At 37.7% G+C, this 72,089-nt stretch overlaps 2 protein-coding genes across 2 annotated transcripts; both read left to right on the top strand.

The window, feature by feature from the left end:
• Window positions 1–48,772: 48,772 nt before the first annotated feature.
• On the top strand, window positions 48,773–53,046 carry LOC145008849 (putative pectate lyase 8). Its single transcript, XM_078967474.1, has 6 exons — window positions 48,773–48,991; window positions 49,386–49,442; window positions 49,915–49,992; window positions 51,381–52,127; window positions 52,238–52,376; window positions 52,459–53,046. The coding sequence occupies exons 1-6, from the start codon at window positions 48,912–48,914 to the stop codon at window positions 52,675–52,677; spliced, it is 1,320 nt and encodes a 439-aa protein (XP_078823600.1). The 5' UTR covers window positions 48,773–48,911; the 3' UTR covers window positions 52,678–53,046.
• A 14,256-nt stretch (window positions 53,047–67,302) lies between these two features.
• Window positions 67,303–67,985, top strand: LOC145008027 (uncharacterized). Its single transcript, XM_078966639.1, has one exon. It carries the CDS (start codon window positions 67,369–67,371, stop codon window positions 67,792–67,794), a length of 426 nt encoding a protein of 141 aa, XP_078822765.1. The 5' UTR covers window positions 67,303–67,368; the 3' UTR covers window positions 67,795–67,985.
• Window positions 67,986–72,089: the final 4,104 nt, after the last annotated feature.

Raw genomic sequence — 72,089 nt, 5'->3', positions numbered from 1 at the left:
CACCTCACGAGATGTGGACAGGGAAAGCTCCCTCGTTAGCACATATCAAGGTTTGGGGTTGCGAGGCTTTCGTAAGATGAGATACTCACGACAAGCTCGAACCTCGTAGTGAGCGATGTATTTTCATCGGCTACCCGCAGAAATCCTTTGGATATCTCTTCTATAGACCGAAGGACAATGTTGTCTTTTTTGCGAGGAGATGAGTTTTCCGAGAGCAAGAACTCATAGGCCAAGGAGACAGTGGGAGGCAAATCGAGCTTGAAGAGATTCAAGAGTCGATAGATGAAGGAACCTCTACCGCTGGCACTCAACCCGAGGAGGAAACTCCGGTTGAACCGATTGACGTATCATTACCTATTAGACGTTCCGAAAGAGTTAGAGTTCAACCCCAGTTGTATGGTTTTCAGATTACTACCGAAGGGGACACGTATATTAGTGATAGTACACTAATAAACCTTGATGAACCTAATAGCTATAAGGAAGCCATGGCAGGCCCGGAGTCTGCAAAATGGAAAGAGGCAATGGATAGCGAGATCCAATCCATGTATGATAACCAAGTTTGGAATTTGGTTGATATTGTGCCCGGACGTAAGACCGTTGGGTGCAAATGGATCTTCAAGAAGAAGACTGACGTGGATGGAAAAGTACACACGTATAAGGCGCGATTGGTTGCGATGGGCTTTACTCAAACTCCCAGAGTTGACTATGATGAGACCTTCTCACCAGTTGCGAAGATAAAGTGTATTAGAGTGATGCTAGCTATTGCCGCATTTCATGATTATGAGATTTGGCAAATGGATGTCAAGACCGCTTTCCTTAACGGGAAGTTGGTTGAGGATGTTTACATGGCTCAGCCGAAGGGGTTTGTGGATCTGAAGCATCCGAATAGAGTGTGTAAGCTTGAGAAGTCCATTTATGGAATTAAGTAAGCATCTCGCAGATGGAATCTTTGCTTCGATTTGAAAGTCAAAGAGTTTGGATTTGTACAAAGCGAAGATGAATCGTGTGTATATGTCAAATCCAGTGGGAGTATAGTAAGCTTCCTCGTTCTATATGTCGATGACATATTACTCATAGGAAACAACGTCCCGACTCTGCAGGAAGTTAAGTCCTAGCTTGGGAAGTGCTTCGCTATGAAGGACCTCAGAGAGGCTTCCTATATTTTGGGAATAAGGATAGTAAGAGAAAGAAGTAAGAGACTAATAGGACTTAGTCTAACACTTACTTAGAGAAGGTACTAAAATGTTTTAGTATGGAAAACTCAAAGAAGGGAGAATTACCGATACAAAGTAATGCCAAGTTGGGTAAGAATCAAAGTCCAAGTACCGAAGCTGAGATAGCTGAAATGAGCCGAGTTCCATTCGTTTGCACAGTTGGCTCAATCATGTACGCTATGACTTGTACTCGCCCTGATGTAGCCTTTGCTTTGAGCATGGTTAGTAGATATCAAGGGAACCCTGGCAGAGCCCATTGGATTGCGGTGAAGAATATCCTTAAGTACCTTCGGAGGATGAAGGAATGGTTTTTAGTCCTTGGAGGGAGTGATGACTTAAAGGTGTGAGGGTATAGTGACGCCAGCTTTCAAACCGACAGGGACAACTACCGTTCACAGTCGGGCTGGGTCTTTACCTTGAATGGAGGAGCAGTAACTTGGAAGAGTTCCAAGCAGGAAACCGTAGCTGATTCAACGTGCGAATCAGAGTACATTGCAGCGAGCGAAGCGTCGAAGGAGGCAATATGGTTGAAAAACTTCATCGGTGACCTTGGAGTTGTACCTGCCATAAAGAAGCCCATGGAGATTTTCTATGATAATGAAGGAGCGGTTGCCTTGACCAAGGAACCGAGGGATCATGCTAGATCTTGACATATCGATAGAAAATATCACTTCATCAGACATCGTGTAGAAGAAGGACAACTCGTAGTGAAGAGGATATCATCAGAAGATAACCCAGCAGATCCGCTTACGAAGGGACTAAGTAGGGTTAAGCACTTGCAGCATGCTAGGAGTATTGGGCTGAAGGATGATATTAGCATAGATTAGATAGTAGTAGAAACGTGTAATAGATAAATGTAATTAACATTTGATGATTAAATAAAGGAGTTTTATTTATGAGTAATGTTACTGTCTTATGTTAATTGTTTAACTATTGTTTCACTTTGTATGTTTTGACTTCCAGAATAATTGAGTTTATTAAGAATAATCGAATTATTCAAATTGTTCACAATCGTTCATATGTCAGAAGTAGATATGAATGAAGATTGTCATGAATTGGTGTGTAGATTGTCTAAATGGTATTAGACATAGCAAAAGATTGCTGCAACGTTCATGAGTGCTTATGAACTGGTTTTGAGCATTAGAACAAACCCGCGCTTGCTGGAATCACCTTATGGAATATGATATAAAAGGTGATCGCAAGATGATAATATCATATAGTCTTAAAACCTAGATATATGGTTGGTTATTTGTTAATTTATTGTACATTGATAATGCGAAAACGCATCAGTAACTCGGTGTTATAAAACGCATTGTTGTGTATAGTTGATTAATGAATAAGTAAATGCATATAAGTCAAAGTTTATATGTTACTTTTATCCTAAGAACGAAAAAACAATATCTCGGCCGCTCGATGATTTGATTTGACATATGTGTCGGGACCAGTCAGAACTGAATTGATGTGTTCGATTAAGTTCTATGTCAAATAAATCGGAGATCGAGAAACCAAATGCTAGACTAACTATTCCATAAAATTGTCAGTATGATTTCTAACAGAGGACTGTACGATCCCTTATCTAAAGGACAAGATTGATTAGATCAGAGTTTAACAGCGTCTTTGAAAGCTACGATTGCAAACCGGATTGTACTTGTGCATATAGTTACTAGACTTATCCAAGTGGGAGACAGTTGGAATAGTGACTAAGGCTGCAACTATATTAGGCAAGTACTTGACCCGGTTGTGCATGGTCCTTTTAGGTTGCCTTCACCAAAGCATCTTGACTGGAGAAATAAATAGAGAAAGAGGTTATTATGATTTATTAATATGTTATAAGAATAATATATTAAAGGAGAAATCATATTTGTTTAATTAATATTGGTCAGTATTTAATTAGGAATTAATTTTGTGATCAAGTGTAATTAATTAAACTAGAGGGACTGAATTGTAATTATGTGATAGTTGTAAAATAGGGAAATGGTTATCCTTGTTAAAGGATGGAAGAATTCAAGGATAAGGATATCCTTAAAATCGTCCAAGGTCCAACAGATAAGGGTTTTCAAGGCTTATCTTGTGGTTGCTTGGTGGGCAAGTAACTGGATAAGGATAAGGACTGAAATCCTAATCCCAACCCTATATAAAGACCCCTAAGGCTTTAGGATTTCGTCCACTTGATCCCTAGAGCATCTAAGGATGATTTATACCTCCTCCCTTCTCTCTCTATAGCCTCTCCAATTGCTTGTGGTGTTTGTGAGCCATTAGAGGCACTACACTTGTGGTGCTTGCTTTCAAGACTAAGGGATTGAAGAGTTAAGTTGTTATTGCAATATAACAACAAGAGGTATGTGATCTAACCTTATATATGAATTTTGAAAATAGCATGCTACATTAGGGTTTTATCCATGTGATCATAATGTTGTGTATCTAATAGCGAAAACATAGATCCAAATTTGCGTTGCATGCATACATAGGACTGTTTGTAGAAAACCCATCACTTCTTATGCAGCTAATGGCGGAGAGATGGATGGTGATTACCCTAGGGCAAGCCTAGGATGAAAGTAGCAAAGAGCAGTAGCAGTTGAAAGGACTTGGTGGAGTCAAGGCAGTTCTTGAGGAAAGTACGGATATATGTGGAAGGTAGTATGGGCTCGTACTACTAAAAGCAGAGGATCCATACTCAAATCAAGGAAGGCTGAGATAAGACCAGGGAACCTATAGTGTGTGAGATCCCTTGAGTTTTGACGGGTATTATGGTAATTGTGATAGTATATTTCCGAGTATATTGACGCTACGTGGTAGACCAGATGGTGGTTCTGGTGTCAATGAGGGATCAGGCTCGGACTCTATAGTTGGGCGGCTCGATGATCAGATGAGGGAGTTCATTCCATCTTATATTACACACTGTATCAATTATCAGACTCCTGTGATATTCGGTATAATCGGGAGGACAATTTAGAGATTTGTGATGAGGGGCAGAGTGCATTCCGCACTAAGACAACAGTCATGATAGGGGCACATATGTTGATGCTTCGGGAGTTCATATCTTGTGAAGCTCTAGATTATCATGGGGCTAGGGACCCCATTGTTAGCAGCATATGGTTCGCAGATGTCGCCAACACTTTCGTACCAGTCATTGTTTCGAAAGGAGACAAGATTCAACTTACTTGTTGTCTCCTGAATGATAGAGCATGTGATTGATGGGAAGAGGTTGTTAGTGATTTGGATGATGATGCGGTCGATGTTATGTCATGGGATGACTTTTCAACCAGATTCCGGGCAAAGTTTTCTCAGGTGATTGAGGCACAGCAGTTGGCGCAAGAGTTATTATATCTCCGCCAGTCGATTGAGACTGTAGCAAAAATCACTGCCAAGTCTCGGGAGAGAGCTTATTTGGTACCGTAGTATGCAGCAGAAGAGGAAATGAAGAAAGTAAGGTATCAGGACATACTCAGACTGATAGCAGGGAGATCGTGAGTATATCGGGGTTCGAGATCCTCAATGATATGACTTCTAGAGAATGAGAACGAGATATTGATTTGGAGCACATTGGACAGAGGAAACCAGATCAGTTTTTTATATTGAAGGGTATCGGGAGGATACCCAAGATTTCATATCAGATTTTGAGAGGCCTGCAGGACTAGATTTGGAGTAGCACCTACGGGATTGGGAGAGTATAGCGTCATCCTGGTTTATGCCAAGACTGAGGAGCAGCACGAGGAGCACCTGAGGGAGGTGCTAGAGAATCTGAGGAGGAAGAGACTTTTTGCAAAGTTCTCCAAATGTGAGTTCTAGTTGCGCAAGGAGCAATTTCTTGGGCACCTTGTCAACCAAAAGGGTATTCTGGTCAATCCGGCCAAAATAGAGGTCCTCATGTAGTGGGAGATTTTGAGGTCTCCAACTGAGATTCAGAGTTTCCGGGGTCTAGCGAGTTATTACCAGAGATTTATACGGGGCTTCTCCAAAATTGCAGTTCCTTTTACCCAACTGACCAAGAAGTCAATAACCTTTCACTTGGGGCCTAAGCAGCAGGTAGCCTTCGAGACTCTCAAATAGCGATTGTGCGAGACTCCAGTTCTCACCCTGCCGGAGGGTGTAGATGATTTCACGGGTTATTGTGACGCTTCGATCACGAGCATGGGTGGTGTACTGATGCAGTGGGGACACGTGATAGCAAGCCTTAGGGAATCAGGTTGAGGATTCTAGTCAGGACATGAGTTCAGTAGAGTCTTAGGTCAAGCGTGTGTTCGACCCATTATGGAGAGTGTTGTAAGTCTATAGGTGTAAGCGTATCATTCACTAGCAGCCAGATAGTGTTAGAGTATTCTAATTCTGTGGGTGTAGCCATAGCCTTCACTAGCAACAAGATAGTGTTAGAGTGTTGCAAGTCTGTGGGTGTAGTCGTAGCCTTCACTAGCAGCCAGGTAGTGTGAGAAAGTGTTGTAAGTCTGCGGGTGTAGCCATAGCATTCACTAGCATCCAGATAGAGCTAGAGTGTTGTAAGTATGTTGGTGTATTCATAGCATTCACAAGGTTGGAAGATAGTCCTAGAGTGTTGTAAGTCTACGGGTGTAGCCATAGCATTCACTAGGTTAGTAGATAGCATGAGCATGTTGTTAGAACACGAAAGGAATAGTGGTACCCACCAGTTCGGGTGTAGCAGTAAGGGCGTGGCAAATCCACAAATTGGTTTATGGATTTCCTCAGAGGGATTAAACCTGGTTGAGCTAGCGATAAGACTGTAGGGACACCACTATAGTTATGAGATCAGGGAAGCAATAGAATGCTTAGGGTCGTTTATGATATAAGGCTACCTTTGGTCATGTAGCAATCACTTTTAGCCTTGGATTTGATGACGACAGGATTCGACGCATGGACCTGATCGGTTAGATCAGAAGGTTGTTAGAGCTACAGTGGCATGATAACTAGTGTCAACTATTGATAGACAAGGATTTGGTTCGGAAGCCGTGTGGGGATACCGTGAGATTGCTCTTAGCTCAGCAACTGGTCAGGACTTCAGCATCTCAGATAAGCTGGGACTAGGGAGGTTTCGATGGATTTTGGGAAGCAGCTATGTAGCTGCATACTGTTTCAGGCATATTAGTGTTTCAGACAGTTTTGGGTCTCAAGCAGTAATGGTATTTGAGGATTTCGTGTATGGTAAGCATAACAGATTGATGAGTAATGCTGAGCCACCCACGGTGGGTTTCAGCTATAATGATTCAATATGAGTGGTCTACCAGGGATTCCGACCATCTCGAGACAGCAAATTTCAGATGGAGTAGATGTTATCTTGTTGCGAGGAATTCGTCCATCTACAGATTTTAGGGCCTAACGAAGATTGGTCACGACTACCCTAAGAAGGCTAGGGTGTGCCCAGGATGGTGACCGTGTTACTAGAGTTGTTTGGCATAACAAGAATGGTAAGGAATGATTTCGAGGATGAAATCTAATTTAAGTGGGGGAGAGTTGTAACATCCCGTTTATTTAATAAATGAATAATAGCCTTAAAATCATAATAGTGTGGTAAGGAGTTATTATTAGGGGTTAGAAGTTATAATTGAGAGTTTGGGGGGTTAAAATGTAATTTTCGGATTAGTTTGTAAAGTATTTTGAAGGTTAAGGGCTTGCCCTACAGGCCCACATCTTATGTCTGGTTTGCTTCTAGGTTGTTGGCTAACGTACAAAGCAGTACCACTTCAACCCAACCATACCATGTTGATATATTGTCGAATTATGTGGCTAATCCCATAAGTATAATTGGTATGTACTTGATCTGATAGTAGCATGGTCCTTTTGGGTTGCCTTCACCATAGTAACTTGACAGGATGACTTTAGAGAGAGAGGTTATCTAATGATTTATTAATATATTATAAAAATTATATATTAATTAGAAATCATATTATTTAATTAGTATTTAATCAGAAATTAATTTGTTATTAATTTTGGGATTAGAGTAACTGATTAAAAGTATGGGGACTGATATTGCAAATCAATGATAGTTGCAGTATTAGGTTGATGGACTCCCTTTGAAAGGGTTGGACGAAATCTATAGGAGGCCCTATAGAAATCATCCAAGGCCTTATAGAAGGAATTATGGTTATACCAGGAAACCCTAGTAGCCATAAGTATATAAAGACCCCTACACCTCTTGAAATCGGCCACTGCTTCTAAGAAGAGAACCCTAGCCGATTTATGCCCCTCTCTCATCCTTTTCTCTTGGTGTTTGTGATTCCATTAGAGGTGCAACACATGAGGTATTCAACCTTTTGAGAGTCAAGATCATCATTGGATTACTTGTTATTACGAGATAACAAGAGAGGTAACAATCAAACCCTAGTTTTCATATTAATTTCAAAAAATATATGCTAGTTTAGGGTTATTGCTAAGGAACTTCTTTTTTGCATGTATAACTAGAGAAAAACTTAGATCCATAGCAATTAGGGTTGCATGAACACATATGGATGTCGTTATGATCAAAACCCATCAGTGGTATCAGAGTCTAGGATGTTTTTCTGTTATATTTAATGCAATAGTGATTTGTCCAAACCAGAAAATCAAGCAGACTCGCAATCTACCAGATGAACTCGACAATCTCCATGAGGAACTCGATGATTTAATGCCTTGACTCGACGAGTTAACTCATCAGTTAGCTAATTTTCTGAATTTTTGATCTATTTTGGATTAGGATAATTACCATAACTCGTTTTTATCTCCATAAATTTATTTTGCTGAATGGTAATCTGATTTCCTTATCAAAATAGATAGATTTTGTCAAATTTTAAGATAATGTATAATTATATAATTAATTGATTATTTAAAATTTGAACTAGTAATTATGAAAAGTTTCAAATTGCACCCTTAAAGTTTTGAAATTTAAAAATTAATTAAAAGGTTAATTTTGAAATATTAAATTCTAAAACCCTAGGATTTTAAAATTTTAAAATTTTAAAATACAACCCTAATATTATTATAATATTAAAATATTAATACTTATATATATATATATAAAAGATGAGTCAGTCTTACCATTAGTAGGCCTCATTCACGAAGCCGGTCTATAAGGGGATATAAGGAAATTGCCTATAAAATGGAGGTTGAATGGATGTCCACTCTCAGCCACCGCTTCCTTGATTTGTGGAGGGTCATTAGCCGAACAGGTAGGATATGACATCAATTCTCTCATTAATAAGTATAATGATAAATATAAAGTAACTAAATGTTTTTATAAATTCCCAATCTTAGTTACTTTAGGAAAATGTGAATTTAATGCTAATCCATGAAATAGCACATTGCACTTTGCCAAGTCGTTAGTGGAGCATGTGTGGTTAATCGGCACACTAATTTGGACTAGAAAAGAGTGGCAATGGGTAGCTCGTAAATTATCATTAATCAATGGAGTGTATGTGGCTAACCAGCATATTGATTAGGTGGTAAATGAAAACGAGAGTATCAAGCTAATTTGCTTGGACATTCACACATTGTTTGTGATCCTCGGTATCCTAGTCACAAGCTTGAAGGGCATAATCAAGATTAAACATGCCATTGAAAAGTTCAATGAATCTCAAAAGATCTAGGAATTTCATTTAATAAAACCTAATTTATTTAAGTTTCATTTTTCGTGGTGGGATTGGTAAATCGTCATTTACCTACCTTCAAATAATTTACAATTGGATTACGACATCCCTCTTCCGAATTGTGAATTATTGTGTTGGGTCCTAGCCTTAAAATTTCATTTTGGATGTTATATTAAGGATTCCTATCTAATCAAAACGTGTCCTTCTTTTGCAGATGTCAACTTCAAACAACGTTTCCACCTCCTCAAACAACAACTCCTCCAACACTTTCTCACTCTTAATCATTTTGCGCAAAGGTAATATTCAATGGGTCCAATTTCAATGATTGGATCCACAACATCCAAATGGCCTTGCGATTCAAGGACAATGTGTATGTCCTCGATAAGGAACTAAACGAGATTAATGGGTCAAAGTCGACTCCCAAAGAAACCGTTGAACACAAGGCCTATGTCAAGGATATGAACAAAGTGTCGTGTATCATGGTTGCCACTATGACTCCCGAACTGCAGCGGTTCTACCAAGACTATTGGCCCTACAATATATGCCAAGACTTGATGCAAAAGTACCATTAAAGAGCGCATCAAGAGAGGTACAAGATAGTTACTCAATTCATCACGACCAAGATGAAGGATGAAAGTCTAACACGACCCACCTGCAACGCATGTAGAGATATGTGGATTGTCGGCTCAAGCTGAATGTGAAGTTTGACGAAGAGTTGGCTATTGACATAGTCCTACACTCTTTGTCTCCCTGCTATGATCAGTTCAAGATGACTTATCATTTGAGAAAGGACTAAGTCACCTTGAGTAAACTTCAAGGTCTGCAGAGAGCCGCTGAAAGTGGTCTAAAAGGGAAAAATGTTGTTCCCACTCCTACTGTTGTCACACCTATCCTAGCCATTGGACAAGGAAATGGGAAGAAGAGGAAACCTCCCAATAAGTCGGGTTGGAAGGGAAAGTCCCATGAAGGGTCCACTAGTGGATCCATAGAAAAGTCCGGTTTCGCTCCTCCTTCTTCCGATCTGAAGGAAGCAACGTGCTTCTATTGCCAAGACAAGGGGCATTGGAAGAGAATTTTCCTGAAGTACTTGCAAGACATCAAGGATGGGAAGATAAAGACCACCTTCACAAGTATTTATACTATTCAATCTAAAAACTCATCACATGCTAGTTTTTGGGTCCTTGATACAGGGTGCGGTTTTCACATTTGTTCTAATTTGCAGGGACTAATAAGAAGTAGGGATGTGGAGAATGGGAAGATGAAACCGATTATGGGAAATAGGAAATCATCATTGGTTACCAAGATCGGAGTTTATTCTTTAGTTCTTAGTAGTTAGTTAGGATTAGATTTGAATAATTGTTGCTACTCGTCAAAAATAACGAGGAATATTATTTCTTTTCATGGTTTGTACAGAAAAGGTCCTAGATTTTCATTTAATAATGAAATTGGTTCTATTAATGCTTATTATAATGGTTTATTTTATTTTGAATCATTGCCTTTAATGGTGTATATGAAACTGTGATGGTTGTAGATAACTTATGAAATAATGTGTTTCATATTGATTCGTCTAATGGTTTAGATAAGGCATGCTTGTGGCATTGTCGTCTTGTACATGTGAACAAGAAGCGTATAGCCCAACTCCAAAAGGATGGAGTGTTGGAGTCTTTTGACCTTAGATCAGACGACACATACAAATCTTGTTTGCTTGGAAATATGACTAAATCACCCTTCACTAGTACTTGTGAAAAAGGTGAGGGACTGTTAGATCTCATACACACAGATGTGTGTGGGCCTTTCAGATCCAACACAAGGGATGCTAACCACTTCTATGTGACTTTTACCGATGATTATAGCAAATATGGATATATATATATATATATATATATATATATATATATATATATATATATATATATATATATATATATATATATATATATATATATATATATATATATATCTACTTAATCAAAGCATAATTCAGAAACTTTTGAAAAGTTCAAAGAGTTTAAGCAAGAAGTAGATAATCAATTGGCCAAGAAGATAAAAGCGCTCAGATCCGATAGGGGTGGTGAGTATCTTAGTATCGAGTTCCCTGACTATCTTAAGGAATGTGGAATTGTTTCACAATTGACACCTCCTAGGACGCCACAGCTGAATGGTGTAGCTGAGATGCATAATCGAACCTTGTTGGACATGGTTCGTTCCATGATGAGTCGTGCTTTGCTTCCAATATCGTTCTAGGGGTATCCATTAGAGACTGTCTCCCATATCCTTAATCTAGTTCTGATAAAGAAGGTTGCCAAAACATCTCACGAGATGTGGACGGGGAAGGCTCCCTCGTTTGCACATATCAAGGTTTGGGGTTGTGAAGCTTTCGTAAGATGAGAGACTCACGACAAGCTTGAACCTCGAAGTGAGCGATGTATTTTCATTGTCTATCCACAGAAATCCTTTGGATATCTTTTCTACAGACCTAGTGATAATGTGGTCTTTGTAGCAAGGAGAGGGGTTTTCCGCAAGAGAGAAATCATATGCAAATAGGACAATGGGAGGAAAATTGATCTTGAAGAGCTTCAAGATTCAAGCGATGAAGGAACCTCTAACACTAGCGCTCAACCAGAGGAAGAGATTCATGTTGAACCCATTAACGAGTCATTACCTCTTCTACATTCCACTCGAGTTAGAATGGCACCAGAGTTTTATGGTTTCCATATTACTACGGAAAGTGATACATTTATCATTGATAGTACACTGGTAAGTTTGGATAATCCTACTAACTACAAGGAAGCCATGGCGGGTCATGAGTCTGCAAAATGGAAAGAGGCAATGGATAGCGAGATCCAGTCCATGTATGATAATCAAGTTTGGAACTTGGTTGACAATGTACCAGGTCGAAAGACAGTTGGGTGCAAATGGATCTTCAAGAAGAAGACCGATATAGATGGAAAGGAGCATATGTTCAAGGCACGACTGGTTGCGAAGGGCTTTACTCAAACCCCAGGGGTTGACTATTATGAGAACTTCTCACCAGTGGCTAATATCAAGTCTATTAGGGTTATGTTAGCAATCGATGCGTTTCATGATTATGAAATTTGGTAGATGGATGTCAAAACTGCTTTCCCTAATGGGAAGCTGGCTAAAGATGTTTACATATGTTAGCTAGAAAGCTTTGTAGATGCTAAACACCCCAATAGAGTGTGCAAGCTTGAGAAATCCATTTATGGATTGAAGCAAGCATCTTGCAGATGGAATCTTTTCTTTGATGAGAAAGTCAAAGAGTTTGGTTTCTCTAAAAGTGAGGATGAGTCATGTGTATATGTCAAAGATAGTGGGAGTATAGTTAGCTTTCTAGTTCTGTATGTCGACGACATACTGCTCATAGGAAACAACATTCCGACCTTGCAGGAAGTGAATTCTAGGACTTAGTCAAAGTACTTACTTGGACATGGTGTTAAAATGTTTTAGCATGGAAAATTCCAAGAAGGGGAGTTACCAATCCAGAGCAATACCAAGCTGAGTAAGACTCAAAGTCCGAGTATCGATGTCGAGATAGCATAAATGAGTTGATTTCCATATGCTTCCGTAGTTGGCTCGATCATGTACGTTATGACATGTACTTGCCCTGATGTGGCTTATGCGTTGAGCATGGTAAGTCGATATTAAGGGAAACCGGGTAGGGCTCACTAGACAAAAGTTAAGAACATTCTTAAGTATCTATGAAAGACCAAGGACTGGGTCCTTGTACTTGGTGGAAGTGAAGACTTGAGAGTGACAAGTTATAGTCACGCAAGCTTTCAAACCGACATAGATAACTTCCGATCTCAGTCGGGCTATGTGTTTACCTTGAATGGAGGAGCTGTGACTTGGAAAAGTTCTAAGCAGGAGACCGTGACTAATTCAACGTGTCAATAAGAGTACATAGCCGCGAGGGAAGCGTCAAAGGAGGCAATATGGTTGTAGAATTTCATTGGAGAACTTGGAGTTGCAGCCATAAAGGATCCTATGGAAAGTTACTGTGATAATGAAGGACCGGTTCCTTTAACCAAGGAACCAAGGGATCATGGGAGATCTAGGAATATCAACAGAAAATATCATTTTATCAAACATCGTGTAGAAGAAGGACTCCTCGTGGTCAATAGGGTATCGTCAGAAGAGAATTTAGCAGATCCCCTCACAAAGGGTCTGAGTAGGATTAAGCACGTTCGGCATGCAAGGAGCATTGGTCTGAATGGAAATACTAGTTTTTGTGATTAGATAGATAGTTAGAAACTTATAACAAATTAAATGTAATTGACATTTGATGATTAACTAATGGAAGATTTATTTATGAGTAAAGTTTACTATCTTTTGCCAATTGTTTATTTTGTGTTTCGCTTTTGCATGTTTTACTTCCTGAATAATTGGATTGTTCAATTTATCCACAGTCGATCATACTTTGGAAGTAACTAGTGAATGAAGACTGTCATGAATTGGCTTGTAGATTGTCTAAGTGCTTAGACATAGAAAAGTTTTGTTGCAACATTTATGAGTACTCTAAAATAGGATTAAGGTATTGGATTAAACTCATGTTCATTTGAATCACTTCATGGAATTATCACGATTGATTGTGAGACGATAATATCATATAATCTTTAAACCAAGATATATGAGTTGTTGTTTATGAATTTGTTGTGCATTGATAATGCATAAACATATCAGTAGCTTGGTGTTATAAAACGCATTGTTGTGTACGATTTGATGAGTAAATAGTAAAAGCATATAAGTTAAAGTTTATATGTTCCTTTTATCCTAAGGGGTAAAATCGATATCTTGGGGCCCTCGATGATTTTGTGTTGACTTATATGTCGGGCCAGGTCAAACTGAATTGATGTCTTCAATTAAGTTCTATGTCAGACAAATCGGAAATCAGGAAACAAACTGTTGGACATTGAGAATGATTTTGTTCTATGTCTTTGTCCACACGATATCTTGCAGAATGGAGGATTACATGATCCCTTATCTAAAGGACGCATCATTGATTAGGTCAGAGTTCGACAACGGCTTTTGAAAGCTGCAATTGCTAGTCAGATTCTGAAGTCATACTTGCAATTTAAGTTATTAAACTTATCCAAGGGGGGGGGGGGGGGGGCTGTTGGATTAGGTGTCTAAGCCCATAACTATAATTGTTATGTACTTGATCTGATAGTAGCATGGTCCTTTTAGGTTACCTTCACCTTAACAACTTGACAGGATGACTTTGGAGATAGAGGCTATTTAATAATTTATTAATATATTATAAGAAGAATATATTAATTAGAGATCATATTATTTAATTAGTATTTAATCAAAAATTAATTTGGTATTAAGTTTGGGATTAAAGGAACTTATTAAAAGTATGAGGACCGATATTGCAAATTAATGATAGTTGCAGTATTGGGCTGATGGACTCCCTTTGAAAGGGTTGGACGAAATCTATAGGAGGCCCTATAGAAATCGTCAAAGGCCTTCCAGAAGGAAGGTTCATGGGCTGCTTGGAGCGTAAGTAAGGAACTAGGGTTTTACCAGGAAACTTTAGCAGCCACAAGTATATAAAGACCCCTACACCTCTTGAAATCGGCCACTGCTTCACAAAACAGAAACCCTACCCAATTTATACCCCTCTCTTACTCATCCCTTACTCTTGGTGCTTGTGATTCCATTAGAGGTACAACACATTAGGCACTCAAGCTTTCGAGATAGAGGTTATTTAATAATTTATTAATATATTATAAGAATAATATATTAATTAGAAATCATATTATTTAACTAGTATTTAATCAGAAATTAATTTGGTATTAAGTTTGGGATTAAAGGAACTTATTAAAAGTACGAGGACCGATATTGCAAATCAATGATAGTTGCAGTATTGGGCTGATGGACTCCCTTTGAAAGGGTTGGATGAAATCTATAGGAGGCCCTATAGAAATCGTCCAAGGCCTTCCAGAAGGAAGGTTCATGGGCTGCTTGGAGCCTAAGTAAGGAATTAGGGTTTTACCAGGAAACCCTAGCAACCACAAGTATATAAAGACCCCTACACCTTTTGAAATCGGCCACTGCTTCACAGAACAGAAACCCTACCCAATTTATGCCCCTCTCTTACTCATCCCTTGCTCTTGGTTCGTGTGATTCGATTAGAGGTACAACGCATTAGGCACTCAAGCTTTCAATAGTCAAGATCATCATTGGCTTACTTGCTATTATGAGATAACAAGAGGGGTAACAATCCAACCCTAGTTTTCACATTAAATTTAAAAATTATATGCTAGTTTAGGGTCATTGCTTTGGAACTTCTTTTTTGAATGTATAACCAGAGAAAAACTTAGATCCAAAGCAATTAGGGTTGCATGAACACATAGGAATGTTGTTATGATCAAAACCCATCACATATACATAACATATAACATATATACATATATATATATATATATATATATATATATATATATATATATATATATATATATGTATATATATATATATATATATATATCCAGCAACATATAAATATATAATTAGTTATCAGACAAACAAGCAAATCTACAGATCACTACTACATACTACATCCTATTTACCAAGATATCGATCTAACAGATCACTATAACATATCAACATCCTCTATACCAGGATGCATAATCTAATTGGCCATCCTTGGTGCCTTCAATCTGCAAGTACAATGAGAAAACTCACCTTTTAGTCTGAAAATATCTCTAGCAAAACACAAATCCAAATTTCATCTCGATTGGTCACCTAAACACCAAATAATGACCAATCTCAAATACCACTCAAATTACCTAAAATACCATTGGGTCAAACTTGGTCAAACCCTTGTCAAAGTCAAAATCAATCCAAACTCAAAAGTCCCATAAGGGCCTAAAGTCAGAAAACTAGTGCCCAACAAGGACTAAAACACAACCACCGTATCACATGTCGTGGCCAAATCTGTGGTCACGTCATGAGAGTCACTAGTTCCAATTCGAAATACTCGCTCCTGACTCAGACAACTCAGCAAGGGATGGGTTTTTCCTACTCACGTCGTGAGACTCATGTCTCATGTCATGAGAATGGTCTGAAGCCCAAACCGACGATTCAACGTTCTTAATCTGTTTAGCCTTCAATTTCCATTCTTACAGAAGCTTAAGGGGACCCTAATGGTCCATAAAAATTCTTGCTTTATGGACATGCATGCATCATGCGTGTCCCTATACCATTTAAGGTCAAAAGTAGAAATATGGCCTCAAACTCTCTTGCAAGCTTCTAATACTCTACTAACTTCCAAATCTGAATGATACAAGACTCAAAAGACCAATTGAATCCATAAAGTTTCTAACTTTATGGATCTTATTCACTCCAACAAGCTATAACATAAGTAATTGGGAACAGAAACCTAGATATATCCATTAAATGAAATAAATCTTGAGTCCTGATAATTACAATAAGGGAAGAGTTGATGACAGTGATGCTTCCTTACAACTCCCTTCACAATGTGTAACGACCCATAATCTCAAAACAAAATTTTCATTTTAATTAATCAAACACATTTTCAATACTTCAGAATAGTAGTTGTCAAATCCACATTCATTTCAATTTATTTAAAAACATCAGAGTGTCCTGTAAACATCAGTGAGAGAGTGCACGTCGCGTCGTCACGCCTTGCATTTAATCCACAAACTGTAAGCTAATTCTTAGTGATTTGCCCAGAGCATACCACACATACACAAGCCACATAACACATATCATACTAGCTATAAAGCTATCTCTACCACATACATATCAATTTAGCCATAAGCTATCTCTACCACATATCCCGCCATAAGGATGCCATGGACTCCCCCACATGGTCTTACACCTAAGTGATATGCCCCCCCCCCCCTCCCATGGTCTTTCCCTGCTAGACAGCCATCAGCTCCACCACATGATCTTACATCCAAGTGCCATGGGCTCCCCAATGGTCTTTCATGCAAACGTCACAAAAATCACCAACATACAAATTATCATAGAGTCAACTACCATACCACATATATTTACTACAGCTAATGTACCACATATCATAAAATGAGCCGACCTTGGTGACTTAGACCCATTGGTATGGTGAGAAGACTCATCTCTCGAATGTTGGAATGGTAAGCTGACGGCAGATATGTAACACCCATAAAATTTGAGCCAAATTAAAACTTTTTAATACATTTTTAAACCATCAAGTTGTTATAGTTCGTTTTCAAAATAGTTTGGACATCAGAGTATACCCAGAATCAATTCATAAAACCATAAAATATGAGGAGTTGTACGATCACGCCTTTTCCTTCCTACGATCATCTGGTGTACCTAAAACAATAAACTGAAACTGTAAGCCCGAGAGCTTAGTGAGTTATCCCCAAAATACCGACCTCAAATAGCCATAATCATAACATATCATATCAAAAAAATACCGAAAAACATGCATAATGAATCATCAACCTGACTAAACCGCCTCACAGGCCTTCAGTCTATCCGGACTGCTCTCCGAGCCTTCGACATGACTTGACTGCCTCGTAGGGCCTACAGCCTATCCGGACTGCTCGTTGGGTACGTTGGCCTGCAGCACAAAGCAGGACCGCCTCAACCCAACCCAACCACATATGTCGATATACATACAACACATAATGAACAATAACACAAATCATACCGACTGCTAAGCATAGCATCACCCTCTACAAGGATATCGATCTAACAAATCATGATAGCATAACAACACCCTAACTACCAGGGTACAGATCTAACAGATCATAAATGCATAGCAACACCCTAACTACCAGGGTATAGATATAACAGATCATAACAGCATAGCAACACCCTAACTACCAGGATACAGATCTAACAGATCATAACAACATAGCAACACCCTAACTACCAGGGTACAGATCCAACAGATCATAACATCGTAGTAACACCCTAACTACCAGGGTACAGATCTAACAGATCATAACAACATAGTATCACCCTAACTACCAGGGTACATATCTAACAGATCATAACAACATAGTAACACCCTAACTACCAGGGTATAGATCTAACAAATCATAACAGCATAACATACTAAATCCAGGATAAAATCCAAAGGGACCGACCTAATGTCGTACACCTTGTCATTATAGTGAGGAGAACTCACCTGACACTGCTGAAGTCCCGCGAATAAAACTCCCGCTGCTGGTTGACAGATTCCCAAACTGTCAACATCAAACAATACCCAATTAATAATTGGGTTCCAAGCCTAAGATCCAACACACACACTAAAAGTCTAACAGTCAAGTAATGGGCCAAAGCCCAACATATGGCCTAATTTTCCAAATTGGGCCCAGACCTCTTCATGGTCTTTCCTTAAGGCCCATCCAATTATTCCAATCCAATTCCCATGGCCCAATATCACATAGTTATCAAGGCCCCACTATGGCCCATTTATGGCCCAATTTTTCAAATTGGGCCTAACCCTTCATATGGGCCTTACCCTAAAGCTCATCAACATATTCTAGTCCATATGATCATTCCTGGATGATCCACTATTAATCCAATTGCCAAAGCCCAATAGGAAGGCCCAGCATAAAGCCCAAGTCAGATTAGGGTTTCACGTAAAATGACAATTACGGTTAAGTGTTCCTACTTAACCCATTAAAGGCTTAATCAATTAAGGACTTAATCCATTAAGCCCATTATTACTTTAGGTTAATTTACAAATGATTATTATTTAATATTACAAGTTATTAAATAATCTCGTGTATGTCCCGATTAAATTCTCAAAATTAGGGTTTTATGCCATTAGGTTTTTTTACAAACCCTAATTAAGGTTTTCCAACCCGACACTAGCCCATTAGCCCATTGGTTGGGCTTTTAGGTCACATTGGCCTCATTGGTCTATTTGGGTTCCATTGGGCCCACTAGGGCTTCTTTTGGCCCATTAGGGTTTCCTTGATTCCACATTGTCCAAACATCCCTTAAACGAGGTCAAAACACAATCAAAGCACACCGCCACTCGACATGGCGGCCGGTGGTGGTTTTGACTTCCTTTCCATTATTCCATTTGTACAATTTACAATACCATCCAAACACACATATACTAATAATACACACACAACCACAAAAACACACCCACCTACGGTGGTGCATGGCGGCAGTGGGGTTTTCCTCGAATCTCCGGCCAAGGAACGATCTCACAACCCTTACACGTGAAACACATGCACACAAACATTGAATCCTACTCACGACCACCCATACATGGCGGAAAATAACGGCAGCAGCACTAACATCCACAGAACCTAATCAGCAGAAGCTTGCCCCTGAATACGCTCCGATCTCAACCACTCACGTGGTGGCACATGGCAATCGGGAAAGAACCCATCTGCAACAGTCACCCAAGATGGCTACATTGGCGACTGAGCAGCAGCAAAAAAATGAAGGAGAGAAGAAGAAGAAGACACAGAGGAAGGAAAACGCAACCGCAACAGCAGTACCAGCCTTCATGCTCGACGTTGGCGTAACAAGGAGTTGCCGGAGATCAAATAAATAGAGGTGGCGACAGCAAAACTCGATAAAATAGTCGTATGGCGTCGTTGGCAGCAATGAGACCCGACCCAACAACTTCAGTTGGTCCTCTGCGACACAATAACCGTCTCGGCGGTTCCTCCCGGCGACACGCAACGTCCGGCGATGCTACAGATGGCGACTAGAGGGAGGTTGGAGAAAAAGGAGGGTGGCGGCTGAAGTTAGAATGGTTAGGGTTAGGGTTTGACGGGAAATCAACAGCTAAATACCCGGTTCATGCAAACATATAGAGAAAATGATAGAAATGGTCCCTCCATTCTCAATATCTTGAAACAAAGTCCAGTATTTACGTTTTATACCCTTCCTTCTGAATTTCCTTTCAGATGAAGTCCAAATTTTACCTAACAACCCTCCGTTTTCAAAATCCTTTCAAGTTTGATCCAATATTTACCAAATAACCCCCATCTTTCATAATTCATTACTATTTCTGGTACAATATTTACCAAACACACCCTAACTACTGAAATCCTTTTCAAATAATTCTTAAAATTGCACTTTAACCCCTAGAGGTCCAAATCTTGTCATGTGGCTTTCCCAAAACCAACATCCAACCAATTATTTGATTTTGGAAAAAGAAATAATAATACAGTTACTTCTTGGGGTCTCTAGTTAATTATTTAATTATCTTATTATAAACGGGATGTTACAAGATATGTCCCACGCTACTTCCTCTCAACTACTTATAATCATCAAATGATTAACTTACACAATCCCATAAATACCCCACAGTTGACCCTGGTCAAAGTCAAAGTCCTCAGTCAAGGTCAATAGTCCATGTCGACCTCGACTCGTCGAACAACACCAGCCTCTTTCCTTGCATAACTCGTCAACTCGGTGATTCACTTGAGTGACTCGTCGAGTTCCATAATGTTTGCGGCCGTAAACTCACAACCGCAAACTTCTGACCGCAAACCCCTCTAGTCAAAAACCCCTCGGCCGTAAACTCCTTGGCCGACTCGTCGAGTTGATTAAAAAACTTGGCGAGTTCATTTAGCCCTTCTCTTTTTCGGCCTTTTCCAGAGGGATCTAGAGTCCCAAACTTCATATCTAGCCTTCCCTAGTGTATATGTCACGTAAAGTTGCAACTTTACATACATGCAAGGCCTCATAGGGCAATAACACTAAAACTAGTCTTCATGCAAGATTTTACTTCATGGAAAGGGATTGAACTGCCTAAAGGAGACAACTTTATGTCATTGGGGACCTAAAGAGGTCCATATCTGGAACCATATCCTTGTGATAATTCCAGATCCGAGTATGACTCCATTTTGCACCAAAAATGACCATTTACTTCAAAGAAGAAGGATCTAAGTATCTAAAGCTCAAGGTAACGACTTCATACCTCAAGATGGTGGCCAATGCAATATAGATGTCGGATCTACTCTTCTCTCCTTGCTCCTTCTTCTTCAAGCTCTAAAAATCCTTCACAACCCACCAAAATCACTCACAAACGCTCTTACTCTCACTCAAGAGTGTTCACGACCGCAAACTGCAATCTGTAGGGAGATAGGGTGCTATAGGAGGCCACAAGTGCAGTTAATGACCTTTATATATGGGGCAAACCCCGAAATTAGGTTTACTTCTCTACAGCTCCAACTCGTCGAGTCAGGCCTTCCGACTCGCTGAGTTGGTCCTGATCCACGTCCATGGTTAAATACCCCTACTCGATGAGTTGTACTCCCAACTCACCGAGTGCATGCACCAAAAACCTTGAAATTAACTAAATCAAATAATACCTGGAACAAGTGTTATAAGTCTCCCCCACTTGAACTAAACTTCATCCCTGAAGTCTGCTGATCCAAATGATTCCGGCTAGTATTCTCGCATCTCCTCTTGTGGCTCCGAAGTCCATTTGGATCCCCTTCGGTGCTGTCATTGAACCTTTACCAATCTTATTTCCTTACTCCGAAGACCCTTGGTCTTCCTATCAAGAATTGTAACCGGCTTCTCGATATAGTTCAGACTCTCATCCACTTGAATGTCGCCCAACGAAACGACTACGAACTCATCCATGACACACTTCCGAAGCTAAGACACGTGGAAGGTGTTGTGAATCTGGCTAAGCTCCTTTGGCGGGTCCAAGCGATATGCCACCTTTCACACATGGGCTGTGATCATGAACGGGCCTATGAACTGAGGCCCCAGCTTGCCCCTCTTCTAAAACTTGATAATTCCCTTCCAGGGAGACACTTTCAGCAACACAAAATCCCCTACCTGGAATTCAAGATCCGATCGTCGGCGGTCAGCATAACTTTTCGGACAGCTTTGCGCGACCCGCAGATGGTATTGCACCTCCTGAATTAGCCTAGTGGCCTTGAGCACTACTTCAGTGCTTCCCATGACCCGGTGCCCAACCTTGTCCCAACAGACTGGGGTTCGGCACCTTCGAACATATAACATCTCGAATAGAGCCCAGTCAATACTGGCATGGTAGCTGTTATTGTATGAAAACTCTGCAAGTGGGAGGTACATGTCCTAACTACCTCTAAAATCCAAAACACATGCTCGAAGCATGTCCTCCAGTGTATGAATCGTCCTCTCGCTCTGGCCATCAGTCTGGGGGTGATACGTCGTGCTAAGATGTAGCTGAGTACCCAGTTCCTTGTGGAACTTCTTCCAGAACATGGATGTAAACCGGACATCCCTGTCAAAGACTACCGATACCAACACCCCGTGCCTAGCCACCACTTCTAGAACATAAATATTTGCCAAATTCTCCGCGGATATGCCCTCAGAAATCGGAATGAAGTGGGCACTCTTTGTCAGTGTGTCCAGGATCACCCAAATGGCGTCCATGCCCCTAGCCGTCCTCGGTAACTTCGTGATGAAGTCGATAGTGATCTCTTCCCACTTCCACATAGGGATAGGTAGTGGTTGTACCTTTCCATGAGGCTGCTGATGCTCATCCTTGACCATCCTGCAAGTCAAGCATCGCTCCACGAACTAAGCGATATACCGCTTCTTGCAGGGCCACCAATAACTCGGTCTCAAGTCTCTATACATTTTTGTAGCCCTTGGATGTATCGAGAACTTGGATTTATGTGACTCCTCTAATATCCTCTGCCTCACTCCCCCTATCACTGGTACCCACACCCGGCCATATTGCATCAAGAGGCCTCGACTATCCTTAACAAACAAAGGATATTGTCCCCGAATTTTCTCTATCTTCCAATTCTCTTTCTTCACTCCCTCAATCTGAACCTCTATGATCATATCCAACAAACGAGAAATCACCATGATCCTCATACACATGTCCCTAATCGGCGACCTCGTCGTCTTGCGACTCAATGCATCGGCCACCACGTTGGCCTTCCCTGGATGGTATAGGATCTCACAATCATAATCCTTTAGCACGTCCAACCACCACCTCTTCTGCATGTTGAGGTTCTATTGATCCATCAAATACTTTAAACTCTTGTGATCGATATAAATGGTGAACTGCACTCCATACAGATAATGCCTCCAAATCATGAAGGCAAACACCACTGCCCCCAGCTCGAGGTCATGAGTGGGGTAATTTGTCTTATGAGGCTTCAACTTCCTCGAGGCGTAAGCAATCACGTGCCCCCTCTGTATCAGCAGCGCACCTAACCCTGAAATCAATGCGTCACAGTAGACTACTAAATCATCCAACCCCTCAGGTAGTACTAGAATAGGAGCCTTACATAACTTCCGTCTCAGGGTCTCAAAATCCATCTGCTGATCCGTACCCCACCCAAGGTCACATTTCTATTGCTCAAGTGGGTCAATGGTACAACAATCTTGGAGAAATCCTGGATAAATCTCTGGTAATAGCCCGCTAAATCCAAGAAGCTACAAATCTCTGATGCATTCTTCGGTACTTCCCACTGCATCACAGCCTTAACCTTGGTTGGATCAACCGAAATACCCTCCTGATTGATGACATGCCCCAAAGAATGTACTTCCGTAGCCAGAAATCACATTTGGAGAACTTTCCATAAAATTTCTCCGCCCTCAGGGTCTCCAGTACTTCCCTCAAATCCTGTTCATGCTGCTCCCTAGTGTTAGAATAGACCAGGATGTCATCAATAAATACGATCACCGACCGATCCAGCACACTCTATTTATGAGATCCATGAACGCTAATGGGGTATTGGTGAGCCCAAATGGTATCCCCACAAACTCATAGTGCCCATACCGAGTCCTAAAAGTCATCTTCGGTCTATCCTCATCTGATGATACCCTGACTGAAGATCAGTCTTGGAAAACCAAGATGCACCTTGCAGCTGATCAAACAAATCATCGATCCTCGGCAATGGATAACGGTTCTTCACTGTTAATTTGTTTAGCTCCCTATAATTGATGCACATCCTATGGGATCCATCCTTCTTTCTCACGAAAAGGATCGGTTCACCCCACGAGGAACTACTCAGGCGTACGAACCCTCAGTCTAGTAGCTCCTGAAGCTGCATAGATAACTCCTGCACTTCTGGTTGTGCTAGCCGGTATGGTGCCTTTGCTATCGGAGCGGCACCCGGCACCAAGTCGATGCGAAACTCCACCTACCTCTCCGGAGGCACTCCTGCTAACTCTTCGGGGAAGACATCACGAAAATCATGTACAACTGGCACACTGTCCACAGAAACCTCATGAAACTCTGCTGTAAAAACCTTCTAGCCCTCGCAACCAAACAAAGGGTCGGTCCCTCCAAGGCCCTCTCACCATGAATAACCAGTTCTCCCCCACATGGGGTTCGAAACCTCACCAACTGTTGCTCACAATCGATCATGGCTCCGTTGGCCCCCAACTAATCCATCCCGATAATCACTTTCAGTCCTCGCAACAGTATCGGGACTATCTTGAAACAAAACCTCTCACCAAGCACGTTCAGGACGTAGTCCCGATACACCCTCGCAGCACTAACAGTGCAGTTATCTGTAATCTCTACCTCGAGTGGGGAATCGAAATTTCAATGCGTGTCCTGGAACTTCTTGCTAAGCACAAGAGATACAAACGATCGGGTAGCACCCAAATCAAACAAAACATGCGCCGACATACCATTGACCGAAAAGGTCCCTAAACAAGTATAATATACACGTAAATCATACAAATCATAAAGAGTGGAGAATAGAATATATGTACCAGCCACAACGTCTGGCACTGCCCGAGCCTCCTCGGTGTTCAACTGAAATGTGCGGCTCTTTACCGCTGGAACATCCACCTTGCCAGGGCGGCCATCGGTAATCCTCGACGTGGCGAGCGTAGGCGCCGCCACCGGTCCTCCCTCCGCCTACAGCCTCGGATATTCGGGCCACTTATGACCAGTCTGGTTGCAGTGAAAACAAATCAAGCCCTTCTTAGGTCAATCCCTGCTCAAGTGGCCCTACTGGCCACATGCGTAGCATCCCGATCCTATCACCCGACAAGCTCCACTATGCGGCTTACCGCATTTGACGCACCGGCCTCGGCCCTGTTGGCCCCTACTAAATGAATCCAAGGTCTTAGGCTTTTTAGCCTGACCCACTACCGTCTGTGCCTGCTCAGGCTTCCGCTTGGTGCGGAAGTCTAACTCCATCTCCCGCTCACAGGCCTTTTCCACCATATCGTTTAGGGTTTTGCACCTAGTAAACTCATAAAATCTTGGATATCATCCCTTAGCATGGAATGATATCTCATCCACCGCATGTCCTCATCAGTAGCATACTGTGGGATCAACAAAGATCGTTCCCGAAACTTGGCGGTGATCTCTGCCACAATCTCGGTGATCTGATGAAGGTCATGAAACACCTTCACAAGCCGTTGCACCTCAATCGGTGCAAACTCCAAATAAAACCATCTAACAAACTTGGCCCACGTTACCTCAGCCACCCTGGCTGCTCCTACCTAGTTAGTAACCTTGCCCCACCAATCCTACACCCTGTCTCTCAACATGCAAGAAGCAAATCCAACCTTTTCCGTATCCGGGCAAGAGCTTGTGTGTTGGGCGTTTTTGATATCCGCCACCCAGTGTCGGCTGACAATGGGGCCCCTGACCCCCAAAAACTCTTACGCCCCACAAGCCTTACACTCCTGGAATGAGGGAGTTCGGGCCCCAATCTGGTCCGCAGCAATCTCATCCTTAAATGATCTGATTCTTTCCTCATGATCTCCATAATGCCCTCCTTGGCCATCCCGAAAATGATTGGGGTAGCATCAAGGATGCCCCTGGTAACCTCGGATGCAATAAGCTCACGCAGCCTCTCATCAATGACATCAGTAGTGTCGCCTGATCCCGCCCCAGATCCAGATCCCGACCCTGATCCCCCCGCTCCAAATCATGTCACCACCATGTTGAACTGAAATATCATAAATCACAAAGATCGGGATTTCCATATAAGGGAACTTCCCACACCAGTCCTCCTTGAAGTCATCGGATTTAACATTGGTTCAGGTACAGGTCATGTGCTTCCAGTAGTATGGGCCCAATACTACCTTCCACACCTGTCTGTACCTTTCCCCATTGCTCTACCTGATAACTCCAATTCATCCCAACACCAAATCATATCCCATAACTACCGTATACATCAATCTCAGGTTGTCCTAAGATTTACTCTACTTATGTTAATCAAACCCATCATAACAGGTTGCCTTTATGCATGCAAATTGTACACAGAAAAAGGACCTAATAGACTTTCGAATAAAAGATTCTACCCTAGGACCACAACCAAACAAGGAACAGGAAATAAGGTCAAATTAATCATTCTGAGGCTATAAGCTCCTATCCGTATACAGTTTTAAAAGCATACACATAGCAAGTTTCATATAATAAAAAAACTCAAATATCAGTATAACATGGCTAACATATTGGGGAACTACTTACTTGGATCGGCTGATCACGCGCGTTGCACTCTCATCTCTTCATTTCTCTTAAAAAAACTCTTTTTATGTTACGTTTGAAAACAATTTTACCATTTCCTTAGTTTGAGTCCTGACACACTCGAGAGTGTGCCCGCATCCCTCAAACCAAGCTCTGATACCAACTTGTAACGACCCAAATTATCAAAAGAAAATTTTCATTTTTAATTAATCAAACACATTTCCAGTAATTTAGAATAGTTGTTTTCAAATCCACATTCATTACAATTTATTTACAAACATCAGATTGTCCCGTAAAACATCGATGCGAGAGTACATGTCGCGCCATCACGCCTTGCCTTTGCCCTTGGGCTCAGATGTACCTAAAACAAATCCACAAACTATAAGCTAATGCTTAGTGGGTTCCCCAGAGCATACCACACATACACATGCCACATAACACATATCATACTAGCTATAAAGATATCTCTACCACATACATATCACATTAGCCATAAGTGTAACAGCCCAGATTTCTAGGTATCTTTAATTTCATTTTTTTGGTATTTTGTTAGGGGACTCGGCGAGTTGGAGGTCGAACTCGCCGAGTCGGGTCGCGGTTTTGGACGAAGGTTCGCGTCTGGACTCAGCAAGTCCAAGGGATGGAATCGGCGAGTCCGCGCTGTTTAATGAAACCCTAATTTTCTGGTCCTAAGCCCTATTTAAAGGACCTTATGGCCCTTCATTGCGGCCACCTTGAGCCTTGAGTGCACCAAAGCAGCTGAGAGTCCTTGTGAGTGAGATAAGAGGCTATTTGTTCACCAATTTGTGTGTTGTTGCAAGAAAGGAAGGAGAAGATCAAGTTAGAAGAGTTAGGGAGCTTGGATCTGCTTCTATTTCATCAAGGGAAGCTTCTTGAGGTAACTTTCAGACCTAATCTTCGTGTTTTGGTTGATATGTCAAATCTAGGGTTTCTTCTTGCCTTATTTGACTTGTATTTGAAGTGTGAAAGGTCCCATGGAGATATGGAACCTAGATCTGGACCTTAGCAGGTCCAGAAGGCCCCAAATGATATGCTTTATGTCCATTCTTTTGAGTTGGAGACTAGGGTTGCCATATTAGAGGTTATTTCCCCAAAAAGAGCCTTGTAAGTGTTGCATGGCGGCCAAGACTGAGACTTTACGTGATAAATGAGCTTGGGAAGGCCAAATCTATGTGTGTATGGAACGGATCTGATCGCAGAAGCAAGTTTTAGCTGATGCATGGCATGGACTCACCGAGTCTGAAGAACAGACTCGACGAGTAGCTTGAAGCCTTGAAGATTGTCCTTAAAACCACCCAGTGAGTAGTCCTGCTGAGTTATGGGTGACTCAGTGAGTCACAGAGAGTTAGAGAGGGATTGACAGGTGGACCGAGTCGAGTTGGTACTCGCCGAGTTGTCCTTGCGACTCGGCGAGTTGAGTCGCGGTGGCCCCGTGATTCATGACCAGGTGGAACTCGCCGAGTCAGGGGAGTACTCGATGTGTCAAGGGGAAATCCTTGCGAGTTGGTGAAAACGCGTAGACTCGCCGAGTCGCTCTAGTGCACTCGCCGAGTCCAGTCAAATTGACCATTGACTGTTAACCAGAGTTGACCAGTGTCGACTTGATAGGGATGGTCAACCTTAGTGGTACAAGTATTAATTATAGATATATGATGTTATAGGAGGACTATAGCTCGGGGGTTCGAGCACGAGTGATTTCCAGGGTTCGCGAGTTATCGAGATATACGAGGTAAGTCTTCTCACTATACTGTACCCGGAAGGGTTTTACTGTGTGACCAGAAGGTCGGATATGCTATGAGATATATGTATTATGTGTGATAAGTTATTCGTTATAGGTGCCATGTATGATATGCTTGATATGGGCCGGAAGGCATTATATTATGGGCCGGAAGCCGAATATGTTATGGGCCGGAAGGCGTTGTAAAATGGACCGTAAGGTTGACATGGGTAGGACCGGAAGGTTCACCCAGTCGGGACGGAAGTCCCCTGAGACACATGGACCGGAAGGTCAGGGCCTGGAAAGGCGTATGTGCGTAGGTTGTATTTTGGGGAACTCACTAAGCATTTATGCTTATAGTTTTTGTGTTATGTGTTTCAGGTACTAGCGAGGACCGTGGGAAGGCGCCAGCGTGATCGTACACACACTCTGGGAAAACTATTTTATGATCTTTGTTATGTAATCGGTCGTGACAATATTGTTTACATTGGAACTTAAATTATTACTCGATGTTTTTGATGTTTGTAAAAATGAAAAATTGGTTTAAAATTTACGTGGTTACAAGTTGGTATCAGAGCCTTGGTTTGAGGGATTCGGGTACACCTTCGGGCGTAACTGAACTCAAACCGAGGATTTGAGAAAATTTTAATTAATAAATCAATAAAATTTGATAAGTGATTTTGAAACAACCAAAGAAGAAGGAGTGTGTACGGTCAGCCAGCGCCCGAACGGTAAAATCCCCAAAATACTCTTACAATATGTGTTATGAGATATAATATGATATGATACGCATGCTAGTAGACTAGGTATACATATTAGGACTAGAGTGGCCTGATTTTGTGATGCCTTAGTCTAGGGAAACCTGCTTCTATGAGGTGCTTTGAGAGTGAGAGGGTATCTAGTGCATGGCAGGAATAGAGTACTCAGGATTCGGGGCTTGGGGAGGAGGACTTGGGGTGAATACTGACGCGGTGTAGTTGGTAGTATTGGGCCCGTACTACTAAAGACATCGGGTCAGTGGGCAGCCCAAGTAAGAATCCCTGGGTATCGAAGACTGAGTAGGACTGCGTTATCGAGTGCGATTATGCCCGATAGAGTCTCTGATATTTTTATGTTGTATTTCAGAGACATCATGGTTGGACCACGCCACAGACCTGGTACGAGTAGTGTGACTGACGAGGAGCTTCGTCAGATGATTCATGAGGAGGTAGCTGCAGCGATCCGGGCTGAGATTCCGGAGATGTTTGGGTCTATTAAGACCACGCTGATGGAGACATTTGATGAGCGGTACGCCGCGTTGACTAAGGCCGCCGCCGCTGCAGCTACCGCAGTTGTGGCCGCTGCTAGACCACAGGGAGGTGACTCGTTGCTGTTCCGGGAGTTCAGCAACACGAAGCCACCTGAGTTTGACGGGATGCAGGATCCAATCGCTGTGATGAGATGGATTGCTGATATCGAGGGATGCTTCTACACTTGTTCATGTCCGGAGCATCTGAGGGTACGGTTCGCCTTGAACCAGCTCCGTCTGGGAGCAAAGGATTGGTGGAATTTCGTGACGGCGAACTTCACTCTTGCAGAGGTTTCAGCTGTGACTTGGGAGAGGTTTACTGCTATGTTCAGAGACGAGTACATTCCCCAGGTGGAGAGGGAACGGTTGGTTCAGGAGTTCTTGACCCTCAAGTAGGGTAATGATTCTGTCATGGTGATCACGCGGAAGTTTCATAAGAGGGCGATGTTCTGCCCCGAGCAGGTGTCCACAGAGCAGGCTCGGATGAGTCGGTATTTGGGAGTGCTGAGGAGGGATATTCGGGAGTTTGTATCGAACTCGTCATATCAGACTTTTGCTGAGCTTCAGGCGAATCCCAGGAAGCGTGAGATCGAGTTGGAGACCCAGGCCAGGGAGGAGGCCGAGTCTCAATGGGTGGATCAGCGCCAGCTCAGTCTCAACCGGCAGCCAAGCGGACCAAGTCCGCCGATTCGAGATCTGGAGGTCAGAAGGGTCGCACTTGTGGAAAGTGCGACAAGGGTCACGAGGGGGCATGTCGATCGGGTGCTTGCTACAAGTGTGGCAAGGAGGGGCACATTGCTAGGGATTGCCCCAAGGGATTCATGGTTTGCTTTCATTTCAACCAGACCGGCCATCGGAAGGCCGAGTGCCACCAGCTTCGCCAGGGATCTACGCCTACTGCCAGGGTTACCGAGATTCAGCAAGTGAAGGCTGAGGCTCCGAAGGCTCGTGGGAGAGCTTTTTAGTTGACTGCAGAGGAGGTCCGCAAGGCGCCTGATGTCGTAGCCGGTATGTATTCTTTCATGTATTTACCTTTATACTGAGATATTGTGCTTATATTATGATATGCGTAGGTACTTTTCTTGTAAATTATGTGCCTGCTTTGGTGTTATTTGACTCGGGTGCAAGTCGGTCTTTTGTATCGTTGGCTTTTAGTCAGCACATCGGTATTGATCGGGAGGTGATGAGTCGACCCCTGCGAGTTTCTATAGCAAATGAGAAAGCGGTATACGCCACTGAGGTGATTCGAGGATGCGTGCTCGAGATTTTTGGGGTCGAGTTCCCTATAGACTTGGTTCCTATAGCTATGGGGGATGTCTGCGTTATCGTGGGCATGGACTGGTTGAGTAAGTTTGGAGCAGTCATTGACTGCGAGAGACAGGTGGTAACGATTCGAGACCCTAGTGGGGGAGTGCTTACGGTTTATGGCGAAGGGACCCAGTGTGGGTCGGCGTTTTGTTCGGCTTCCAGGGCAAGGTAGAGTTTTCAGAAGGGCTGTAATGGATTCATAGCCTACGTGATGGATACTCGAGTGGCCGCGAGGAGGCCCAATTCGATTGATGACGTTCCTGTTGTATGCGAGTTTTCGGATGTGTTCCCCGAAGAGTTACCGGGTGTGCCTCCGGAGAGGCAAGTGGAGTTTCGTATTGATTTGGTTCCGGGAGCGGCGCCCATCGCCAAGGCGCCTTATCGTCTCACTCCACCGGAAATGCAGAAGTTATCCCCGCAGCTTCAGGAACTGTTGGGAAAGGGATTCATTCGACCGAGTAGCTCACCTTGGGGAGCGCCGATTTTGTTCGTCAAGAAAAAGGATGGTTCGCACCGGATGTATATCGATTACCGGGAGTTGAACAAGTTGATAGTTAAGAACCGATATCCGTTACCTAGGATCGACGATCTGTTCGATCAGTTGCAGGGGGCATCTTGGTTCTCCAAGATTGACTTGAGGTCGGGGTATCATCAGATGAGGGTTCGAGAGGAAGATATCCAGAAGACTCCTTTCAGAACTCGTTATGGACATTTTGAGTTTGTGGTGATGCCTTTTGGGCTCACCAATGCCCCGGCTGCGTTCATGGATCTTATGAACCGCGTGTGCCGGCCGATGCTGGATCGGTCGGTGATCGTATTCATCGATGATATTTTGGTGTATTCGAGGTCTAGGGATCAGCATGAGGAACATTTGAGGGAGATTCTTGGGGTTTTGAGATCGGAGAGACTGTATGCCAAGTTCTCCAAGTGTGATTTCTGGTTACGAGAGGTCCAGTTCCTCGGGCATCTTGTTAACTAGAAAGGGATATTGGTCGACCCGGCCAAGATTGAGGCGGTGTTGAGGTGGGAGGTGACGAGATCAGGAGTTTTCTGGGTTTGGCTGGATATTATCGCAGGTTTATCAAGGACTTCTCCAAGATCGTCGTGCCACTTACTAGGATGACCCGGAAGGGTGTTACGTTTTCATGGGGACCGGAGCAGCAGTCCTTATTCGAGACGATTCGTCAGAAATTATGCGAGGCTCCGGTGCTTGCACTCCCAGAAGGGATGGAGGATTTTGTGGTGTACTGTGATGCCTCTATATCGGGTTTGGGGGTGGTGCTTATGCAGATAGGTTATGTGATAGCGTATGCTTTAAGGCAGTTGAAGCCTCATGAGATGAGATATCCCACCCATGATCTGGAGTTGGGGGCTGTGGTTTTCGCCCTTAAGATCTGGCGACACTATTTGTATGGGGTTCGGTGTACGATATACACGGACCACAAGAGCTTGAAGTACTTGATGGATCAGCCAAATCTGAATATGCGACAGAGGAGGTGGTTGGATGTGGTGAACGATTACGATTGTGAGATCCTGTACCACCCGGGCAAGGCTAATGTGGTAGCCGACGCGTTGAGCCGTAGGGCGGAAAGCGCCCCGATCCGAGATATTTGTATGAGATTGACGGTATTGACCCCGATTTTGGATATTATCCAAGGAGCTCAGGCAGAGGCTGCGAAGCCAGATCATCAGAAGAGGGAGCGGGTTGTAGGTCAGGTATCAGGATTCGTCACGGATGGTCGAAGGCATATGACTTTTTAGGGTCGGATTTGGGTATCGTTTGTGGGCGGTGCGCGTACTATTTTGATGGAGGAAGCACATCGATCGAAATTCTCGATTCATCTTTGGATCTAAGGAAGGAGTACTGGTGGCCCTGTATGAAAAGGGATGTCACTTGGTTTATCGAGAGGTGCTTGACTTGTCGGCAGGTAAAGGCCGAGCACCAGCGACCGCACGGTATGCTGCAACCGCTAGATATTCCCGAATGGAAGTGGGAACAAATTACTATGGATTTCATCACCAAGTTGTCGCGGACTGCAAGGGGAGTCGATGCGATTTGGGTGATCGTGGATAGATTGACGAAGAGCGCTCATTTTCTAGCCATCAGTGAGAGCTCTTCTGCGGAGAAGTTGGCAGAGTTATATGTGCGGGAGGTAGTATCGCGGCATGGAGTGCCGATCTTGATTATTTCAGACCGTGATGTGCGTTTCACTTCTAGGTTGTTGAAGAAGTTTCATGAGGAGTTGGGTACTAGGCTGCATTTTAGTACCGCATACCATCCCCAGACAGACGGTCAGAGTGAGTGGACGATTCAGACGCTCGAGGACATGCTCCGGGCATGTGTGTTGGATTTTGTGGGTAGCTGGGATTCATATTTACCCTTGGCATAGTTTTCCTACAACAACAGCCATCATTCGAGCATTGGTATGCCACCCTTTGAGCTGTTGTATGGGCGGAGGTGTCGCACCCCCATCTGTTGGGGTGAGGTAGGGCAGCGGGTTATGGGTAGCACGGAGATCATACTCCAGACGACAGAGCAGATTCAGCTGGTCAGGCAGAGTTTATTGACCGCTCAGAGCTGACAGAAGAGTTATGCAGACAGACATCGGTCCGAGCTTGAGTTTCAGGTCGGTGATCTTGTACTCCTGAAGGTCTCTCCTTGGAAAGGAGTGATTCGATTCAGGAAGAGGGGCAAGTTGGGGCCCTGATATATTGGTCCTTTCCGTGTGATCGCGAGGGTGGGCCAGGTAGCCTACCATTTAGACTTGCCAGCAGAGTTGGGGCAGATTCACGACACTTTCCATGTGTCGCAGTTGAGGAAGTGTATAGCCGACGAATCGGCAGTGGTTCCATTAGGGGATATTCAGGTAGATGCGAGCCTGAATTATGCTGAGAGACCAGTAGCCATCAGAGATCGGAAGATCAAGGTTTTGAGGAACAAGGAGGTACCCCTGGTGTTGGTTCAGTGGCAGCATCGGAAGGGATCAGAGATGACCTGGGAGCCGGAGCGTGAGATGCGTGAGCAGCATCCGGAGCTATTTGTATAGCGAGACATTGAGGGCGAAGTCTTGTTCTAGTGGGGGAGAATTGTAACAGCTCGGATTTCCAGGTATCTTTAATTTCATATTTTTGGTATTTTGTTAGGGGACTCGGCGAGTTGGAGGTCGAACTCACCGAGTCGGGTCGCGGTTTTGGATGAAGGTTCGCATCTGGACTCGGCGAGTCCAAGGGATGGACTCGGCGAGTCCGCGCTGTTTAATGAAACCCTAATTTTCCGGTCCTAAGCCCTATTTAAAGGACCTTATGGCCCTTCATTGCTGCCACCTTGAGCCTTGAGTGCACCAAAGCAGCTGAGAGTCCTTGTGAGTGAGATAAGAGGCTATTTGTTCACCAATTTGTGTGTTGTTGCAAGAAAGGAAGGAGAAGATCAAGCTAGAAGAGTTGGGGAGCTTGGATCTGCTTCTATTTCATCAAGGGAAGCTTCTTGAGGTAACTTTCAGACCTAATCTTCGTGTTTTGGTTGATATGTCAAATCTAGGGTTTCTTCTTACCTTATTTGACTTGTATTTGAAGTGTGAAAGGTCCCATGGAGATATGGAACCTAGATTTGGACCTTAGCAGGTCCAGAAGGCCCCAAATGATATGCTTTATGTCCATTCTTTTGAGTTGGAGACTAGGGTTGCCATATTAGAGGTTATTTCCCCAAAAAGAGCCTTGTAAGTGTTGCATGGCGGCCAAGACTGAGACTTTACGTGATAATGAGCTTGGGAATGCCAGATCTATGTGTGTATGGAACGGATCTGATTGCAGAAGCAAGTTTTAGCTGATGCATGGCATGGACTCGCCGAGTCTGAAGAACAGACTCGACGAGTAGCTTGAAGATTATCCTTAAAACCACCCAGTGAGTAGTCCTGCCGAGTTATTGGTGACTCAGTGAGTCACAGAGAGTTAGAGAGGGATTGACAGGTGGACCGAGTCGAGTTGGGACTCGCCGAGTTGTCCTTGCGACTCGGCGAGTTGAGTCGCGGTGGCCCCGTGATTCATGACCAGGTGGAACTCGTCGAGTCAGGGGAGTACTCGACGTGTCAAGGGGAAATCCTTGCGAGTTGGTGAAAACGCGTAGACTCGCCGAGTCGCTCTAGTGCACTCGCCGAGTCCAGTCAAATTGACCATTGACTGTTGACCAGAGTTGACCAGTGTCGACTTGATAGGGATGGTCAACCTTAGTGGTACAAGTATTAATTATAGATATATGATGTTATAGGATGACTATAGCTCAGGGGTTCAAGCACGAGTGATTTCCAGGGTTCGCGAGTTATCCAGATATACGAGGTGAGTCTTCTCACTATACTGTACCCGGAAGGGTTTGACTGTGTGACCGGAAGGTCGAATATGCTATGAGATATATGTATTATGTGTGATAAGTTATTCCTTATAGGTGCCATGTATGATATGCTTGATATGGGCCGGAAGGCATTATATTATGAGCCGGAAGCCGAATATGTTATGGGTCGGAAGGCGTTGTAAAATGGACCGTAAGGTTGACGTGGGTAGGACCGGAAGGTTCACCCAGTCGGGACGGAAGTCCCCTGAGACACATGGACCAAAAGGTCAGGGCCTGGAAAGGCGTATGTGCGTAGGTTGTATTTCTTGGATTAGTGTCTAAGTCCATAACTATTTTGGTATGTACTTGACCCGATGGTGCATGGTCCTTTTGGGTTGCCTTCACCAAAGCAACTTGATTGGAGAAATAAATAAAGAGAGAAAGGTGATTATGATTTATTAGTATGTTATAAGAATAATATATTAAAGGAGAAATCATATTTGTTTTAATTAATATTGGTCAATAATTAATTAGGAATTAATTTTGTGATCAAGTGTAATTAATTAAACTAGAGGGGCTGATTTGTAATTATGTGATAGTTACAAAATAAGGTAAGGATTATCTTATTATTAGGTTGGACGAATTTAAGGTGATAAGGCCTTAGAATTCGACTATGATAAGGATTCAAGGATTATCTTATGGGTTGCTTTGTGGATAAGCAACTAGATAAGGATAATGACTGAAACCCTATCTCTACACCTATATAAAGACCCTAAGGCTCATGAATTCGTGTATCCCTTCCCAAGAAGTACTAAGGAAAAATTCTAACCTCTTTCCTCTCTCTTTATACCTTCTCCATTTGCTCTTGGTGTTTGTAAGCCATTAGAGGAGTGACACTTGTGACTCTAAGCATTCCAAAGTCATTACAAGGAGATTTGGGATTGTTATTGCTACATAACAATCAAGGTATGATCTTAAACCTAATTACATATTAATATGATTACTTGAATTCTAGAATTAGGGTTTATAGTCTTGGATTTAAAGCATGTACAATAGAGAAACCTAGATCCAAGCATTAGGGTTTGTATGAGCACATAGGATGTCTTATGACCAAAACCCATCAGTGGTATCAGAGCCTAGCTTGGTTTCAATTGTATTGATGCATTGTATATCTGAAAAATTCGATTTTTGGTGTTCTAGAGGCTGGACTCGCCGAGTCCATAGCTGAACTCGCCGAGTCCAAGGTGACTCGACGAGTCCAGGCTTGACTCGACGAGTCAACTCGTCAGATAGTGCTTATCTCGGGATTTCTTGCTGTTTTTGCATATGGATAGTTACCTTATCATGTTAGATCAATATTAATCCGATTATATGATATATTTGACTATATTTTTGATCTAATTGAAGATATTTATCAATTAATAAGATAATTGTTTCCTTATAAGATAATTGATTAATTATTTTGAGTAAATTGATAGATTATTTTGCAAGAAATCATTAAACAAATCAAATATGGATAATTATGTAATTAAATGTTAGTTTAGATTATTTGTTATTTGATCCTTGTTGTTATGAAAAGTTTCATATTTTGCCCTTTAGGTTTTATAGTTTAAATTTGAACCCAAAAGTTTTGTTGTTTTGAAATTTAAATAGTTGAAACCCTAATGTTTTGAAAAAGGTTTCAAAACTTTCCCTCAAGTTTTGGAATTTAAAAGTTGATTAAAAGTTAATTAGGAATGTTAAATTCTAAAACCCTAAAAATGTTTTGAAAAGTTCAAATACACCCTTATGGTTTTATTAATTAATTAAGGAGTATAATTAAAAGAGATTTAATAAATCCATAAAAGTTTAGGTTAACCATTTAATTGAATTAAAAGTGTAATTGTTAAAGTTAACCACATAGTATTTTAAAAGTATAAAATGCACCCTATACTATATATATAACATTAAAAGTCTAACATTATATATATATATATATATATATATATATATATATATATATATATATATATATATATATATATATATATATATGAGTAAAAGTCAGTCTTACCGTTAGTAGGCCTCATTCACGAAGCTGGTCTATAAGGGGTGTTTAAGGAAATTGCCTATAAAAGGGCGATTGAATGGGTATCCACTCTTACCCACCGCACTCTTGACTAGTGGAGGGTCGTTAGCCGAACGGGTAGGATAGGAAGAAACCTTCCATTATAAGTATAATGAAATACAAAGTAACTAAATGTTTTTCTAATTCCCAATCTTAGTTACTTAGGCAAAAGTGAATTGATGCAATTCCATGAAATTACACTTTTTCCCCTTGCGAAGACGTTAGTGGAGCGTGTGTGGTTTACTGGCACACTAAATGGTTCTAAGCAAAGGTAGCAAAGGGTGACTCAATGTTTGTCATAGTTCAGTGGAGCGTGTGTGGTTTATCGGCACATCGAATAGGTGACTGTAACATGTGAGGGCACCGTGTAAGTTTGCATGGTTATTCACACCCGCTTTGTGATCCTCGGCATCCTAGTCACAAACAAGAGGGGCATATCGAGATTTAAACATGCAATTGAAAGTTCAATGAATCTCAAAGGATCTAGGAGTTTTCATAGATTTAAAACTTAAATTTCTTTTTTGTTTTTCATGGTGGAAATTAGTGAATCGTCATTCACTTACCTTCAAATATTCTGCAACTAGATTACAGCATCCCTTTTCTAGGTTGTAGCGTATTGTGTTGGGTTCTAGCCTTAGTATCTCATTTGGGTGATTTACTAAGGACTCAATCGATCAACTAACTTGAATTTGTTTTCTCCCGTTTTGTAGATGTCAAAGTTTGAAAACTATGGTCTTCCCAAATCCCGTGGAACAAGCATTCCACATGAAGATGATATTCCACGATTCGATCGAGGAACAAGCAATGATGCTTCACTTCCTCCTCCTCCTCCTCTAATTATTCTCCCTAACCCACAAGATTGTAAAATTGAAAGGTTTAATATCACTCAAGCCCTTTTGGCAAATAAACATAACGAAGGAAAGTCGGTGTGTGCACGCGTCTTAGGGATGAAGTCACACATTGATAGGTTAAGAATGATGGGATCCGTTGTTGGTGAAGAGATGGCACTTGATTGGGTTCTTCAGTCACTTCCTAACTCATATAGTGAGTTCGTAAGAAATTACTATATGATGAACCACGACGTGACCCTTATTGATCTCACCTATATACTTATTGCTGCTGAATCAGCAATGGTTTGGCGCAATAGAAAAGCAAAGTTAATTGGTGAATCTGCCTTCAAGACCTCTATGGATATAGACAATGGCAATGAAAGACATGCAATGATCGAAAAGTTTGATCACAAGAGAAAGGCGATGTCTGAAGTAGTTCCATGTGTTGTTCCAAAAGAATCAATTTGCTTTTATTACCAAGAGAAGGGGCATTGGAGACGAAGTTACCCTATTTACCTAAGAGATCTAAGAGATGGGAGAGTCAAAAGTATGACTACGCTTCAGGTAAAATCCACTATCTAACTCCGTTAAGTTCCTATTCATTGATTCTTAATACATGATGTGACAAGATTGCATTTGAATGTTTTGAAGGATCGGTGAAAAGAAAGGAAGCTTGATAAGAGAGCAAGATGAATCTAATCACAAGAGATAGATCTCGATCGCATGGACTTGAAGATTGAATTTTGAGCTTAGATAGTTATGATAGAGTTGTTAGAAATTTTCCTTTTACATAGTTTTCAATAGATTTTGCATTGTAAGGACAAATGTTTTTCCGTTGCTTTTATAAATAAAATAAATTTTGTTTGGCTTATCTATTTGTTTACTTCCTTGCAATGAAATCGTTATGAAAATTGATGTTTGCATATTTCTACAACGAATGCATATGATTCTTAGTTATGTTATTTATGGGAATGTCGAGATTTTACCAAATAGGGAGAGTTTCTCATCGCCCAAAGTTTCAATTGGACTGAAATTTGGAATCACGCAACTTGGTTGCATGATGAATGAGAAATTTCATATTTGGAAATTAGACAAATTCGTTGACAAAGTGTTAAGTGAAGGACTAGGAGATCGAGTACACAAAGTTGTGTGTTGATCAAGTTCACCATAAGAGTAACAAAGATATTCGTCATGATTTACTAAAGTTTTAGTAAATATTATTATACTTACAAGATTAAGTGTAATTCTGAATTGATTAAAGGGTTTAGATCAATAGTAGAACGAATAAGAAGAATCAAGTAGGCAGAAAAATAAGAGTTTCTCCATTCTAAGAAGAAGGGAGAGTAGCTTTTATGCTTTATGATAGGTCTTAATGATTAAGAACCATATCTCAATTGATCCTCTAAGTGAGTCTTAGTACAATTGTATGTTTAAGAAGAGGAATCAAAGATTGAAGAAATGGTTAAATCAAGAAGTCTATCATACTTCGTTGCAATAACAAGTCTTAAAGTTAAGATTGTGACAATGAGTGAAAAGTATTAAAGGTTTATAACATTCATCAAATGTGGAAAGTTGTGATGTCTTGAATAAGACAAAGACCGACTAGGACCAATTTATGAAGTGTTTTGATAAAACTACACTAACTCTTGAATATTTGTTTGTCAAGAAATGGTTATTGACAAAAGAATCTTATATGTCAAGGAGTCAGTGGGAGTCTTAATGGTCTTGAAAGGTTTCAAGAACAAATCAAATAAACCTTAACGATCATCACTAGCACACGAGTTGAGTTTTTACAACCTATCGTGTTGACGATATTTTGATTCTGTGCAGTTCCAATTGAGTTAATTATGCATGTGAGTCCTATGAGTACTCATTTTGAACGCATAAAAGGCAAAGCACCTTGATCAATGAAAGGTACATTGATAGGAAAAAGGTGAGATGCTTAACTACTTGGAAGACGTGATGGGAAGCTGTGCTACCATAAGGCAAGAAATCAAGATTAAAAAAAGGCTCGGTCCATATGAGTTTGAATTTGTCGTAAACTTTGGTTTTAACAAATTCACATGGATAGGAACAAATACACCATTTAAATCTAAGTGTCATAAGATTTCCTCCTTCATGAAAATGATTGTGAGGAAATGCTTTCACTAAGAAAGATTTTAAGAAGATAGTGATTGCAAAATTGCATTCTCGAATTCGATCATGGTTACGGTATCCCTTTCCATAATTTGAATTGTGAGGTTTGGCAATTAGTCTTAATTGTTTAAGACACACATATGAACTATCTAAGGCAAAGGTGTATAAGTTCAAGAAGCCTTGATAAAAGATTATCAAAGCACTAAGTATTAGAAACATGGACTTAAAAAATTCAATAGGTATTGTTTTTCTAAAAGTTAAGATGTTTATGAACACATGTCGAAGCTAGTGGGAGCATAAGTGTTATGTTTTAGAATAATCATCATGATAGTGGGAGCATAAATGTTATGATTATATGATTATTAAGGCACGTATTGCAAGTTGGCAATATTAATTATAGAAAACAAGAGTTATACCTTGCAAAGTAGTAAGGGTTGTAAGGTTGTTTTGCTATAATTAAGGGAGAGAATATTATGCTTCATTTCAAATCTAAAGGATTAGGTTGAGAAATATTAATAAACTTAGTAAAGGGTACATAGTGTGTTCTTAAAATTTTGGTTATGATTACAGCATTCCTTTTCACAATTCGAATTTTGAGAACATAGCAAATAAAACATTGTGCATCATGTCCCATACGCTTCGGGTATAGGATCGATTGAAAATGCTTTAATGTTTGACCATTCTTAAATTTTCCAAATGTCTAGCGCATTTAGAGGGAAAAAGGGACTAGAATTAGTTTTGACTAAAATAATTAAACAACCATCAAAGGACAATCCAAAGTTCGACGAGGATTGGTTGCTTGTGAGTAGTTGGAAGCATGGTATTGAATGGACCATATCGACCTTATTATGAATAGAAAAGATTCTATTAAGAATAAGTTTTCATATGGAAAATATGGAAGCGTGTCCATATTGGGAAGTAAATATTGAAAATCTATGACTAGATTAGAAACTTTTATGCAAAAGGATGTTCAAAGAAATGTACTTTGAGTGAGAGACATCATATCTAAGGAATTGTCTTGTAACGATCTCCGTTAGAGAACTTTGTAATATCATTGGCAATAGTCTTTGTGACTTTGATGCAGTGACATTAAGAAAGGATCGTTGCATAAAGTATTAGAATCTGGCATATTCTATAAGTAGCGAGAATTTGATATTCTCACACTTATGAAAAAGGATTTAGAGTTGTGAAATGAGAATGATTGGAAATGTATTCAATTTGATTTATTTCACAAAGTAAGAACCATAGGTAAACATTGTGTGCATGCTAGGAGCATGGGACAAGTGTAATAATTCAAGTAAGAAGTTGATTACCCGAAACGACAAATAATGAGTAATCGGTATGGTGATAAATAAAAGGATTTTTATTTATACTCAAAGGTTTGAGGACATATGGGATTAGTATTATTCTTGTGTTTCACATTTGCATGTTTTGACTTCCAGAATAATTGAGTTTATTAAAAATAATCGGATTATTCAAACGGGCCACAGTCGTTCATATGTTGGAAGTAGATATGAATGAAGACTTTCGTGAATTGGTGTGTGGATTTTCTAAAAGAGTATTAGACATAAGCAAATGTTTGTTGCAACGTTCATGAGTGCTTATGAATATGAATTTGAGCATTGGATTAAACCCACGCTCACTTGGATCACTCCATGAATTGTATCACGAGTGATTGGTGAGACGATAACATCTTATATTCTTGAAACCGAGATGTGTGAGTTGTATCTTGCTAATCGGTTGCACATTGATAATATGAAAATGCACTAGTAACTTGGTGTTGTAAAACATATTGTTGTGTGTGATTCGGTGAGTGAGTGCAAGCAAGCATTGTATCAAAGTTTATATGTTCCTTTTATTCAAAGAATAAAAGCGATATCTTTTGGGCCCCTCAATGGTTTAGTGATGACAAACGTAAATGCTCGGCCGGGCTAGGGCTAATTTGATTTGTTCAATTAGTCAGTCGTCATAAATCGGAAATCGAGAAGTAGTACAAAGAGAATGGTTTGAAATCATATCTCATATGATATCTAGAATAGAGGAATATATGATCCCTTATCTAAGGACACGCGTATCTGATAGGATCAGAGTTGACAGCAGCTTTGGAAAGCTACGATTGCAGATCAGGATCTGAAGTCATACGCATAATAATTATTAGACTTATTCAAGTGGGAGACAGTTGGATTAGTGCTAAGTCCATAACTATTTTGGTATGTACTTGACCCGATGGTGCATGGTCCTTTTGGGTTGCCTTCACCAAAGCAACTTGATTGGAGAAATAAATAAAGAGAGAAAGATGATTATGATTTATTAATATGTTATAAGAATAATATATTAAAGGAGAAATCATATTTGTTTAATTAATATTGGTCAATAATTAATTAGGAATTAATTTTGTGATCAAGTGTAATTAATTAAACTAGAGGGGCTGATTTGTAATTATGTGATAGTTACAAAATAAGGTAAGGATTATCTTATTATTAGGTTGGACGAATTTAAGGTGATAAGGCCTTAGAATTCGACTATGATAAGGATTCAAGGATTATCTTATGGGTTGCTTTGTGGATAAGCAACTAGATAAGGATAATGACTGAAATCCTATCTCTACAACTATATAAAGACCCTAAGGCTCATGAATTCGTGTATCCCTTCCCAAGAAGTCCTAAGGATGAATTCTAACCTCTCTCCTCTCTCTTTATACCTTCTCCATTTGCTCTTGGTGTTTGTAAGCCATTAGAGGAGTGACACTTGTGACTCTAAGCATTCCAAAGTCATTACAAGGAGATTTGGGATTGTTATTGCTACATAACAATCAAGGTATGATCTTAAACCTAATTACATATTAATATGATTACTTGAATGCTAGAATTAGGGTTTATAGTCTTGGATTCAAAGCATGTACAATAGAGAAACCTAGATCCAAGCATTAGGGTTTGTATGAGCACATAGGATGTCTTATGACCAAAACCCATCAGTATTTTGGGGAACTCACTAAGCATTTATGCTTACAGTTGTTGTGTTATGTGTTTCAGGTACTAGCGAGGACCGTGGGAAGGCGCCGGTGTGATCGTACACACACTCGGGGAAAACTATTTTGTGATCTTTGTTATGTAATCGGTCGTGACAATATTGTTTACATTGGAACTTAAATTATTACTCGATGTTTTTGATGTTTGTAAAAATGAAAAATTGGTTTAAAATTTACGTCGTTACAATAAGCTATCTCTACCACATATCTCTACATAAGTATGCCATGGGCTCCCCCACATGGTCTTACACCTAAGTGCCATGGGCTCCCCCCCCCCCCCCCCTCCCATGGTCTTTCCCTGCCAGATAGCCATAGGCTCCCCCACATGGTCTTACATCCAAGTGACGTGGGCTCCCCCATGGTCTTTCATGCAAACATCACAAAAATCACCAACATACAAATTATCATAGAGTCAACTATCATACCACATATCTCTACTACAGCTAATGTACCACATATCATAAAATGGGTCGGCCTTGGTGCCTTAGACCCATTGGTATGGTGAGAAGACTCCCCTCTCGAATGCTGGAATGGTAAGCTGGCGACAGATATGTCCCGCGCTGCTTCCTCTCAACTATGTTGCTTCCTTCTTCTTCAAGCTCTAAAAATCATTCACAACCCACCAAAATCACTCACAAATGCTTTTACTCTCACTCAAGAGTGTTCACAGCCGCAAACTGCTTTCTGTAGGGAGATAGGGTTCTAGGGGAGGCCACAAGGGCAGTTAATGACCTTTTATATATGGGGCAAACCCTGAAATTGGAGTTTCTTCTCTACAGCTCCAACTCGCCGAGTCGGGCCTTCCGACTCACCGAGTTGGTCCCGATCCATGTCCATGGTTAAATGCCCCTATTCGACGAGTTGTACTCCCAACTCGTCGAGTCCATGAACTAAAAAACCTGAAATTAACTAAATCAAATAATACCTGGAACAGGTGTTACACAATGGTGCTTTTTCTCTTTCTTTCTTCTCCTTCAAACAAGCAAAACACTAAGGATCTCAAAAAGGGTCGAATTTTGGGTTTGCAGAGGGGTTAGAGGGTGAAAGAGACTGAGGATATGTAATCCTAGCCTCTCATCGAAACATCCCAAAAATACAGTCTGAAAATTTTGTTTATTTTAATAATAAAAACCATAGTCGATAAACCTCATATAAAAATCATAAGCAATGTATCTCAAAATATTATAACAACTATCAAGTATATCAGAGTATAAACATCCCAGGCTGAACAAATGGTGTGTGCATTGCAACCTCTCTGAGCTCCTCCTTTGAAAACCGAGTACCTGAAACCAAAACTGAAACTATAAGCACGAAGCTTAGTGAGCTCCCCCAAACTTCCACATACCATACAATAACATATAAACACATATTGGGCCTTGCCCACTGCATCAGACCGAAGTCTGGAACTAACCAGGGCCTTGCCCTCTGCATCGAATCGTAGTCCGGAAACTACATCGGACCGAAGTCCGAAACTAACCAGGTCCTTGCCCTCTGCATCGGACCGAAGTCCGGAACTAACCAGGGCCTTTCCCTCTGCATCAGACCGAAGTCTGGAAACTGACTGAACATAGCATAGCATAATCATAACTACTAGCATAAACACATATACTGCATACTGCATTGGACCGAAGTCTGGAACACATAACACAAAGACATGCTTGAATCACAAAGACATCAAGCACACTGAACTACTGCATCGGACCGAAATCCGGAACTATTGCTAACTAAATGGGCCAGCATTGTGGCCGTAGACCCGTTCCTACTAGAAGAAAAACTCGCCTCACACTGTTGAAGTCTTGCAGACAAAACCATAGCTGCTGGATGACAGACTCCCGATCTATCAATATCAAAATAACACCCAATTAATAATTAGGTTCCACTACATAACTATAAATATATACTTTGGATAATTACTACATTACCCCTAGCTTGGCTTACCCAGCCCAAGGCCCAATCCATAGGCCCAAAGTGAACTAGGGATCAAAGCCCAACATATGGCCCAACTTTCCAAATTGGGCCCAAACCTCTACATAGACGTCTCTTAAGGCCCAATTGTTCAGTCCAGTCCAACATGTCTCATTCTAAGGGCCCAATATCATACAACCCTCTGGACCCAAACCAAACTATGGCCCAATTTTCCAATTGGGCCCAATTCCTTCATATGGGCCTTATAGTAAATCCCAACTAATTACTTTAATTCATTTGATTATTCTTGGATGGGCCAACTCAAGGCCTAAGTGAAACTAGGGTTTCATATAAAATGACAATTATGGTTAAGTGTTTCTTACTTAACCCATTAAGGATTTAATCCTCCAAGGACTTAATTCATTAAGTCCAATATTGCTTAGATTAATTTTTGCCAATGATTATTATTTAATATTGCAAGTTATTAAACAATTTCTGTGTGACCCGATTAATTCCCAAATTAGGGTTTTATTGGCATTAGGGTTTTCCAATCCAGATACTAGCTCATTTATCAATTTGTTGGGCTTTTAGCTCAATTAGGGCTTTATTGGGCCTTTTAGGCCCACTAGAATACCATTAAACCCATTAGGGTTTTATTGGGTCAATTAGGGTCCATTAAGCTTCATTGGGCCCATTAGGGCTTACAAGGCCCACTAGGGTTTCAAGCACCCCAAACGAATCGATCACAACGAGGCAAAACACATCGCCACCCGACACGGCGGCAGGAGGTGGTGGAATTTCCTTTCATTATTCCATTTTACAATTTACAAAGAAAATACTAAAAATAAACGCACACACACTACACTAAGCAAAGTAAACACACACACATCCACCTAATGGTGGCCAACGGTGGCGCATGGCGGCAGCCACCACCTCACGGTGGTGGTGGTGGTGGCCTTCTTGGTTTTCCAAACACACAAACCCAACATACAACACTGAAATGACTTGCACTCACATCCTATGCTCAGATTAGTACTACAGCCACCACCTGGTGGCGCTTGGCGGTAACAGCGGTGGACTTGGGTGGCAGTGCGGTAGGGCGCACATGATTGGGCAACAGCGGCGGAAGGAGGCAGAGAAGGGCATTGCAGATCGACTGGTACATGGGAGCACTGGCCTAGCTGGTTGTCAGTGGCTTCATGCACGAGGGAAAGAGAAAGAACCTTCGTAACACCTAGCTCCGATCTCAGCCTCTTCTCATCGGAGTGATAACAATGACAACAGCAAGGTGACAAAGGTCCGGCGGCTTGGTTGCTAACAGCGATCAACGACGTAATAGTGCCTGGAGGCTGCCTCCACCCTCGTCGGTCTTCAATGTTTCCGGTGACAAGGAGGCTCGATGATGGCGATAGTGAGATGGAGTCTCGATTGGTCGGCAAAGTAGGAGGTCAGGTAAATGCTTGGTGGCTGCTAGCTTGTCAGAGAACAGACCGGGTGGGGGGGAGGGGGTGGCTGCCGGAGGTTGAAGATGAAGAAGATGAATGGAGGCAGCTGAAAGATGCTAGGTTTAGGGTTTGTATGGTGAGGGTGGCAGGTTTTAAACCCCAACCATTCTAAATCTTTGACATATTTACAATTCTGGCCCCTCCCTACAAGATCCTTTCAAATTAAGCCTCAAACTTACCTTTTAACCCCTAACTCCCTGAAATCTTTTCAAATTAAGTCCCACTAATTACCAAGTAGTCTCTACCTTCAATATTACTTACAAATTGAGTATGGAACTTACTCTTTTAACCTTCGACTTCTAAAATGGTGACAATTAGCTCTTCGAGACCATCCTTTTATACATAATTATTTATTTTAGGGCTACGAGTCCTTCATTTATTTATTTATTTAATAAATAAACAAGTGTTACACTAATTCCTTTAAATGCCCGAAATATTAGGGTTTTGAGTCATCAAGTCATCTCATAAAACAACCTACCTAAAGAAGAACATATCACATAAACAACAACAAAACAACTAGAAAATGAAAAACATAAAATGGTCAATCAAAAACTAACCCGATAGTAAATTAGTACTATTGTGTGTGACACAAGATCACTAATTCTAATGTTTGCACAAGTAACACACAAACACCACATAAGTAATACAAGAAACAATGGAAAGCATAAACCGAAATCAACGATGAAGCATAGCTTCTACTAATGCAGATAAAAAAGCAAGCCGGCTAAAACCACGAAGTGCACTGAAGCCGACGCCTAAACCATAAGTCTGAAGTCGACGCCTAAACCATAAGTCAACGACAAAGGCAAGATTAGCTACAACTCAATATTGGACATTGTTCGTAAGCTGGTACTCTAATTAATATGTTATATAGCATTGGACAAACGATATGCAAAAAAGGGTACACTAATGCACCTAACAAATACAAAGTCCAACGGATTTTCCACAATATCAATCTCAACATTAACCCTATATTTACAATAAGTAATGAAAAAAGGTACAATAACCAAATAAACACCTTAAAATAATAATTAGTACTCATTTTATACTAATCAAAGCACATAGATGGATTAAATGGAAAATATATAAGAAATAAAAAGTACTACAGTAAACTAAAATGTGAAATGTGCGGAAAATGAAATGTTAATGATGTAATAAAGTGCAAGAATGTAAAATTAACTTAATACAAAATTGAAAATATAAGATGAATAGATGGATAATACTCAGTTGTGATGAAAGCGAAATTGTAGTTGTTATGCATTTAGGCTTACAAATTTAACTTTATTTAAAGGGTTAATGAATTAGAAAGGTAACGAATTTTGGTTTTTATTCACGTTAAAGAAACCATGTTTTTTTCGTACATATTAACCATTGAACTTGTTTGACTTGTTTAAAATAAGGTAATATGATTGGTAATTAGCGATAATATTACCCTATTATGAGCAAGTCAAACAGGTTTCCTAGTCAAATCAATATGAAAAAAACATGGTTACTTAAATATAGACAATAACCAAAGTTTCTTACCCGTTTTGGTGATGTTGGATTCTTTATGTTAAGTGTAAGTAGTCATACGATCCATTGATGTGACATGAAATTGGGTTGTCTGGGGTTAGGATGTATACACTTAAGGGGCTAGGTTGTATGTGCTTTAAAGACCTAGCAACACAACCTAGCTCATAACTTGCCGGAACTGAACTAGGTTAGACCATGCCAAACCTAATTGTTCATTGAGTGTTGAAGTCTGATCCTAGTACACAGTCCCTAAGACAGTTCTTGTCCAATATTTACCAAAATAGGTAAGAAACTTTGACTTTTATCCATATTTAGGTAATCATATTTTCTTCGTACACATTTAACTAATAAATTTGTTTAACCTATTCATAATAAAGTAATATTACTGTAATAACCAGTCATATTACCCTATTTTGAACAAGTCAAATAAATTCAATAGGTAAATGTGATGAAAAACAGTGGACAAAGACTAAAGTTCGTTAACTTTTTAGGTCATTAACCCTTATTTAAATGATATTTATCTAACTATTTGATGAAGATTTGTCAAAATATATGGTTTTTAATTATTAACTAAAACGAGAAAAGTTTGTGGTGAATTTTCCTGTATCTCAAACGAATACGGCTGCTGTATTTAGTTAAAATTACATTACATTTTTTTAATCGATGCAAATGCAATGATCTAAGAGACAAAGTGGCAAATTCATTAGTTTGTTAACAAAATCAACTCAATTGATTAATTTTTGAACATTTTGTAATGACTAAAACACCCTTTGAGTATCATAAAGGCAGAGACCAGGGTCGTGAGTGAGAAACAACCTAACCAGGGTTAGAGGGAATTAACCAAACTCCAAGTCCGCCCTTTTCCACCTTCCTATTTATAGGACTCCTCTGTTCAGCGTTTTCTTTGACAATTGACTCATCTCATTCTGTTTCCATTCTTCTCACTCTACGAAGCAATTCTACTTAGAGAAACACATACTGAAGTTACGGTATACGGAGACAGATTGCGTCTTCGTTTCAAAAATTGGAGTAACAATGGCGGCCTCTCTGAAATTGTTCGCGCTCTGTTCATTGCTACTTCTTGCAATTGTTGTCTCGATCAATGCCGTCTCTAGGTAATTCGATACATTGAGCTGCGAAGCTTTGTTTTGTATTAAGTTCTTCTAGATCACTTCATTGCTCTCTGAAAGTTTGTTTATTACGTGTTGCTCTGTAATGCATTCTCGTTAGTTTCAGAGAAAAGTGGAATTGATTCATTGATGTTCTTCTGTTTAATTTCTGCATCTGTGCGTATAAGAACGTTGTTAAAAGTGTCGCTTTTGACGCATCTTCATTAGCTTTAGAGAAAAATCGGATTTCATTAATTGAAGTTCATGTGTTTTCAGCTACTGGAAATCATATTTCTGTGCTTGTTGAATCATTTTAAGTGCTGCTTTTGACACATCTGCAATTCTGCATTAATTGAGAGAAATATCGGATTTGATTCAGTGATGTTTTTTGTGATTTCAGGGAAGAAGAGAAACATGAGTTGCAGAGCTTAGTAAGCAACTCAACATTTGCTGACAGGTTAGTTGAGGCACTCCATTTCTTCGTAGGAGATTATTGCACTGATTAGACCGATAACAATTTTGTGTTGATCCTGCTTGTTCAGATTGGATCTCTTACTTTACTGTGTATACATTTTCACAAAAAATTGTTATTTTACAAATGCCTTCAGTTTAGTATATATGGTAGTGCTACATTTTTATCAAAGAAGATGAAAATTATGTTTGAAATACATTACTATATGAATTTATGAACAAAATTTTGATATTTAATCATCTCAATTTAAATCACAACTAGTACACAGGGCCAAGTTTGGCCACTAAAGTCAATCAGAGATTGCTGTTTCTATTCCTTTTGTCAGAAGATGACAGCCATTTGTTCAAAAATATTCTTATACGATGCTTTAGAAATCTGTCACATGTAGCTTCATTTACAAATTACAATACTAATTAACTTGCGTTGATATATATATATATATATATATAATTCACAGGACAAGCGAAAACCTTGATATGAACAAGAATGGTGATGCTGTTGATGATCCAGAAATGGTGGCTTCCATGGTTGGCATGTGAGTCTATTCTCTTCCCTTTTCTCTTCTCTCAGTACCTGTATTTTAGGTATATTCCCTTTTGTGTCCCCAAGGTCATTTGTTCAGACACAGAATCAGTGATTTCTAAAATAAGGACATATACATACACACACATATACATGAATGCATACATACATACATCAAAGATAGCACAGTTAAGTAAAATGCACAGCTTGTACTATAATAATTTTTAAAAAGAATCACATGGTCCGTACTCCATCACCAAACAGTCTTAAGGTCTCCTCTACTCTATTGTCTATTTTCCTATTGCAGTCCCCACCTTCTGATAATATAATCACTCTATAAATTATATATAAAACGTAATGCAAAGCAAATAGCAACATGAATCTGATGTAACTTCTCTAGTAGCTCCATAACGTTGGTACAATTTATAATAGCACGGATACATGTGCATGATAATCTCCACATATTCTAATTTTCATCATGTTTCAAATACAATACGAGTTTCTTTCTTCATGGTTAATGGTACAATAATAACTTAATTATCAAGTTGCCAGATTTTGACTGATAACGACTTTCTTACTCTTGGAATTACTTTAAGTAATTATATTAGTGTATCTTTCATTTGTTATTGGTTTTTACGTACTCCTAGTTATAAGTAATTATATTAGTGTATCTTTCATTTGCTTTCTAATTCACGTGATTAACTTAGTGTTCCACATGGATTGCGTAGCTTTATAGAGTTCCTCTTTTCTTTCTGTTTGCTTGCCCCAATTGGCCAATATATAATGGTAACATGTAGAATGGCACGACAAAACGCCAAGTTAGGGTAAGTAACACAAATTTTGATAAACAAAGATATATACTCTTCACGTGTTACCTTTATTCGCCCAGACACTCTAAATCCTGCATGCATGTACATTAAATTTCATTGCAAAATCAAAATGCCATTCTATTATCAGTTTGACCAGGTCCCACAAATACCAGATCTGGTCTTCACCCTTCACATATCCTACACAGTCTCGTGGGTCATTTTTATTATTTATCAGTTAGAAACTCGCTACTTCCATGCCCATATTTAATAACCTTTCTAATTTATTCTTAAACCTTTCACCTCACCGACGCTACATCAATACCCAATCAATTATTATCATCCCTATTCCCAACCTACGCATTTATTCACTACCAACAAAATCATGTAGTTTCCGTAGACACCGTATCGATCTTTCCCTTCACCTTTAGTTTCCCTTTCACATCTCATCTATTATTATTAGTTTATTTGATCCACCGCCAACATATATTGTCGACTCTATTAAAATAGTAAAAAATTAATTATGATGCAGAGAATTTTTATTTTTTATTTTTTATTTTTTTATTTTTGACGTCCGACCACCGTCAATCTTCAGGAGCATTCGTAATGGTACAGAGAGGAGAAAGTTAGGCTACTTTTCATGCGGCACCGGAAACCCTATGGACGATTGCTGGCGGTGCGACCCCAACTGGCAGCGCCACCGCAAGCGACTCGCTGAATGTGCTATCGGATTTGGACGCAACGCCGTTGGCGGCCGTGACGGGAGGTTCTACATCGTCACAAACCCTAACGACGACGACGCCGTCAACCCCAAACCAGGAACTCTACGACACGCTGTCATCCAAGACAAACCTTTATGGATTGTATTCAAGAGAGACATGGTTATTACCCTAAAACAAGAACTAATCATGAACAGTTTCAAAACAATCGACGCTCGTGGCGTCAACGTCCATATCGCAAACGGCGCGTGTATCACAATCCAGTACGTCACAAACATCATCATACACGGTCTTCACATCCACGACTGCAAACAGACCGGAAACGCCATGGTTCGCAGCTCCCCGTCGCATTACGGTTGGCGAACGATAGCCGACGGCGACGGGATTTCGCTATTTGGCGCTAGTCATATCTGGATCGACCACAACTCGTTGTCGAACTGTGCTGATGGGTTAATCGATGCTATCATGGGTTCAACTGCTATTACGATTTCTAATAATTTATTCACCCACCACAACGAGGTCATGTTACTGGGTCACAGTGACTCGTACGTCCGTGACAAGGTTATGCAGGTGACTGTTGCTTACAACCATTTCGGTGAAGGCCTTGTTCAGAGAATGCCAAGGTACATAATTAAGTAACAAAGTAATAATTAATGAACAAAATTAGACTACATACATACAAGTTAACTGTTAATTCCTTATTGACTTAGAATTGTTTTGATTATATGTATAGGTGTAGGCATGGGTATTTCCATGTTGTAAATAACGACTACACACATTGGGAAATGTATGCTATCGGTGGAAGTGCAAACCCCACAATTAACAGTCAAGGAAACAGATTCCTCGCTCCGGCTAACCCTAATGCCAAAGAGGTACCTACTAATTAAAATTTAAAACTATTCATTCATAATTTTTATGTAAAAAATCGGTAATTATTATATTTATTTAAAATAGGTGACAAAGAGAGTGGTAACGACCGGAAAATGGAAGAAATGGAATTGGAGATCGGACGGGGACTTAATGTTGAACGGAGCATATTTTATACCATCGGGTGCCGGAGCAGGGGGGAGTTACGCAAAGGCGTCGAGTTTAAGTGCTAAACCGTCTTCAGCGGTGGCCACTCTTACCTCAGGCGCCGGTGCACTTATCTGCCGGCGAGGAAGACAGTGTTAGATCGAGAAAAAAAAAATGTTTTAAAAAAACGAAAATGCAAAAATGAAAGGAAGAGAATTAGATAAGAACCCAATTATTTTTTTACTTTTCGTAAAGGAAATAATCTGATTGATTGTACATTTTTCTCTGTGTGATGTAACTTACAACAACCGGTTTACTTCCAATTGCTCAAAGTTCAACCTCGACCGGCTTCCATGGAGCAGGTACAGAAGCGTTGTTCTAATCTGTTTACCAACTCGGCATATTTGCATAGACTTGCGTTGTTTACGGATACTTGTCTCGATTACAGCATATAAATGTGATTAGTGATTGTCAATTTGTAATCCCCGGCCTTGTTATTTCATCAAGGGAAATGTAATCCTTATTCAATACATCCGGTTATAAACACAGCGATTAATTAATTCTCTGAAAGTGATTTGCAAGTACTTGATGCAAACTGAATATGAAAATATGAATTTAGAAAAATAAAAAAAAATAATAATCATTTATTTACAAACATTCAAAAAAAAAAAAAAAAAAAACTTTTATATTTTGTTTATATACAGAAAAAAAAACTTTTATATTTTCAATTACCTTAGATTAACCAAAATATCCGTTTTGTTCAAAAGATTACCCCTTGTTTTGTAACATCACATTCATCTTTTTCTTTTTTAGGTTAACATGGAAAACAAAATAAGCTAGTGTTTTTATCTATGATAAAACATAAAAAATATATTATTTACTTAAGCAAAAATAAGTGATATTGTTTATTTTTTTTCCATATCTACCTAAAAACGAACAAAATAAATGTTACGTAACAAAATAACCGACAACTTAAAAAAAATATAAAAATATTTTGGTAAATTTGAAGGTAACTAAAAATATAAGAATTTTTCTATGTATAACCAAAATATAATGGTTTTTCTCAACATTGATATATAAATGGTTGTGTTTTTTTGTATTTTGTCCTTACTTTTATGCTAAACAATATATTTTAAATTTTGTTTTATAACACTAATAGATTTTTTTTTGTTTTACATGTTATATCAAATATATGATGTCATCTGGTATTTTATATTTTTGGACTAAATTTTAATTTTTGTTTTCTAATCGAAATTTTCTTAACTATTTTTTTCTTTTTAAATTCGACCCCAAATTATGTTTTTTTTTTTCAAGTTTACTTCTTATAGATATAAAAAAATAGTAAAAGAAAAAAAAAACTTACTACTTTTGTACAACAGTTAAAACTTTGTATACATTTTTTATAATTTTGTTACAACATTTTTAACTTTTTCTACAAGTTATTTCACAACTATTTACAATAGCTTAGAAAAATTTACAAATTTTTAACGCTTTTTAAATTGTTTTACGATCAAAACGAAAAATATATCGAATTTGGAAATAAATTGAACCCACAGAACAACCATAAAATATCGAAACATATAAAACCAACATTGTATTTGATTAATATAACTTATTTCCCATATTCGATCGTGAAATAGATTAAATAATAAAATTAATTTTATATGTTTCAGTCCACTTTTTGTTTTAATTGGTTCTATAGGTTTCATTTTACTATAAATATCACTGCTCCAGTTGGCCCAAAAAGTAACAGGCCAAAATTAGATCCAACTATTGACTGTTGCAGAGTTGCAGACCTGTTCATATCGAATGCCCTATGGGCTATGTATGACTGCATTTTGTATTGACTTGATTCTTTCAAAAATTCAAATTTAACTTATTGTTTCAATTTATCAATGTCAACGAATAGACGATTTAATTTACTATTTTACTTAAAACAGATTTAAAATAAACTACAATTATTTTCCCATTTTGTTAATTACATGCTCAAACTTTGGGGATCTTAATAGGAATTAGTAGGGTTGTAAACGAACCAAACAAACACGAACAAGGTCTTGTTCATGTTCGTTCGTTTAAGTTAGCCGAACAACAAACGAACACGAACGGATAAACGAACGAGATTTTCTTATTCATGTTCGTTCGTTTAACAAATTACTTTGTTCATGTTCGTTCATTTATGTTCGTGAACATGCTAAACGAACAAAGATAAAAAAAAAAAAAAAAACACAATTAAACATATATGAACATAAACGAACATATAATATAGCAATATAATAAAAAAATAATAGAATATAGATAAATATAAATAAATTTAAACGAACGAACATAAACGAACGTAAATAAACATCGTAAACGAACGTTCATGAACATAAATGAACGAACGAGATCATTGCTCATATTCGTTCATTTAACTAAACGAACGATAATTTTTGTTCATGTTCGTTCATTTATTAAATAAACGAACATAAACGAACTTCCCGCCGAACAGTTCACGAACGGTTCGCCGAACGTTCAGTTCATTTACGGCCCTAGGAATTAGGAAATAATGTGAAAATGTGATGGGTTTTATGGTGGCTATCAAGCTTTAACAAGAACAACTATGGTTACATGTATAACGCATACATCGACTTAATGCAATTATATCTTCACTCCACAATGAACATTTCTTTATTTTTTGCATTAGATTAATAAGAAATACAGTTGATCAAATTTGGCGTTAAGTGAAAAACATTAGGAAGGACAAACAAAATAACATGTATTTTAACAAAACATTATAGCCGAATGAAAACTCAATTAAGTTGTATGTTTAACGATGAATTTACATACAAACGGAAAACTAAATACTATAGTTACAAAATGATTTTTTTATAACTCTCTGTCATTACCAAATCTTAACATTTGGTTATAATTAAGTAAGATTTGTATTTTTTTTAAGCCTTTTATTTAGCACCATTCCATGCATCTTGTATGGTTTTTCACTTTCTCCGCTATGTTCTGCCGTGTCTTTCGATTGGTTTGCCATCTTTTTAAAATTGGGAAAATATAAATAAATAAAGGGAAAATGACTTATATAGGTAACTATGTTTCAAAATCGTTCAAAAAATATCATTCAAGTTTGGTGTGTCAAAAAACGTCATCCAAGTAAATCATTTGTATAAAAAACACTAACGAAGTACATTCTTTGTTCAAATTTGACCTTTGATAACCGGCAATTACCGGTAAAAAATAAGATGAGCAGTCATAGGAGAAGAATAAGTCATTCGTTCATGAAGAAACCCTAAATCGGTTTTTAAAGGATGAATATATCATTTATTGTTTTGTCAATCATTATTATGCCATGTCATAATAGTTAAGCCAAGTTATCATTTAACCTATAAGATCCAGTTACCGGTGGGTAATATTTGAACAAAACATATAGTTTGTTGGTGTTTTTTGTACAAAAAGTTTACTTGGATGGTATTTTTTGAACATAACAAACTTGGATGGTGTTTTTTTGAACGATTTTGAAACATAGTTACCTCTTTGAGTCTTTTTCCTATTGTGTTTTTTTTCCTTTACTTATTTTTTACCGGTAATTGTCGGTTACCAAATATCAAATTTGAACAAAGAATGTACTTCGTTGGTGTTTTTTTGTATAAATGTTTTACTTGGATGGTGTTTATTGAACACGTCAAACTTGAATAATATTTTTTAAACGATTTTGAAACATACTTACCCGTATAAGTCATTTTCCCATAAATAAATAAGACAAATTTAAATCATCTATGGCCGTTTAATACTATCTTGTATTTCATGAGTTTAAATCAATAAAGTAAAATTGGGAAAATATAAATAAATAAATATATGTAAATCATTTAAGGTCATTTAATATTATCTTATATTGCATGAGTTTAAATAAAAAAAAAAAAAGTGTGATTATAATTTTTAATTATTTGATTTGATAGCCCTTAACCTAGTGGCCGAGTGATATTTTACCAGCAAACCTGATATTGTTGAGATACAACCAGGGGTGCTGATCAGATAAATTTTTCGGTTTTAAAGTAATTCAGGTCGGGTAATTCGGGTTTTTCATGTTAAAAAAATAATCAATCTTTGACCCAAATTAAATTTGGGTATTACCCGAAATATATAAAAAAAAAATTAATGACACCTAAAAATAAATTTAATGAAATAAATATGTCGTATTCTATTAGTCTTGTTTATATAAACAAACAAAGCATAAACGAAGTTACAAAAAACTTTGAACATTGATATTTTTTAATGAATAATACTTGAGATATCAAGTGATCTTTTAACGGTTTAATCTAATTTAATAAGATATTAAAAAACTGATAATTAAAGAACTTAGTTTAAAAGTTTAAGATAATTGTGGCCATAAATTTTGTCCGGTTGTAAAGTTTCGTGAAAATAATAAGTTTATTAATTGCAATAAAAACTATAATATAAATAAATAAATAAATAAATAAATAAGTTAAGTTTTTAAAGAACATGGTAACATATAAACAATTGTTTTTAATATTATTGGTGTCAATAATGTCATAACAAAAGAGAATCATGTTCTACAATAATGATACTTAGTTTCAACGTTATCAAATACCTACTACAGGGTACAAGCTCTACGAAAGAAAAAAAAAATTATTAATTCGGGTATACCCAAAACCCAACAAACGTATCCTATACTCGACCTGAAAAAAATCGGGTTACCTGAAAAAATTAACCCAACACCCAAAAAATTGGGTGGGTAATTCGGATATTAGGTATTTTCAACAGGTCTAACAACCAGGTTTGGTTACCAATTTCCTTACATTTTCGACGTTAGATGCAATTTGATATTTTATTAAAATACCCGATATCCGAATTACCCGCCTAATTTTTTCGGGTATTGGGAAAATCAGGTTGGGTTAATCGGTTATCGGGTTAATTTTTTCGGGTATTCGAGTAACCCAATTTTTTTAGGTCGGGTATAGGGTACGTTTGTTGGGTTTTGGGTAACCCGAATTATTTTTTAAAAAAAAAATTATTTCGTAGAGCTTGTACTCTGTAGCAGGTATTTGATCACGCGTAAAGTATCATTATTGTAAAACATGAATATTTTTTTATCATGGTAGTATTGGCACCAACAATATTAATAGCAATTGTTTATATGTAACTATGTTCTTTAAAACTTAAATGTTTTCTAGATTATAGTTTTTATTGCAACTAACAAACTCATTATTTTGACAAAACTTAAAAACATGGTAAAACTTATGGTTATAACTAACTTTTAAACTAAGATCTTTAAGTATTTGTTTTTTAATATCATATTAAATTGGATTAGGTTGTTAAAAGATTACTTGATACCTCAAATATTATTGACTAAAAAATCTAAATGTTCAAAGTTTCAGTAATTTCGTTTATGTCTCGTTTGTATATATAAACAGGACTAATAAAGCACGACATATTTATTTCCTTAAATTTATCTTCTAGTGTCATTCAAAAAAAAATTATATATTTGTGGTAAAACCCGAATTATCCAAACCCAACCCACTACCCGAATTACCCAAACACAAATTATCCGAATTTAATTTGGGTCAAGTAACAGGTATTTTTTAATAGGAAAACCTGAATTATCCGATACGAATTACCCAAAGCCCGAAAAAATTACTCGATCAACACCCCACCCCACGTACTAATTTTAAGGAGCAAAATACAAGAAATACGTTAGGAGCAGGACTACATTCTCTATAGGGGACTGAATGTGAAAAATGACTCGCTATTGATCTTTCATTCATTAGTGGTTTGAAACAAATAATAGTTACACTTTAGTTTATATACTATTATCCTTTTTAGATATGTAAAAATAAAGATGCCTCCGGAAGTAATTGAATATCAAGGCCCACCCAGTTGTATCAGATGATGATCTTCTTTTTTAAGTTTATGCTTCAATTTTGGTTTCGGACATAAAGGAAATTAATAGTAGTTTAGGTGTAGATTAGACTTATTGAAACAAATTAATTAACAAACAACGCTAATTGTTTAATGGATCTGACAATTAATTACTTATTTTGAAATTTTTGAAAACAAATATTCAGACCTTATAAATGTAACTTTCTTTTTCCATAAACTTTTTATTTCCACGTACAGATATAAATTAGTTTCAAATAAGTAAAAAAGAAAACTTACACTTGTATAATACTTAAACTTTTCACAATAAATAATACATATGCAATGGTATAATAGGATAATCATTTTAAATATCATTGACTATATATATATATATATATATATATATATATATATATATATATATATATATATATATATATATATATATATATATATATATATATATATATGGGAAAAGTGAATATACCCTTAAGGGTATATAAGCTTAGGTACCCTAACTCACCATACTATGTTGTTTTATATCATATGTGTACATTGTAATTGTCCAATGTTCTTATAATTCAACTTCTAACTTGATTTACTTCTAAGATTTTTATAAATTTCACATTTATCTTCCTCTTACATAATTTTCATTTTCAACTATAATATATATAGCCTAATAGGTGTTCGGCAAAAATAAGTGATATAAGAGGAAAACAATAGTGAAATTTCGAAAACCTTCAAAGTAAATCAAGTTAAGGTTGAAGTTTAATAACATTATAATGAATATATCAAACAAAACAACTAATTATAGTGAGTTAGGGTACTTAAGCTTATATACCCTTAAGTGTATATAAGCTTAGGTACCCTAACTCACCATACTATGTTGTTTTATATCATATGTGTACATTGTAATTGTCCAATGTTCTTATAATTCAACTTCTAACTTGATTTACTTCTAAGATTTTTATAAATTTCACATTTATCTTCCTCTTACATAATTTTCATTTTCAACTATAATATATATAGCCTAATAGGTGTTCGGCAAAAAATAAGTGATATAAGAGAAAAACAATAGTGAAATTTCGAAAACCTTCAAAGTAAATCAAGTTAAGGTTGAAGTTTAATAACATTATAATGAATATATCAAACAAAACAACTAATTATAGTGAGTTAGGGTACTTAAGCTTATATACCCTTAAGTGTATATAAGCTTAGGTACCCTAACTCACCATACTATGTTGTTTTATATCATATGTGTACATTGTAATTGTCCAATGTTCTTATAATTCAACTTCTAACTTGATTTACTTCTAAGATTTTTATAAATTTCACATTTATCTTCCTCTTACATAATTTTCATTTTCAACTATATAATATATAGTCTAATAGGTGTTCGGCAAAAAATAAGTGATATAAGAGAAAAACAATAGTGAAATTTCGAAAACCTTCAAAGTAAATCAAGTTAAGGTTGAAGTTTAATAACATTATAATGAATATATCAAACAAAACAACTAATTATAGTGAGTTAGGGTACTTAAGCTTATATACCCTTAAGGGTATATTCACTTTTCCCTATATATATATATATATATATATATATATATATATATATATATATATATATATATATATATATATATATATATATATATATATATATATATATGAACCTTGGAAATACGAAAAAAAAAAAATAACAATATGAAACATTTCTAAAGAGTAAAGACGATCGTATATATACTGTTAAGAATTAACTGATATATTTTTGAACTAAATGCATAAAGGAAAAACAGTTAAATTTTTGGTAGGTCTTCATGAGGTTAATGCACAAGGAAAAATGATTCTTTACAGCCAACGCTTTCACTGACAATCAATTACTCTATCAACAACCAAATATTTACATTTTATGTCAGAAATAAATAAATATATATATATATATATATATATATATATATATATATATATATATATATATATATATATATATATATATATATATATATATATATATATATATATATATATATATATATATATATTCAAAGATGGTCATAACATTATTTTTACATCTCATGATTGATAGGTCTAGATATGTTAAATTTGTTTGAATATTACTTATTTGACTATTTAACTTATTTTTTGAATTTTTTTAAAATATAATGTTTGTTAAACTAAAAAGTTACTTATATTTGTATGTCAACAAGTTAATTGAAACAGGATGTGACAAAATGTCAAAACTAAATATATTACTTTTTCAGGATTTTTTTTTTCTAAATATATTTATAAATTCTTACGTATATAGTTATAAAAATATTATATAATAGTTAAAAAGTTAATATTTTATATCAAAAATTAAAATTGAAATATTATTTAATATTTATTAAAAGAAATTAATTCGTTCATAAAGAATAAAAAATTTAAAATTTAATTATTGTTAGAAAATAAAATGAAATAACATTCATTGAAAAGATGATTTGTTGAATTAAAAAGAAACAACAAAAAAAACACTTAGTTCATATCAATTGTTTGAATTATTCAGCAACAAATACGTGGTCTTAACTGTGAAAAGGTAGTTTTATTGTTAATTCTAAATATCCGATTTCTTTATCGACATCTTAACTCTTAACTTTTTTTCAGTTTAATATTCTAATACGTATTTATATTTTATCTTGTATATTTAAAAAAATGAGAATATATAATTATTTTTGTAATGAAAAAGAAATTTAAATATATAAACTGATGAGATAATTTCCAGCATGTTGTTGATGAGAGTGACACCTTCTTGTCCTCTAGATTCAGACATGTGCTGTCTCCATTTATTTGGAAAATGCTTTGACCATATCTTTACTACTCTTTTAATTTCACAATAAACTTTTTATAGTCAAACAATTTGATTTTTGACTACAAAATTAGTAAGAACTGAGTAAACAAATTATTTGAAATTACTACCATATGACACCAAATGACAAGTCGATTAAAATGAACACGAAGCATGTCCAAAAAAGGAAACAAAAATATATTGATTGTGGATTTGAAAACTAGATATAAACAAAGGAAGTCGGTTTGGGAGCAAATATGTATTATAGTTTATAAATGATGAATGGTTGAGGGATAGAGGTTCTGTTCACTAGCATGTGGTTGTACAGAGTAATTATGTTATGTTTTACTGTACTATTTTTTTTTTTCACAAATTTAATTGTGAATCTCATAAATGATATTGTAGTATAGGTAATAAAATAAAGAATAAAATATATTAAAATCGTGAAAAACTCTGTCCAAAAATATTGTAAGTTTAAAAGTAAGTGAAAAGGTTTCCAATAAAAAACTCATAATAAGAACATCCGTACTTAGGACAACTTATTTGTTAAGTTTTTTCATGACACCTAAGTACCTAACTATTATCTAAGCTCCGTACTAATGTTAACTTACCATCTAAAAAATACACACGTATAAAGACACGATATAATGATACCAATTAAAATTAAAATATTATACTATAGATGTCTAGATCTTTATCTTATCATGACATATAAAAAAAGTCTTGTGGTCAAAGTCTACAAGCCAATAAATATATTATTCATTTTCCAATTGTAATTAGATATATACAACAATGTATCATAAATTAATGCAACAAGCTTGAAAGTGAGCACAGTAAAACTTGATACTACACGAGTGTTTTTTGATTTCAATACAAATAATAAAAAATAATCTATTCTAGTCACATAAAAATCTCACTGTAAACAATTTCGAGTGAATTAGGCCTCTATAGTCCTCAACAAACATTATTTAATTAACAAGTTGTTCAAGACCACAAGAAGATGATAATGATGAATGAGATTAGTAATTTGTGTAATTATATGTTTCCTCCTTGTTTTGCCATAAAAAACATAGATATGAAGAAAAGATGATTGAAGTATGTGGAAATCAATTAGGGATTGTATCCTTCTAATGTGTCCTTGAAATAAAGTAACGTGCATGAACTTCTAGTCATCTACAACAATGTCTTAGCATGCAGCCCGTCAAATCCTTAAAGTGGCGGACGTAGTAAAAAATCTCTAGTGTTGCACATATGATTTTAGGAGTTGCATGCCGGAAAACACTACACTGCAAAATTTAAGAGGTTAAACAAGCCAATTTGAGGAGTTACAAGGGTACCTAATAAAAAAGTATTTTTAGTAATTGGTAGATGTTTTGTTAAATCACCCATAAGCACAATATTCTGAACCCCTAAATTTGTCCCCGCCTCAACCGGTGAACATGGGATTTGTAGTTGTGGTCAACGTCCTAACTACCATCTTAGATGCTATATTAGACTTCATGTATTTTTATTCCCTATATTGTTTCATAAACTAGAGACAACATATTCAAATCCTCAACATCACATACGATATGTCGGATACCTAAAGTATGTTGCCATTCTTTGATCCTAGGATTTAGACCTTTGACTCGGGGATTTGACAAAAAACGGCCTAGGGCTTCATATGCCTCCCATGGATGTCATTTTAGATGCGGTAATTCGTAAAAGTTTAGAAACCACCAAAATTGAAAAAATAAGAATCGATGTCAAAAAAATTAAAATAGAATTTTTATAAAAGATATGAATAGACGTAATAATAATTGTATGATTACAGAGAACATAGCTAAATAGCCCAATTTTTTGGATTTATCCAAACGATCGTTATATCCGAAAAAATCAAAACTACTTTTATTTTACATCAAATATATATTATTGATAAAAAACACATTTTGAATTTCTATTAAATATTACAGATAAAGTAATTAAACATTTATTATGAAATCTTTAAGAATATGAGAATATGTGTGAATTCGTAAAACTAATCCAAATTTTCAAAAAAATGTTTCGTTTTCTATCGAAATCTAATAAAAAATACCTAAAAAAAAGATAAATTTTGAAATCCGAATATGTCGTCAACACAAATGAATTAACAATGTACATCATCAATATCGAAGTTGGATGATTTATGTTAATTCTTCACAATGATATTATTACTTGTCCCTAAAATATGAAGTGATAAAGACTAGTTTTTTCATCCATTTGAAATATTATATTTTAAAACGTTGAAATTTTAAAGTATGAATTATAAATAAAAAAAAGTTTTAAAATATGTATTTAATTTTTCTTAAACTTTCTATAAGTTAATTTCTAGTTGTTTGATTTAGTTAGGTACCAAATTTTTATGATTATTTTACGTTGTTTTCATTCTCTTTGAATAAATATTTGATCATTTCAAAAGAAAAAAAAAACAATCAAAACATATGATTATCCAAAAATTAAAAAAAAAAAAAAAAAAAAAAAAACATTTGTTACTAAAATATACAATTGCGTTGTAGAAATAAAGCACAAAAGTATGAGTCGTTCACTGAAACCTTGAAAAAGAAAACTAGTACGTTATGATCTTCATAAATATTAATAACTTTTAAAATAATAGGTTTAAATATAAAGATACAATATAACGATATCAATTAAAATACTATACTATGGATGTCTAGATCTTTATCTTATAAAGCCTCAAAAGCCAAAAGATATACTATTCATTTATCAATTGTAATTAGATATATACAATAATGTATCATAAATTAATGCAACAAACTTGAAAAATAAGCACAATAAAACTTGATATTACATGAATGCTTATTATTCAAAATACAAATAATAATAATAATAAATCTATTCTAGTAACATCAAAATTTCATTGTAAACAATTTTGAGTGAATTAGGCCTCTATAATCCTCAACAAACATTATTTAATCAAGAAGTTGTTTTTCAAGGCTACAAGAAGATGATAACGATGAATGAGATCAGTGATTTGTGTAATCATATATGTTTATCCTTGTTGCCATAAAAACATAAAAAAAACATAGATGTAATGAAAAGAAAATTTGAAGTGTGTGGGGATTGCATATTTCTAATGTGCCCTAATTTGGATAAAATTAGGTAGCGTTTAGTTGACAGGAAATGAATTGAATTCGAAGAAAAATGATTCAAATTATCTTGAATTCATGCGTTTAGTTCAACTTAGAGGGAGAAAATGACTCCTAAATGAAATAAATTTTCCATCATATGGAGGAAAGTGAATTCCTTCCAATGTTTGATGAAAAACATTTATTCTCATCAAGGAAAGTGATAAATTACAAAAATATTCTTATACTTATTAGAAAACCCACCACCAGTACCATCACCTACCACCACTACCGTTGCCACCACCCCACCACCAATACCACCATCATCGTCGTCACCACCACCACCGCTACCACCATCACCGACCACCCACCACCACCACCGCCGCCATCACCCACCACCGCCATCACCACCACCCACCACGGCCCTATTGTTACCACTACCACCACCACCACTGCCACCACCACTGCCGTCACCACCACCACCACCAATGTCACTACTACCACCACTCACAAACACTACTAACGCGACCATCGGCACCTTTGTTATCACTACCGCCACCAATCATCACTGCCACCACAAACACCATCACCGTCGTCGTCATCGCCACCTACCGTCACTGCTACCATCATCACCACCACCACCACCATCATCACCACAATCAGTATCACTGCCACCATTACCACCACCGTTGTCACCACCATCAACGCTACCCACCACTTTCACCGCCACCATCACTGCCACCCACCGTCGCCGCTGCCACCACCGCCACCTCTCCAACCACCACTGCTGAAATTTTACTATTTTTATAACTTATCTAAGGTATCTTTACATGTAAGTTAGAAAACAAGGTAAGATTAAGCAAACCACGTAAAAAGGGTAGTTATGTCATTTTACATGAATTTTAATTCCATTTCATGTGAACCAAACAGAATCTGGAATTAATTTGAATATCATTTCATGCCAACCAAACAGCATGTGGAATTAGATTAAAATTCTTAACAGATTCATTTTCCAATTCAAATTCAAATTCCTTCAGCAACTTTCTGCAAACCAAACAGCACCTTATAGTCTTCTACGATAATGTTTTATCATGTATCCAACAAATCCTCAAAGTGACGGACGTAGGAAAAAATCTCAAGGGTTACACATATGATTTTAGGAGTTGTATGCCGAAAATTTTAACGAAAAAATTACACTGTGTTGCAAAATTTGAAGGGTTACATCGGCCACCTTTAAAACCGCCCTAAAATTTCCCTTGCATCAATCGATGACCAACGTCCTGACTTACCATCTTGTGCTATGTTGGACTCCCTGTATTTTTCCCTATATTATTTCATAACCGAGAGACAACGTGTTCGATGCCCCAAAATCACATACGTTATGTTGGGTACCTAAATCATGTTGTCATTCTTTGATCCTAAGATTTAGACCTTTGACTCGAGGATTTGACCAAAAATGGCCTAGGGCTTCAGAAGCCCCCGTGGATGCCATTTCAGATGCGATAATTCGTAAAGGTTACGAAACCACCAAAATTGATAAAATAAGAATTGATGTTAAAAAAAATTTAAATTATACTTTTTATAAAAGATATGAATAGGTTTAAGAATAGTTGTGTGATTATAGAAAACACAACTAAATAGCCTAATTTTTTGGATACCCAAATGATGATTATGTTCCGAAACTTCAAACTAATTTTATTTTACATCAAAACTATATTATTGACAAAAAAACATTTTGAGATTGAGACTAAATATTACAAAGTAATTAAATATGTATTATGAATTTTTTAAGAATATGTTTGAATCCGTGAAATAAATTCAAAATTTTAAGAAACCATTTCATTTTCTACTGAAATCTAACAAAAAAGACATACAAAAAACAAAATAGATTCTGATATGAAATCGGAATAAACCTTCGTTACAAATGAAGTAACAATATATAACAATATATATATATATATATATATATATATATATATATATATATATATATATATGTGTGTGTGTGAGACGGTTTAATTTTGTGAGATCGTAAGACGCAATACTACCCACTCATTTATTAGATAAAACAAAAACATAATAAAAATGCAAAATAATTGAAAATTTTCGAAAAAAAAATTCCAATATTATTTTCGGAATATATATTTTCCAAAAAAAAATAAATAAATACCAAAAATAAATAAATAAATACAAAAAAATATATATTTTTACAGATTTTAGTAGAATATTTAGAATCTACATATCTGACAAATCTAGTAGAATATTTTAAACATTCTAAAAATCATATTAAAATATGTACATTGTAATATTCTATTAAAATATTTCACGTATTTAAAAAAAAAACGATAATTTTTTTATTTATTATTAATTTTTTTAGTTAAATAAAGTTTCGAAAATAATAATTAAAAAAAGAATTTTTAGATTTTTCCTTTTATTTTGTATAAAATTATTTTTAGATTTAGCCTCATAAAATTAACATGATCTTATATATATTGTTACTTGTCCCTAAAATATAAAGCGAGTAAAACGAATAGTGTTTTTCATCCATTTGAAATATTATATTTTAAAAAGTTCAATTTTAAAGTAAAAATTATAAATAAAAAGAGTTTTAAAATATGTATCATTTTCTATAAGTTAATTTCTAGTTGTTTGATTTAGTTAGGTATATGTTTGTATGTTGGAATGTACAATGTGAAAATGCAATAACCGGCCGTTATGTTAGGACGAATACATCATAATCTTCATATCGTATGGTATGCATATTATACAAAAAAACAACATGAAGTTATATAAAATATGTTGATTTCATAAACGACCATGTTTGAATCCTGAAATAATTTTGCGTTATTGTTATTGTTATTATTTCTTTTTGAAAAACGTTTGTTTTTTTTTTACTGCCAATTGGTCAGTTGCTTTCTGCCAATATTAAAACTTACATTTACTACCCCCAACGCCTCACTCTCGCATTTCCCTTTAAATATACTCTCCTCACTTTCCAAATTCTTGCATCAAGCTATACTCTTTCAAAGGGTAAAATTGGAAGAAGAAGAAGAAAAAAAAATGACAAGGTGTTGTTTCATGTTAGTCGTAGCTCTAGTCGTAGCAGTTTGCACCACTAATGCTAGAGACGTTCCTAAAGAAAACGTTGGTCTTACAGACCAAAAAAACGTTTATACTTTTGGAGGAACAGGTGGATTCGGTGGCATTGGAAACAATGGTTTGCCCATGGGTGGAATGGGAACCGGAGTCGGAGTAGGTGGTGATTTTGGTGGTGCCAATGGAATCGGAGGTGTCGGAGTGGGGTATCAATTTGGTGGACCAGGTGGCCCTGGCGGTGGTGTGGGAACTTTTGGTGGTCTTGGTAATGGTTTTGGTGGTTTACCGACTCTTGGCGGTGGTGGATTTGGTGGTGGTAATCCTGTTGGTGGCGGTGTTGGTGGTGTTGTTCCCATTAGTGGCGGTGGTGGTGGTGGTGTACTCCCCTGATCTCCTTAAAGCTTGTTTCTGAAGTCCCTAGATAGCTAACTATTTCGCGCCTTATAAAGTTAGTTTTGTTGTGTAGGTGAGTATTGTTGTGTGTTTGTGTTGTTAGCATGTCTTCGGTTTTAAGAATATCTTTGTTGTTTGTGACGTTGTAGTTTTGGAATATTAATTAAAGTCTATTTTATTTAGTTTCATGTTATGATCTCCAACTTTTACTATCACACATGTCTTGTTATGAAAATGCCATATTCGCTTCTTACATAAACCGCAAATTAATAGGGATGAGCATGGATCGTTTTTTGGTTAAAACCACCCAAACCGTAGAAAGTCGGTTTTTCGATTTTTTAAACCCATATAGGTTCGGTTTTTGTATGGTTTGGTTATTCGGTTTTCTGGGTCGGGTATATGGGTTTTCGATTTTAAATCGTGGGTTTATGATCTTCTATTTTTTTTTCTAGTTTTTTGGGTACGTTGCGATAAATAGTATTGTATCTACTTTTAATATACTAAAATAAAGAGTAGAGATTCTAGTATTCTAAAAGCATAAAAGTGTTCAAAAGATTAAAGTTTAACATCATTAACACTTTGTTGAAAATAAACATAAAGTATCAAATGAATAAAGTTTAAAATCTAAAACTAAAGTTTAAAAAGAGTAATAAATAATATATATGTGGGTCGGTTCGGTTTTATGGACGGTTTTATACGTCAAAACCAAACTAAACCGTTATTTTTCAATTTTTGTAAAATTCAAACCTAAATCATTGGTTATTGCTTCGGTTATGTCCGTCTTTTTCGATTTTTCAATTTTTGGTTCAGTATTTGCTCATCCCTACAAATTAATGCTTTAACTTGATAACAAATATTCGGCTCCATCATTATTGGAATGTATATAGATATAAATTTGTACGGAATACTTAGGTTGGTAAATGATTCATGATGTATGTAAATAAATGAACCGATTTTCTAATATGTGCCCTAAGAGCATACATAAGAAGTATTAATTGAATAATTAATTATAGAGAATATTACTATAATTAAATATGAAATTTGTTAATTATAAAAAATGTTCTTTATAATTAATGCATTTTACATTTAATTATTATAATATTTTTCATAATTAATAATTTTTATTTGTACTCTTAGAGGACATATTAGAAAATGCCACAAAAAATTTATAATAATTATTGTATGTTGTTACTCTTAAACAAATAGGGAAACTGTTTTAAATGCATAACGAACGCTTTTTTAATAACATACTTATGACATTAATCCTTTCATCACTTTTTTATAACAACAAAATTGTGTTGCAGAGATGTGAAAATGGATGGCTCCATTAACGTGGGGCAGTAAAATATAACAACGCAAAGAAAAACATCGGTAGTTGTAATGAAATAAATGAACCTAAAGTTTCGTTCAATTATTTTTTTTTAAACCAGTGAAGATTTCATATAAAATCTTTAAAATTAATATCTTTCAAAATAAATCATCTGTCCTTTCATTGGAAATATAACTTTTTCTTATGGTATTTAATAAATTACATAACTTCTATAACTTTTCCACGGATGTTAATTAATTCACTAGATAATTAATTTTTTTTTGTCTACATAAGAACATCATTTTCATTTTAGATTATTTACATTTTTTTTTTCTGTCCAGAGTCCATTCAAATGATAAAGAAAGTAAACATGGAGCTAGGGAATTATAAGGCAAAAGATGACTACAAATGACTTGTGTATATGTAAGTGTACAATCTATTTACGTGTAACCTTTCACTTATAACACCCGATACCATCTCAAACCCTAACCCTAAAGATCTCAGCCGCCGCCACCTTATTCTAGGCGCAGCCACCATCCACCCTCTGATGCGTCGAACCACTGTTGCTCCTACCACCGGCGACGACGAAGGTTGTCGAGAGGATTCGTCAAGACCGAAAAGGGATGCTGTCAACCCCTTGCCGTCGTTGTGAACCGCCAAGCTGACATCGTTGCTGCTCCCGTTGCCGCTGACGACTACAACGAACCACGAGTTGACGCACAAACCTTTCTCATCTCTTTATCCGTTATGTTTTGATGTTCCGTTGCTGCCACCTGCCACCGCAAGGGTGGTTGTGTTTGTATGTAATTTCATGTGTGTATGTGTTTTAGCTTATGATGATGTGTTACGCGGGTTTCAGTCGATGTCGTTGTGTGGGTGTGTTGTTTGGCCGAAAAAACGCAAGGGCAAACATGGCAGCCAACCATGGTGGCTGCCGCCCTTAATACTTTTTTTCTACCACCACCAGCCACCGTGTGTGGGTGGTTGTGTGTGTTATATGGTGTGTGTGCGTTTTCTTTTAGATGGTATGTTGTATGATTGTTCTTGGCTGGAAAAATAAAAGAAAAACTTGTCACCGCCACCGTGAGGAGGTGGCTGCCACCTTATGTCGTCGTTTTGCAGCCACCAGTCACCACCTTTGATGGTTATGTGCTTATGTGTGTGTGTGTGTGTTTAGACCTAAAAACTTATTATGCTGCCATAATAATGGTAGTTTCTGCCTCCTGACGCCATGAACCGCCGCTGACTACCACTGTCCGAGGTGGCAGTGGGTGGTGACAGATTTATAAACATATATATAATGCCTCTAGTTTTTGGAGTTGGTCAGGACCCATGTTAAAGCTATTAATTAAACTTTTAATAATACTTAATAATGCCTCTACAATTAGCTTAATGCATTTTGGACTTAATGGATTAAGTCCTTAAAGGGTTAAGTGTGCAACACTAACCCTAGTTATCATTTATGTACAAACCCTAGAATCGGGAGCTCTATTTTGGACAATGATCGGGCATGTATTTGGGCTGTTGATTGGATTATTATTTCACCTGAGAACGACTACGTCAAACCTAAATCAGTCATACACTTAAGTGATTAAGTCCTTAATGGGTTAAGTATTCTTACTTAACCCTAATCGTCATTTTATGTGAAACCCTAATCGTCATTTCATGTGAGGTAGTAACTGTTGCAAGTGACTATAACTTGTGATCGAGTATTGACTCAAGTATCTTCCTGTAGGTGATTGGAAGTGTGTTGAAACTGGTAGAGTTCTTCGTTACTACAGTGGTTATCTATGTGCATATCGAGGTGAGTTTTACCTCACTATATCGTGGATAAAAGGTACCATTGTGATCCACTAGTTTTGGTTATATGCTAGTAGAGGGATGGACCTAGGGATTGTATATAGTCATGTAGGATATACTAAGAACTCTTGATCTAAGCTCTCTTACATGTTCCTTATTTTGTTGTGGTTCTAGAGTATGATCACTTGTCCGGGTGACTATCTCACCTCTGAGTATATACGGCCATGCATTCCTTGGATTGTTGATATTTAGTATGCTGCTATGTTGTAATGATCTTTTAGATCTGTGTTCTGGTATTGAGTATGTTGCTATGTTGTAGTGATCTGTTAGATCTGTGTTCCGGTATCGAGTATGATGTTATATTGTAATGATCAGTTAGATCTGTCTCTTGATATTGAGTATGTTACTTTGTGGTAATAACATATAGAACTGTATCTAATATGTGCTTGTTGGTTATCATCTATGGAGTGTATGGACAGTCGATGGTCATGTTGGATAGCTTGAGAACTCTTGGTCTAGGATCTCTTGCATGTTCCTTGTTTAGTTGTGGCTCTGGTGTAGGACCATCTGTTCGGGTGGCTATCTCACATCTAGTTACTTATGGTTTCCATTCTATGGTGGTTAGCTGGTAGTGGGATTGTATGTTGTGAGAGGATTAGTAGGCAATAGTGAGTTATATGGTTGTTATTTGCATGTATTATGTGCTTACTTGATCATGATTGTTTATATGTCGACATATTGTATTTGGTTATGTTGAGGTGGTCCTGCTTTGTGCGGTAGGCCAAGATACCTGGTGCGGGTCAGCTGTAAACCTTAGGCACGGAGGCTCAGGAGGAGTGGTAGGTTTCAGGCGGTAGGTCAACAAACCATGGTATTCCAACCCTAAGATTAATTGGACCCGACATGTTGGTATTCCAGCCCGAGGTTGATTGGGCCAATATGCTTATGATACGAGGGTATTTCATCTTGAGGATGACTAGAGCCATCTTGGACATGTCAGGTATTCCAGCCCGAGGCTGATTGGGCCAGGCATGAGTGTTTTTGTTTATGCTTTGTTTTGTGTGGTGTTATTTTGGTGGAAACTGTTGGATTAGTGTCTAAGTCCATAACTATTTTGGTATGTACTTGACCCGATGGTGCATGGTCCTTTTGGGTTGCCTTCACCAAAGCAACTTGATAGGAT

The sequence above is a fragment of the Lactuca saligna genome, chromosome 8 (genome assembly GCF_052625555.1).
Source record: "Lactuca saligna cultivar CGN05327 chromosome 8, ASM5262555v1, whole genome shotgun sequence".
Taxonomy (NCBI): Eukaryota; Viridiplantae; Streptophyta; class Magnoliopsida; order Asterales; family Asteraceae; genus Lactuca; species Lactuca saligna.
The sequence above is the reverse complement of the archived record's forward strand: the minus strand, read 5'-3'. Positions and strand labels throughout refer to the sequence as shown.

Excerpts from the sequence above, each read along its gene's own strand:
- LOC145008849 (XM_078967474.1), top strand. The coding sequence starts at position 48,912 with ATGGCGGCCTCTCTGAAATTGTTCGCGCTCTGTTCATTGCTACTTCTT. Across the intron at positions 49,443-49,914 it reads AACTCAACATTTGCTGACAG|GACAAGCGAAAACCTTGATA; the intron begins GTTAGTTGAGGC and ends TATAATTCACAG. Across the intron at positions 52,377-52,458 it reads CTAACCCTAATGCCAAAGAG|GTGACAAAGAGAGTGGTAAC; the intron begins GTACCTACTAAT and ends TATTTAAAATAG.
- LOC145008027 (XM_078966639.1), top strand. The coding sequence starts at position 67,369 with ATGACAAGGTGTTGTTTCATGTTAGTCGTAGCTCTAGTCGTAGCAGTT.